This window comes from Megalobrama amblycephala, linkage group LG16, assembly GCF_018812025.1.
Source record: "Megalobrama amblycephala isolate DHTTF-2021 linkage group LG16, ASM1881202v1, whole genome shotgun sequence".
Classification (NCBI taxonomy): Eukaryota; Metazoa; Chordata; class Actinopteri; order Cypriniformes; family Xenocyprididae; genus Megalobrama; species Megalobrama amblycephala.
Genome location: NC_063059.1, coordinates 9,849,616 through 9,921,704, shown reverse-complemented (window position 1 = coordinate 9,921,704; position 72,089 = coordinate 9,849,616). Strand labels below are relative to the sequence as shown.

At 36.9% G+C, this 72,089-nt stretch overlaps 3 protein-coding genes across 3 annotated transcripts in view; 1 reads left to right on the top strand and 2 right to left on the bottom strand.

Annotated features, from left to right (window-relative positions):
• The window catches only part of gmnc (geminin coiled-coil domain containing), a 3,613-nt gene extending 3,490 nt beyond the window's left edge, over positions 1 to 123 (bottom strand). The window contains exon 1 of the mRNA XM_048161232.1: positions 1 to 123. This exon is cut by the window's left edge and continues 90 nt beyond it. The gene's annotated coding sequence lies outside the window, so the exon portion shown is untranslated.
• Positions 124 to 39,549: 39,426 nt separating this feature from the next.
• On the top strand, positions 39,550 to 48,310 carry ostn (osteocrin). Its single transcript, XM_048162038.1, has 5 exons — positions 39,550 to 40,398; positions 42,615 to 42,713; positions 43,252 to 43,472; positions 46,869 to 46,984; positions 47,933 to 48,310. The coding sequence occupies exons 2-4, from the start codon at positions 42,615 to 42,617 to the stop codon at positions 46,951 to 46,953; spliced, it is 405 nt and encodes a 134-aa protein (XP_048017995.1). The 5' UTR covers positions 39,550 to 40,398; the 3' UTR covers positions 46,954 to 46,984; positions 47,933 to 48,310.
• A 1,530-nt stretch (positions 48,311 to 49,840) lies between these two features.
• Positions 49,841 to 71,811, bottom strand: masp1 (MBL associated serine protease 1). Its single transcript, XM_048161657.1, is given in 14 exon segments — positions 49,841 to 51,092; positions 51,094 to 51,272; positions 54,008 to 54,048; positions 54,050 to 54,071; positions 54,255 to 54,326; positions 54,413 to 54,532; positions 56,997 to 57,075; positions 57,178 to 57,296; positions 57,402 to 57,549; positions 61,303 to 61,499; positions 65,679 to 65,810; positions 65,886 to 66,063; positions 70,509 to 70,731; positions 71,783 to 71,811. Coding segments are annotated over 14 exon segments (2,223 nt in total). The 5' UTR covers positions 71,797 to 71,811; the 3' UTR covers positions 49,841 to 50,393.
• Between the last annotated feature and the right edge of the window lie 278 nt (positions 71,812 to 72,089).

The window sequence follows — 72,089 nt, the reverse complement described above, 5'->3', positions numbered from 1 at the left end:
AGCTCGCTCAAGCGCGGCTCTCCAGAGCGCAGCAGCAACCTGATTCGGCGTGAAGCTGTCAGATTAGTGACGTGACACTTTCAACTGTTGGATCGCAGATGCGCAATGAGCGAGTGCTCGAGCAGAAGGCAATGCGCGTGATTTGTTCACCTCGAGAGGCGTGATTGTAGTATGTAATGCAACACGCACAAGGTTTTATCGCTTTAGGATGGAGAGGTAGATGGTTCCTCTGCGCATCTGGGTGCTGTGCGCTGTCCGGTGGGTTAATGTATAATTCCTCAACTGATAGTTTAGAAGCATGATGAATTAATTTAACCAAACGAGCTAAAGGACATGCTCATGACCCCCTCTCAGAGTTAAATGAAAGGTGCATACCACAGAGTGACACATTAACATACTTTTGTCATCTGTGTTTTTCCCCCAAAGAACTGAAAGATTGTAATTTTAATACTCACCTGGCTTTTTGTACTTTGCACTTCATTTGGAAGACATCACCAAATGCAGCTGTCTAGAAATAGATTTGCTGATGAAACTTGGTGATATATCAAAGTAAATAGCCCAAATATTAACTTTATACAGGTCAGATGTCAGAAATTAACTTAATTAAGGAGTGATATAAGTGAATAAATGCATAAAAGTGCATTTTTACCTGTTATAAGGGTATTTTTTTCTGTCAGAATGGACAGATGTCAAATGTTATCTACTCACTTTTTAAAGGCATTATTAATGTGATGATGAGCAGAACATTTTGACATGTTGACAATTCATAAGAATATTTTGAACTTAAAGTTCATTTACTATGTGATTGGTGCAAGGGTTCATTTTAATGGCGAATATTTCTCTTAAAAGGATGTCAAAATTAAACATTTTGTTTAATAAGAAGGAAAAACTAATTGAACATAATAGTAACGAGTCGTTTTTTAATCAGTTGCATCTTTGATAGTTAAAAGCATTCTTATTTGTTATATTTTGACATTTCAGTTACACAGCACTGATTGACTTTAGGGTGAAACCTTATTTTGCTAGACTAAATTAGTGTAATTGGGTTGCAAAATGTATTTAAATGCAGTGTTTATTGGGTTATTGCATTTTTAAAAAACACATTTAAGATTAACTATTGATAAGGACTTTTAGAGTTAGAAAGAAGGTAGGCTGCTGCTGTGTCTTTGTGCTACAATTTGGATACAAATGGTCTTAATTTTCAAAAATATAACAAAACTTACTTTTGGGACGTCCAGGAATGTGTCTAATTGTAAAAAAATATTCATAAAAATGTATTTAATTCTGTAAATGCAAAATGTTGGGTTTAGTTTAGTCTATAGTGTCTTTATGGAGTCTATGGTATGTATGTGTCCCCATTTGGATATATGGGGCCTGTGGGCACTAATTGCAGGGTTTTAAAATGACTTTGTGTAGGTTTCGGGAGCAGCTTTGCTTGTCTGTAGAAAGGAGCTGAGAGGCGGAGGTAGGAGAGGACGGATATGGTGATAGTGTTTATTCCAATACACTATAACTGCCAATTAAACAGGTCATTTCACCTGAAACCTCGGTCCAGGATCACTCGCACTCTCTGTCTTTCTCTCCTAGACCTCTCTCACCTGATACCAGTGATATAGAAACCCAGTAACAGTTGGGGCGAACTCAAATGAAGCACTGGAGAAATGGCAAACAATTCACCAATCTTATGTATGAGTAACAGGCAACCTGAGTGATATATTGATGTCAGAGCTTATCTTTTTTTTCTGAAACATTACTGATGTTTCTTTCATAACCTGCAAACACAAGCAATACATTTCTGTTAATACGTTTTTATTTCGAAATTAATACTTTTATTCAGCAAGGATGCAGCATTAAATTGATCAAAAGTGGCAGCAAACACATTTATAATGTCAGAAAAGAATACAGTTCTTTGGATGTATCATGGTTTCCACAAAAATATGAACCAGCACAACTGTTTTCAACATTGATAATAATACGAAATGTTTCTTGAGTACAAAATCAGCATTTTAGAATGATTTCTGAAGGATCATGTGACACTGAAGACTGGAGTAATGATGCTGAAAATTCAGCTTTGCCATCACAGGAATACATTTCATTTTAAAATATATTACAATAGAAAACATTTTAAAATTATAATAATATTTCACAATTTTACTGTATTTTCAAATAAATTCAGCATTGGTGAGCATAAGAAACTTTCATAAACATAAAAAAATCTTACCAACCCCAAACTTTAGGTACTGTAAGTACAGTGAAGCTTCATCAGATTGACGGATGATCATTTTGATAATCTTTCACATGAATGCTGCTTCAGGACGTGCACTTTGAGGTTATGTAACATCCTATAAAGTGATGAGGTCCAATCAATGTACACACTTTGTGTGTGTGTATTTAATGAACCCATGACTTGGAAAAGGCACTCTTCAATACACTGTAAAAAATGACCATGATTTTAACAGTAAAAGACTGTAAAAATGCTGCGGTGAAAAACTGTTAATTGGTTTACAGAAAGTTTCCGTACTATATACGGTGAATAACTGTAATAGATCTAACGGTACATTTAATGTAATTTTACGGTAAAATACCGTTAAATTCACAGTTTTTGGAAGTGAAAAATAACAATTCATTGTAAAATTGACAGTGAAAAAACGTAAATTGACATTCCCACAATTCCCTGCGTGACACTTCACATTTGATATATTTTCGTTGAAATAACTGTTTCTTCTTAGTTTTTCTAATTTTTTTCTAATCACTTATGTACATTAGGGTTTTATGTTACATCTAATGTTGTTAAATTAATGTTTATTGCATTTTTAAGATTTCATGCATGTTACCATGATGGTGTTTAGTGTGTGTGTGAATGACACTGTGTGCACCTTCTATATGTTAGTGTTGTCCTTCTCAGCTTGTGGAAAAGCTGCTTGTGATGAACTTTGATTCATCATGTGACTCTCATCACCACTTTGTTTGGTGACTGTTAGTGTATTATAAAGGTACAAAACAGATATTAGTACTTCATTAGGTTTGTAAATTAACATTATATCAGTTAATGAAATACGTTATTTTACCGTAAATTTAACAGATTTTTTTTTACGTTGCTACTGTATTTTTTACGGTAAAGTTCTGGCAACCACAGCTGCCGCTTTTTTTACCATAAATTTTACTGGGATTTTTTTTACAGTGTACATATATAAAGAATACAAACCATAGAATATATTACTTTAAGTGTGTCTGGTAGAAAATGCGGGAGTCTATTGAAGAAAGCCCGCTTTTGAAGAGTGTGAAATGGGTGTGTGTGTTCGTGTACCCCTCTATGTGCTAACTAAACTCAGAGGTGGCAGCTTGGGTAATTAAGAGCGGAGCTGTTGTCAGGTGCCTCATTATGACATGAATGGCAGTTTGTCACTCTCCTCCTACCTCTATTAAACAGCCTCTGTCCTTTGCTGTCAGCTGCTTTGACTGTTTATCAATCTGTCTGCTGGCAGAGCTGACATTTGCAGGCCTAACATTCTGTGTGTTGATAGGCCTGGTTTTACAGCTCTCTTTTTTTAGATGAATGAACACTGATTCCTTAGCATGAATTATGTGTGATGAGCTAAATATCAACTATGCTGAAGCAGTGAATGAAAGAGAAAATGCTTTCACTTTTGTTAGTGAGTGATTCAGGCTTATGAAACTGAAAAACATAAATGCTTGTGTAAAAGCATATGAAGCATTTAACAAAAAACTGACTGACAGCTCTCCTGTCACCATGTTGAGAGACATAAAGTGCAGAGACGTTGTGTGCGCTGTGTGAACATGATGGTTATTGTAGTTCTAGACTAAATGTGAACATGTTTTTACTTGCACAAAAAAATCCTGTAGTCCTCAAAATGAATAAAAACAGTGAAATGCAAACTCAGAATTTTACGCAAACCTGTAATAATTAAAGCGGAACTCAGTAAGATTTGCGAAGCTCCCCCTACAGGTTCCTTCAGTGAATCACACTGTCGTAAATGCTCCAAGCGCAAATACAGTACACTCCATGGAGGTGGGTAATTTTTTAAATTGTCTTATAAAGTCATAATATATACACTGTTTTTGAATTACCGTAAAGCATTTTGTCACTCTCGTGAACGTGAACATGAGGCGTGATTGTGTCGGGTCAATGCAGCTCAACTTGCAAGTGCTGTTTTCTGGCGTAGACGTACCAGAGGGGGTTAGTGCTCGCCTCAAACACACCACTACAAGTCAATTAACCATCGTAAGGACTTAGAAAACTATTTATGAAGGTAAAAAAAGTTACTTAGTTCTGCTTTAACTATATTAAATTACAGAAATATACTTTATGTATTTAATCTCACTTTATTAACCAATGTCTTTACTGCTGACCTTCAGTGATCTAATTCAACCATACTAATAAGCAAAACTGCCTTTAGATTAGATTTAGAAAAAAGAGAGTTGAACTTACTTCTCCTGTATCCTATTCTTCTTTAATCCAGAATGGCAGCACAACTGAAAGGTTTGTTTGAGCTGCGCCCTCTACTGTACAGGCGTAAATATACATTTACTTGCACTTTAAGCCATTTCACTTTTGGTGTGAAAGGGCCTTAACATTTGCCAAAAAATATAGCGTTTTTGTTGTTATTAAAAAACAAACAAGCAAGCCCAGCCCATGTGAGAAAAAGTAACGCAAAAGTAATGTAATGCATTACTTTTCATAAAAAGTAACTGTACACAATTAGTTACTTTTTTAGGGAGTAATGCAATATTGTAATGCATTACTTTTAAAAGTAACTTTCCCCAACACTGCATTTAACTATGACAAATTATCACTATATATGTCACTATATATATGAAACTTATGATAATTTGACTCAACTCACAAACTAGCATCTGAATTATTCCTAAAAGAAAAAAAATGCTGTTTTTGAAAGAACAAACATACAATGTAATCTGTCAACTAATATGGTTTTTGATGGACATGTTAGCTTGTTATGTCAAGTACTAGCTAGCAATGATGGAGGTTTGTATTGATTCCATGATGGATTATACTGTCTGAATGTTTGTTGTTGCATTTCCCATTTCATATTGTTTTGGATAAAAGTGTCTGCTAAATGAATGTTAATTTATAAGAGGAGAATGTATAGGAACAAAGAGTGTGTGTGGGTGTGTATGACCCCTGCTGACACAGCACAGACAGTGGGAGTGAAGAGGAGGGTCAGGGGGCTTAAGAAATCAAAAGTCTTCACCACGACACACAAAACCTGTTGTGGCTCATTCAGTCCCTTAAGTTTATACAGAACTGCTATAAATTGATATGCACTTCACTAAACACTCAAATATAATAATTCATCCTCTTTTCATTCACACACACACACCATCTGACCCCCACCACCATAGACACCACTCTCTCCCTCCCTCTTTCAGCAGTTGGAGAATTAATTGCCTTCTCTCAGGGCCAGTGATGATGGTACAGGTGGAGATACCTGGGCGTCTAACCCCTCTGCCCCCGGCCCAGCTGTCTCTGAGTCCCGGCCCTTTTTTCTTGTGCAGCTCCCCACCGAGTGCTCTAATAACCAGCCACTGCTGCTCAGGATTTGTTGGCCAACAAACTGGACTCATGGGGGCTTGCAACCTGTTAGATATGTTAAGTGGTCGCTAAACTAGTTAAAGGCTAAATGTTTGTGTGTGTGCATTTGTTTGTGAGTGTTGGGACCCACATACATGAAGGCAAAGTCTTGAAACTCACCAAGGTAAATTATAAAAAGCTCATAAAGCAGTTAAATGTGTGCAAGGGTGTGCAAGATGATAACAAGACATAAATATGTACAAAACATCCCACAGTATTAAAATTTTTTTTGTACATGTACCATAGTCTTTGAAGTAAATACCATGGTATAAAACTATCTATGTATATGCTAGGCATCAAAATATCATCCCAAAGGAAAAGTTTTTTGATCAGGTTTTGGTTTCATGCAGGAGACTTTGTCTCAGATTTTTTTCCTAAAACTGGTCTTGGATGAAATCCATAAGAAATATTTGAATTCATAATGAGATTTGGTTGGATTTTCAAAATGTACATTCTAACTTTCAAAAGTTTGTCATAATCTTTTTTTGAAAGAAGTCTCTTATGCTTACCAAGACAAATCTTGATTAAAAATACAGTAAAAACAGTAATAATGTGAAATATTATTACAATAACTCGTAGATAAATGTTTTCTATTTTAATATATAAGAGACTGAGCACTGGCCACACCCTAGGACCCACCGGTGGGTCCGCGGGGGGGTCATGATATTATTTTTTAAAAATCTATAAACTGTGAAGCACAAAACTAGTCATACATGGTATTTTTTGAAAGCGTAGAACCTCTGCTTTCTTGCAAGTCCCATGATATTTGCATTAATTTTACATAAAAGAAAATAAGGTCTAAATTCGTTCTTCCGCAACAACGCCCCCTTGAGAAAATCAGATGAATAATGTTCATATTTCATATTTCTAGCACACAAACTCACCAAACCTAGACAAGTCACACATCAAATGAAAGCTCTCACTCTCAGGAATGTTACTGTGTATTTTATTTCACAGATCTTATACATTATAGTGACATAACAAAGAATAATTTTCAAAAGAATCACGAAAACTGAAATGACTCCTGTGAACAAGCAAACTTATGCATCATTTCTGCGCTGATAACTACATCTGTGCTCACATACTAGCCTAAAATATCCTATATCAGCTTTTACTTTAGGTTGTTTTCTTCAAAATGAGACCATTCTCGTGTGTCTGTGAGCATGCATGGCTAAACGGCACTATAATATGTCTCAGATGCGCAGATCAAAACACGCAAAAGGAACACACTTTAGAAAATCAGGAGTAATAATAAAACACAACCATGTAATACTAATACGACAAGGAACAATCAACAGAAGAAACTGAGGGCTTAAATATACTGAGATAACAAAATATCTAAATAAACAACAGGTGAATGTAACCAGTAACTAAGGGAACTAAGTAGCAAACAAACTCATTCTGGGGTGCATTTCCCATACAACAATGTAACTCGCTTTACTTCAGTACCATGCATCAATGAACAAATCAACTAGCTAGTCACGACTGTTTCCCGAAACCGCATTGTCACAAACCTGTCGTTCAGCCACTTTGGTGAATGATGTCACGCAGGTGCTGGAGTAATAACTTCTTTAAATGAATCTGTTTGAGATTGAGGCTACGTCCACACAAAGCCGGAGCTTACCCTAAACCGATCTTTTTTTCCCCTCGTCTCAAAAAATATCTGCGTCCACATGAAACCACTGAAACGACTCAAAATCATGTAGTATACATGCCAGACCATTATGTGGTGCTGTAATTCTGTCACAGAAATGCACTTAAAGCAGCGAAGAAGACTTGGAGCATGCGCATAAACCTTGTGCACTGAATACAAACTATAGCAAAGCTTAGAAATAACACTTTATTTTGGCTCAGTAGCTTCTGCAGCATGAACGCAAGCATGTAGAGTCTGCTATTGCTGTTGTTGGTGCTGTTTTGTGCTGTTAGCGGCGTCTGACTAGGGTCGACACGTGGGATGATGACATCATCGTTTCAGAAAATATACAGATTGCCCCGTCCACACGAAAACGCAAAGACGGCGTTTTCAAATGTATCCACCCTGGGACCCGGTTTCAAAAAATAGCGGTTTCACCTTTCCAAAACGCCGGATCCATGTGGACGAAACGCCTATCCGATAAAAAATTTGTGCGTATTCACAGAAACGCATCTCCGTGTGGACGGGGCCTGAATTAATGCTAATTTTTTTTGCTATAAATTACGGACGTGGCATCTGATGACTAATTCTCATTTTTCTCCAGCACGTATGCACATGCATACTCTTCAAAAACGGTGTTTAAAATCTCCCGAGAAACTAAAATATGTAAATGACATTTGTATATATTCGAAGACACATCCTCGTGCCAATAAGAATCCAACTGAGGAGGGAGGGAGGGAGGGAGAGTACTTTGGAGGAGGACGAGGGGCTGGCAGGTAGGATACAGGAGTAGATTATGGCGGGCGAAACCAGGGTGGTGATAATGGTGCAAGGAGACGAAAGCAGGAAGAGCCAGGTGGGGACTCGGAGCACAGCCAGGATGAAGGCCCACGGCAGAGTCGAAGGAGGGAGAAGCCATTGACCTTATTCACAGCAGCGCCATCTTTGATTTTTTAACGTGAATGAAAGCGAGGCTTTAGCAAAGCGATATACATACAGTACATCTCTTCAGTGGATTGTACTATTATTTAGTGTTTTTTGGATTGTTCTGTTGATGAAACACTGCAAAATCATCTTTCCGAGAAACTTCAGTAGACATAAAACTCCACATAACATGAGCTGTGGAAAAGTATAAGTGATCTAGTAGCTTTATACAGCTTTTTTTTTACAGTAGATGCCATTGAAAACACACCAAGTCTATCCTTCACAGCCTCGCTTTCATACCTGTTATGGCGCTGCTCTGAATAAAGTTTATTGTGGAGACTTGGCAGGTGGACCCAGGTGACAGACTGACATGGAGCTGATGGAGGTGAAGACCCAGGTGAAGCCGAAGAGCTGATGAAACCGGGCGATCGATCTGGAGGCCAAGGTGGAGCCACAGCGACGAGGTGGAGAAAGGGTGCCAGAGGACTGAAGTAGAGCCGGTGTGACTGAGGACCAAGGCTCAGTCACGCCTGACCATGGTGGAGTCAGAGGGATGATGGAGCCCAGTGGAGCCATAAGGACAACAGCCCCAGGTGGATTCAAGGGAGGGAGGAGCCAATGTGGGGCTGACTGATCGACGAGCCGAGGTGGAGTGATGGGAGTTTGGAAGCCAAGTGCCAAGGCATAACTGGAGACAGAAAGACCTGAGGAAGATCCGCACAGAGCAGAGTGGAGTAAACAGTGGAGGAGCCAAGAAACTGAAGAGAACCAGCAGAGGTGGGACCAGAGGACTGGCTTGCTTTGGTAGAAAAGCGAGGAGACTTGGAGCTGGGTGGGATCAGCAGAGATAGTAGACTAAGGGGAAAATCTTCTTTCAAATCCTCATCAAAAATTACAGATGCGGCCCTATGCCTGGTCAGACTTTTCATTAAGCGCAGGCTCTGGGGCAATGATAGTCTTAGCCATCCACTCTGGTGTTGGCATCGCGGAATGCTCAGGCTTTTCGTCTGGGGTGAGCTCTGGCGTATGGCTCCATGTAGTGTGTGGGAGGCGGCTGGCTGGGCTCTGGATCTGAAGTGGGGCAGATAGTAAAACGCTGGTCCGTTGTTCACCAGCACCCACTCCACAAATGTGGCGAAATCCCCCCGAGGACCATTCGTGGGCAGACATGCCTTGGACTGCTCACTGAGGCTGGTGTGGAAAAATATGTAAAGCGAGCAGTCCAAATAGTAGGTGAGGCATGCCAGATATAAAAAGTCCCTTGTGTGGTCCTCAAGTGAGCGATCTACTTGCTCCAAACAGAGCAACTGGACCGCTGGTAAGTACATTGTGGGCAAAAAGAAAAGAAAAATGCAGCAAAAAAAGTTCTGCTTTCTGTAATGTGTGGTGGCTGTACGATCTGAGAATATAGCATATAAGAAACTGACAGCTTAAATATACAGAGATAACAAAGGTAACTAAGTGAACAACAGGTGAAGGTAATCAGTAACCAAGGGATCAGAGTAGCAAACAGAACTGGATAGAGACAGAGAACACAATGAAATTAAACAGACTAAGACTGTTGCACTGATTTGCTGCTCAAGAAACATTTCTTAATATTATCAATGTTGAAAACAGTTGTACTGCTATTTTCTAACGTGTTCTTTCTTTTGTTTATGACATAATTGAGATGTTTTTTGAACTCTAGATAAGATATATCTGTGATTACTTTTATGTTTTCAGAAGAATAACAATGAAACAGGAAGCAGTTTAACAGATCTCCATTTGCTCTCTATGTAATCTCATTGCTGTCTAGAAGAAACAATTGAGACATTTAAGAGGTTTCACAATTTTTCTTTCCAATGAGATGGAAATTCAACTAGTTTGTAAAGTAGTGTTGTGATATAAAACTCACTGCACAGTAAGTAAGAGCAGTGCCTCTGGAACACTGACGGGCCAATTAACTGAGAATCACGTCGATGTAAAGTCAAAACAAAGTCAACAGAGCCATTGACTTCTTCATGGGGGTCCTCCGTCCCCTCCCTGCTTCACCCTATCTCATTATTACCAGCCCCCTCCATCGAGAAAATTGCCCCCCTTCCAATGAGATTAAGCTCCATACACGTGTCAAAGCAGACTCTGTGCACTGTTAGCGTGCTGCGATGCTAAGCCTCTTTTACCTGAACAATGGTCTCCAGCAGAGCACACGCTGCCAATTAAGCCCAGGGCTCTCTCCTGCATCCCCGCCCGCCGCGGCTGCCCATGTTCCGGCCCGATCTCGAACGCCCCTTTCTTCACTACAGGCACATGTAGGACAGCCCTAAGCAGGGGTCCTTTTGTGTGGCATGAGCAAAGCCATATTGGTTTCGGCAGGATATATACAGACCCCCTCACAGGCCGAACCTGACGCAGCGCAGATGAAAGTACCGCCGACAGTGTCTGTGCTGCAGCGTCCCTTTGCCTCGCTAACATCCGTTTAATGGTCCCCCCTCTTTTCCAACTGCCAGGCCTGATTTCATCTTTAGTATTTCCAGTCACTTGCACCTCCTTCCATTTTTAAGTGCCTTTTAGATTTGTTGCGAAGTTGGTGCCAGTTTAATTGTTTTAACCAGTCCAGAAGATGAGCAGAAATCCCATTTATAAAAGCTCTAATGTAACTTCCATGCAGTCAAAAGTTGCAAAAGTACTGTAGTAACAAGAAAAGTAATGTTACTTTTTGAATTTAAACCACAATACCAGAGTTGTTAGTGTTGTTAGTGTTAGTTTTCTATTTATTCGGTGCATTTACTGGATTTTTAGTGTAAATCTCTCAAATAAACATTTTATTGCAAAAGTACAGTATCTAATGCACCACATATATTAGGTTACATGCCATAAAAAGGAAAAATATAACTTAAATAACTTGTTACTTTTAAATAGGAGTAACGCATGGAAGCTTTAAAAGGCCATGCATTATTACTTTTTGCCTTGCATTATCAAATTTTCTTGTAATTTTGAAGTACACATAGCTTTTTTGTGTGTTTTACAATGAAAAAAAAATAAGACTGGAAAAATGCATGGCCTCTTAAGGCTTCCGTAGCACATTACATTTGAAAGTAACATTCTCAAGCACTTCTCTTCGTCTCTTAAAATTAAAGCTTATAACTGAAAAATGCCATTATGTAATTTCTAAGGGTATGTTAGAAACCTTGTGCCACTTTTGCATAACTTTCTTTTGACATAACATCTGAAATAAAATGATTCATAAATTGGTATCTGGAATCTTCATTCTATCTGAGTAACCAACGCATTTCAGCAGACAAACTTGTTTTGCTGGTGCCGAGTAATATATTGACTTGTACAATGCATTTACAAAAGGTTAAACACATTATACAGACAATGAGGTCAAAGCATGTCAATTAAACACGTTTAGCCTTAAAGAGTCAAATTACTAATCTCAAACAAGATATACACTATTTAATTTTTAACATTTATTTTAAATTGTAATAATAGTTCACAATATTACTGTTTTTACTGTATTAAATGCAGCTTTGGTGAGCATAAGAGACATCGGTTGCACTTTATTTAACAGTACGTGCACTTACATGTACTTACAGTGTACTTACCTAAGAAAGTACTGGGTAATATAAGGTAACTACCTGGGATAGGTTAAGTTTAGGGGTAGGTTCAGGGTTAGTACCTAGTTATTACCCAGTTATTGCAATTACTATAATAAGTACACAGTATGTACATGGGGAACAGGACTGTAAAATAAAGTGCTACCGAGACATCTATAAAATATTAAGAAATCTTTCCTTTTGAACTTAAATTTTGAACTGTACTGTATAGACATAATGCAGTGTACAATCAAAAGCATTTTTTCTCAGAGTATGTCTCTGGTAAACTTAAAAAATATATATATTTCTAACCCACTTTTAACAACTCACTTCACCTTTCTTGCATAACGCAATTGCTGTTGGCCTCCGGCAGGTATAGATGTGTGTAGACAGGGTGTTTAAGTGTGGAATGTGAGCATTACCGAAACGCAATCCGCCCCTGTGCACTGCCTCTGATTATGTGCTTGTGTTTCATTTCTTCTCTTTATTCTAATGAAACTATTATATGATCAATGAAAAGACAGATTACGGTGGAATGCCTAATACCTTCCCCCAGTTTGGCACCTACAACATAAACTTCACCGAGAACACACCTGATCTCAGGTGACACCCAGCGCCTGACAACACCTCCGCTCGCCCACTTAGTTCCCCTCGAACACAATGGGCCGGCCGCCTAACCATAACCTAATCCCCTCCTAGGCCTCTGATTGGCTGCTGGGCAGATCATATGATGTAGTAAAGAGAGGAAAGTTGCAGGTTGAAATTTTTGCTAGACGAAGTGTTCTACAGGAGCAGCAGAGCGTGAGGAATTGAAAAGTTCCTGGAGGACTTAAAAGGCAGCAGAGCACGACCGGAGTGATGTCTTTGTCTTTAATACACTGCTGAGGGTGTGTTCAGTGTGTGTGCGTTTAGGTTACGGTGTTCCTCTTCTAGGGTCATTCGCCTGGGCATTTAGTTAAAAATGTGGATGTAAGTCGGCCAAAGATATAATGCGAAAAAAAAGAAGGGGCATAATGTTCTCACTGTTTAAAAACACCAGAGGAAAACTGACTGGCAGGTCAGTATGAAATATGAGCGATATCACACATTCAGCTGATATCACTTTAGCTGCAAACACACTGCAGTTTATTAGGTGCTGAGAGCCTCAGTTGAACTTGCATGTTACGTAAAGGGATAGTTCACCCAAAAATGAAAATTACACTAACCTAATGAAAATTACCATGATTTACTCACCCTCAAGCCATCCGAGGTGTATATGTCTTTCTTCTTTCGGATCGAATTCAATCGGAGATAAAAATATCCTGGCTCTTCCAAACTTTATAATGGCAGTAAATGGGGAGCCAGTTTTGAAACCAAAAAAGTACATCCATTCATTGTAAAAGTACTCCACACGGCTCCAGAGGGTTAATAAAGGCCTTCTGGAGTGAACCGATGGGTTTTTGTAAGAAAAATATCCATATTTAAAACTGTATAATATAAAATAACTAGCTTCCGGCAGACAACCGTATGCATGCTGTGCAAATTGACTTCGCTTTAGAAGGCCTTTATTAACCCCCCAGAGCCATGTGGAGTACTTTTCCGATGGATGGATGGATGGATGCATTTTTTTTGCTTCAAAATCGGGGCCCCTTTTCAATGCCATTGTAAAGCTTGGAAGAGCCAGGATATTTATTAATATTTCTCTGAATGTGTTCGTCTGAATGAAGATAGTCATATACACCTAGGATGGCTTGAGGGTGAGTAAATCATGGGACAATTTAAATTTTTGTGTGAACTAACCCTTTAACATGCCTGTTCAGCTGAGGCCTTCAGCACCTAATTTGTCTGGATTTATGAAGGTACCAAGTTGACGTGTGCTTTTGAGAAAGAAATAATCAATGCATTTGGCAAAAGTTTTTTTTTTGTGGCATCAGAGGGTGTGGTCACACTTCAGATCCTTTGTGATTGGTCTACTGCGTGCACCATTGCCATAACTGAATGACAGCTATCAATTCACAAGACACTGTATACAATGTATGGACAGAAAAGATAGAATCGATTTTACCGTATCAAAGTCCAACGATGAAACATCTGAAGTAGTGGATCAACCAGAAACTGATTCGCAATCACGACTGGAGTAGGACAGTTCTATATGCGTTATTTATAAGACGTGATAGCAGAGTCATTGTTATACTTTATGTAGGTGCACCTGTGGGAACTGTATAATAATGCCAAGCGAAGCTGAAAACCTCTAACATAAGATAAATATTTAGGCCAAAAAATTCAAATGATTTTTTCATAGCAGTTTATTATCATAAAAACAAAACAGCTGTAATGATGACGAGACGTTTTTTTTTTTTGACAAGACAATGTTAGACAATGTTTTATTTCGCATGACATAAAGGGCATACAGCTGAATTCAGTGCAATTCTGAGGATAGTTTAAATGCATGACGTACAGTATGCATTTGTATGGCAGATCACGTAATTCGCCAGATTTAAGGTTTTATGTTTTTATTGATTTATTATCTCAGTTGTTCTGGTTCTCTGTAGGGCTTCATAAAAATCATGCTACTCTAATCCCACAAAGAATCTAAAAAACTTGTAAATCTGCCCACAAATCTCTTATTATTTAGTGGTCTTAAGATATTTTTTGTAAACCTGAGTGATTTACTGATCCAAGAAAGTCAAATTGTCAAACACAACTGGCTGTATTTTGAGATGTCCTAAGTTGATGTAGTAGATCTGTCTGGATGTTCATGTAAAGTTAACCCCAAATACATCACAATACTACCTTGTACAATACTACAAAAGACAATTTTTCTCAAAGAAATTAATATATTTCAGCAAGCATGCATTAAATTGATCAGACGTGAAGGTAAAGACATTTATAATGTTACAAGAGATTTGTATTTCAAATAAAGGCTGTTCTTTTGAACTTTTTATTCATCAAAGAACCCTAAAAAAATATATATCACAGAATATTAAGCAACACTGTTTTCAACATTGATTTCATTGATTTCTAAAGGATCACATGACACTGAAGACTGGAGTAATGGCTGCTGAAAATACAGTTTTGCCATCACAGGAATAAACTACATTTTAAAATGTATTAAAATTTATTTTATAAAGAGACTTTTTTCAAAAACATTTTAAAAAATCTTACTGAGTTTATCAAACACCTTAAGTTTTACTGAGGTGAACTGTACTGAGACCAGAACAGAGGTGAATGTTTGACACAAGAAAGACAAAAGTGAAACAACAGTTGCTCACTTTAGGGTTGAGCATAGAGTGATGCTGAACAAGACAATGAGTTTGTCGTTGCAACCGACAACAGGTCAGGCTACAACCTAGCCGTTAGATCACCATGCCAACAAAGACACCTATTTAGGCAGAAGCTTGTGATTATTCTGAATAAATGTTCCAATAATTCAAACACAATAAAGTTTCCTACACAAAGCTGAAGACAATGGCCACGTACACACTGTAAAATTTCAGGAGTGACAATCCCCTTTAAATGCAAGAGTAAATCCCCTAAGTTATCATTCCATGTAAGGAACAGAATTCACTCTTGAAACTGCAATGATTGACACTGTAATCATAGCAACGTTCTGACATCTCACGTGTTTTGTATCAGCTATTCTGACTAAAAGTAATAGAGGGGTGCAGATGTGACATCAGAAGCCAGAAAACTAAACCCCAATTTATACTTCTGCATCGAGTGTACGCAGTAGGTATGGCGTAGCCTACACATAGTTGTGTACCCTACGCTGTACATATGTCGCACCCTGATGCGCACCTCCCCAGAAATGTAACTACAAGTTGCAGACCGCAAGATCTGTGATTGGTCAGAATAGTAGCATCGCATTTCCTCCTATGCATTTCTGGCGTATCTGAAATGCATTTTCTCATCCATGTCTCTCAGTGGCCGGACAAGCACAGGAAATTCACCCACCTTCTGTCGTTTCTGCATTTTAGTTTTAGTAATTTCACGAAAAGTAACTGTTTTTCAACATAGATCAGCACCAACTCCAACATGATCCACGCAATTTCACTCGCCATTGTTTGTAGTAGCCTAAACTCAAAACAGTAGCGAAGAAACAACTCAGTGGAACATAGAAACCCCACTGCCAACTAGTGTTTCAGCGGTGTAAGCGGTGTAAACGCAGACAGAACACAGAAGTATAAATGCTCATGACAGTATCAGCTATGTGCATATCCTACAATGTAAACTATGGCATACACTCAGCGCAGAAGTATAAATTGGCCTTAATGCTGCATCCGAAACCTTAAAAACACTGCATTCCAAGGTAGGAAGGAAAAAGGCAAGTCCAAATCCAATGTTAGCTTCACTTCCTGTCTCCTGAGATACCTTCATCTGATCGATTTTTGAAGGCATCATAGATGATCACTGATGCCATTTCTAGTGAGAAATTACTACTGTAGTAATTAAATACTATTGTAGTAATTTGCTTAGTTATCACCAAAGCTCATTCTGATTGGCTCTGGATTTTTAAACGGTTACGCAGTTTTATGAGGTACCTTCGTGCGAAACGCAGCATAAAAAGTTATTGTCTGATAAGGAAGTGAGGTAACAAGTCACCTGCCTAAGTTTTCGGATACAGCCTAATTTGCCGCTGGTTCCTTCAAGATTTTCCTATGGGGTTTTATAATGGGGGTTTTCAATTTATGTGTAAAACAAAGCCTGTGGTAAACATAACTTGACGATACTTTGACGTTTTGTTCTACATGTAAATTGCACACACTCACACCCAAAACCGTCTTATCTAGTTACTTATTAGAAACATACCTTTTCAAAAATTAGCATAACTGATTCAGGGATTCACGCTTTCGGTATGGGCGTGTCTTTTTGTATAAGAGTCTGATTTTTATTAATTATTTTAGTCTGTAAATATGTCTGTGGCTTGAATAAAATGACTTTGAGATTCAGGATCCCCCAGGGTCTTGATTTTTTTTTTTTTTTTATCAGCAATGTCAGATAAGCAATAAACTGTCTCAACTTAAAAGAATAACCTTTTCACCCCAATGGGGACGACTTGCACTGGTGCTGAGGTTTGTTTTATTGTGGTTATCCTTTTAACAACCCTTGCCATTTGAACAACTTGTTGAAGAGTCTGTTTTTCCTGAATGGTCATACACATTTGGGATGTGAGCACTTGAGATGCACTTGATCTCCTGTAATTTATCTGATCTCTAGGAGTGTCTGCTAGACCTAATGACAGAGAAATCTTTCAATCAGATAATCTGACATGACAAAAGATTTCAGACTGCATGTATTGAAAGTCTTGGAGAAAATATGATCACATAATTGATAGCTTGTAAATCCCACACATGACACTGGACTCATACTTTACACTGAACATTAAAGCAAAACAAATGATGCAGAATGTGTCTTGACAGGGGGAGGATGAGGGTTTAACTGTCTCATCTTTCTAATCTTCCATCAGCATCCCTCTTGGCTCACCTGACCCTCTTTCTCTCTCTTCTCCATCCTCTTCTAAACTCTGAACCCTCTGAATGCTAAATGCTATGCTGGAGAACTGGAACTGAGGTTTCACACTTGGCGTCCACAGTTAAACGACACACGCTTTCGAACAACGTCAACTCTATAATTCTGTAAGGACTCCACCCTGATGTTTGAAATATAAAACTAATTCTCACGTGTTAGGTTTCACCTTTTATGGATCATATGTTTCAATGATTTGTTGACATAACAGAATAATGTTTTGAGATGCAAAAGGTTTGAAACAAAGCACAGGATTAATATTGTTTCAAAAGTTATCTAAATTACGTTCTAAATGGTTCTAGGTTTAATAGACTTTAGTTTAACTAGTTTTGCTCAAACATGAGATGTAATATCAGACTAACTTGAGAATTCAGATGACTTATAATGAATAGTGGCGTCTTTTATTGAGAGAGAAAGATAAAGTTCATGTAGGTGAGGTATTGTAGGGACATAACAGGGACATAGTAGTGGACAATTTGCTCTGTTGGATGTGGATGGATCATTTCTGCTCTACTGACCTCAGGTGACCTCATGTTATAGTTGTGTGTGTGTGTGTGTGTGTGTGTGTGTGTGTGTGTGTGTGTGTGTGTGTGTGTGTGTGTGTGTGTGTGTTGTTCAGGTATACCCTATGGGGACAAAATGTCCCCATTAAGATGGCAAGTGTTTCGAATATAGCCAATAGCAATATTCAGAATACATGTCCTGGTGGGGATTTTTCCCCCATGAGGAAAACAGCTTATAACTTATATACTTATATACTAAGTGATGTTTTTTGAACATGTAAAAATGCAGAAAGTTTTCTGTGAGGGTTGTTTTTAGGGGTTGGGGTAGGGTTAGGGGATAGGATATACAACTTGTACAGTATAAATATCATTATGTCTATGGAATGTCCCCATAAAACATGAAAACCAAATGTGTGTGTGTTGGAAAGTAAAAAGGGAGGGGTATAGGAGGGGAGAAAGCTAAGAGAGTTCAATCTTTTGGGGGTCTTTTGAGGAGGTTATACCCCTTTTGTCTGAAAATACACAAACAGAATTTGTGTATTTGTAGGGTGACCAGATTTCTCATGGTGGAATACGGGATGGTTGAGCAAGGGGTGGGCAATATGACCATGATATTTTTATTTCACAATATATATATATAGATATATAAATTTTGTTATATAAAAAATAAATTTACAAACAATACAACAAATACGATGCAAATTAAATAAACATGTTTTTCAGATTCAGTTTTATTAACATTAATGGCTGGAAAATATTTAATTAGGCTACTGTCCCTTTAAGACCGAATTCATGAAAAAATATCCTGTTTTCACACACCTGTTTATGTCCACTTAAGAGATAACCGACTGTATTTATGTGAGATACTCCACACGATGGACATTTTGACAACTTGCATTTTATCATTCAGGTGCAAGGAGAACTGATCGCGCGCCAGGAAAGAGAGAGAGTGTGCGAGAGAGATAGCGCTTCATTTAGTGTCATTCAGCGTGATTCCACCTATCCTGCCTTTACTAATCAATAATGAATTGTGATTGGATGGTAATTTTGTTCTACAAACCCGATTCAAAAAAAATTGGGACACTGTACAAATTGTGAATAAAAACAGAATGCAATGATGTGGAAGTTTTAAATTTCAATATTTTATTCAGAAAACAACATAGATGACATATCAAATGTTTAAACTGAGAAAATGTATAATTTTAAGGGAAAAATAAGTTGATTTTAAATTTCATGGCATCAACACATCTCAAAAAAGTTGGGACAAGGCCATGTTTACCACTGTGTGGCATCCCCTCTTCTTTTTATAACAGTCTGCAAACGTCTGGGGACTGAGGAGACAAGTTGCTCAAGTTTAGGAATAGGAATGTTGTCCCATTTTTGTCTAATACAGGCTTCTAGTTGCTCAACTGTCTTAGGTCTTCTTTGTCACATCTTCCTCTTTATGATGCGCCAAATGTTTTCTATGGGTGAAAGATCTGGACTGCAGGCTGGCCATTTCAGTGCCCGGATCCTTCTTCTACGCAGCCATGATGTTGTAATTGATGCAGTATGTGGTCTGGCATTGTCATGTTGGAAAATGCAAGGTCTTCCCTGAAAGAGAAGACTTCTGGATGGGAGCATATGTTGTTCTAGAACTTGGATATACCTTTCAGCATTGATGGTGCCTTTCCAGATGTGTAAGCTGTCCATGCCACACGCACTCATGCAACCCCATACCATCAGACATACAGGCTTCTGAACTGAGCGCTGATAACAACTTGGGTTGTCCTTGTCCTCTTTAGTCCGGATGACATGGCGCCCCAGTTTTCCAGAAAGAACTTCAAATTTTGATTCGTCTGACCACAGAACAGTTTTCCACTTTGCCACAGTTCCATTTTAGATATGGCTTCTTTTTTGACCTATAGAGTCTTTGCTGGCAACGACGAATGGCACGGTGGATTGTGTTCACCGACAATGTTTTCTGGAAGTATTCCTGAGCCCGTGTTGTGATTTCCATTACAGTAGCATTCCTGTATGTGATGCAGTGCCGTCTAAGGGCCCGAAGATCACAGGCATCCAGTATGGTTTTCCGGCCTTGACCCTTACGCACAGAGATTGTTCCAGATTCTCTGAATCTTTGGATGATATTATGCACTGTAGATGATGATAACTTCAAACTCTTTGCAATTTTTCTCTGAGAAACTCCTTTCTGATATTGCTTCACTATTTTTTGCTGCAGCATTGGGGGAATTGGTGATCCTCTGCCCATCTTGACTTCTGAGAGACACTGCCACTCTGAGAGGCTCTTTTTATACCCAATCATGTTGCCAATTGACCTAATAAGTTGCAAATTGGTCCTCCAACTGTTCCTTATCTGTACATTTAACTTTTCCGGCCTCTTATTGCTACCTGTCCCAACTTTTTTGGAATGTGTAGCTCTCATGAAATCCAAAATGAGCCAATATTTGGCATGACATTTCAAAATGTCTCACTTTCAAAATTTGATATGTTATCTATAATCTATTGTGTATAAAATATAAGTTTATGAGATTTGTAAATTATTGCATTCCTTTTTTATTCACAATTTGTACAGTGTCCCAACTTTTTTGGAATCGGGTTTGTATAATGAATTGATTGGGCTGTTCTTGCATTACAGAACACTACTAGGCCTACTACTACTCGTTCGATGATCACCTAATTAGTAACGAAATTTTAGAAAAGATGAAATACGGGACACTAAAAATAGAGCTGAAATACGGAACTGTCCCGGGAAACATGGGACGTCTGATCACCCTATGTAGTTGCAATTATTGTTTTCCCTAAAATTTCTTATTTCTATTTTGTGTGTGGTCCTTGTATTCCCTACATTATGTCCCCACAAGCATAGTAAATTTGGACGTTGAGAGGACATTTTTTGGTCCCCATGAGGAAACAAGCTTATAAATAATAAAGAATCATCTTTCTTGAAAATCTAAAATAGCATAAAGTTTTCTGTGCTGGTTTAGGGGTAGGGTTAGTGTAACAGGATAGAATATTCAGTTTGTACAGCATAAAAACCCTTACGTCTATGGAATGTCCCCATAAAACATGGAAACCCAACATATATGTGTATGTGTGTGTGTGTGTTGTGTGTGTGTGTGTGTGTGTGTGTGTGTGTGAGAGAGAGAGAGAGAGAGAGAGAGAGAATTTATCTCCTAAAGAATCCTAAATGTCCTTACACAGATAAAATAAAAACATTATTGTTTTTAATACTCAGCTATGTAATACTTTTTAAGCAAACTGATATTGCGTATGGAAATGTGCAGTTAAATAAATTTTGTTTATGATTGAAAGAAAGAAAGAAAGAAAGAAAGAAAGAAAGAAAGAAAGAAAGAAAGAAAGAGTTTGCATGTGGCTCTTCGTCGGTTGTAAGCTTTACTCGGATGATGACTCTATTGTCCAATCAGAGCTCCTGATTGTTGTGCACTTCTTGCTTTGAGGGGGCCCTGGCATGGACCCCAGGTACACCCCCATTACACCAAGAAATAACCCCCTCTCCAGTCCATAATGAAACCCAAAACCAGTCCAAATCTCAACCATCCCTCTTCCAAATGAAGATTAGAGCTTTACGCTGTTGGGCTTCCTCAAATCTGCCATGATGAGTCCCAGTTCGCAACATCTTTAAAACAATCAGGCCTAAACTTGCAATAATAACTTAATATCTTAAATATCAAATTTAGTTTAACATTCACATAGCATAGTTTTCAGAGTAGTTAGTTCAATTACAGTGGCTTACTCTGCTTTATTGTTTCAACTTATACACTATATACACTATAATGGTAGTTTCACAAACGTGCAAGTGACAAAGTGTGTGTTTGTATGTATTTGTGTAGCCGAACTTGAACAATGTATGTGTAGGTTATGTGCTCGAATTTGAACCTTATAGTGTGTTTGTGTGTATGTTTGTTTTTACAGGACTTGGACCCTAACATTTGTGTGTGTGTGTGTGTGTGTGTGTGTGTGTGTGTGTGTGTGTGTGTGTGTGTGTGTGTGTGTGTGTGTGTGTGTGTGTGTGTGCATTTTAAAAGGGTTAGATCTGGACAGGGGCCAAGCCTGAAGGGGTGAAATGAGAAAGAGAAGGACAAAAAAGATTCAAAGGAGGAAAAAGGAACCAATCCAGAAATTACAAGCCTTTTACAAACCTTATGGGAAACGTTCCCGACACATGCACGAGTACACTCACTTGCCTAACATGAATGAAATGCCATTAATATGAGGTAGCAATGATATGGCGCCATCTGCTTGTGGGAAAAGGTTCTGCAGCCAAATACCTGACAAAATAAAAGAATAGCCTACTTTCATAAATGTCTGTTGCAAATTAGTAGTCTTTATAATAGATTGTGCCAATGTTAGCATAGAAAGAGAATACTTTCCTCATGCGGTTGCCACATTTCAGGGAATTATGGGGGGTTTGTATGGCGTTATTTTAATGACAAAGTCGAGAGCACATTATTGTGACGCGAGAGCACATCCATGTAATGCGCGAGCACGAATCTCTCCACTTGCGCGGATTTCCTTTGCTCTCGCAAAAAACTGGATGCCCGCTCTCAAATATACACTGCTCTCTTATCTACTACTCAGATATTGCGTCCTGGCGCTCAAACTGTGTCCTGCTCGCAAATCTCTCTGTTCTCTTTCACAAAAAAAAAAAAAAAAAAAAAAAATTAAACTTCTGGATTAAACACTGTCAAAAGTTATCAACCTATCAGAACAGACGACTGATCCATGAAAATGCTACATGGAATCTTATTGGCTGAGAGTGAACTGCACATGAATTAAATTAATTCCCTACAAAATCGTTTGAAATCAATGAAGACTTGTTTCATCCAGTGTTTTTTGAACAAATCTCTTGAATGAATGATTTTGATTAATAAAATACATTTTAACAGCCACTGGTCACCATCTACTGGCAGAACAGTGTAATAACATTAGTTTCAAAAGTCGTTTACTCGTTTTGATTGCAGTCACAACACTGGTGTATATTCGGACTATAAATTATTGCAATACTTGCGTTATTATTAAATGTTTGCAACACAGAAGCAATAGTATGCTGTTGAAAACACTGTGTGAAGCTGTTTAAAATATATAGCTTACAGCGGCAATGCAAAAGGAGATTTAAGTATTCTGATATGATCGTAATTTCAAAGGTTTAATAGACATAACCGAATCATTGTCATTTGACTAAGATCACAGTTTTTTATACCAGACCTCAAAAGAAATTCACTATGGTGGTATATTTGATATCCACATTTTAAGTATTTAGGGAATGATGATCAGAGCCTGATCTAGTTCTGTCTTAAATCAGATATTTTTACAATAAGGTTTCATTAGTTAACGTTAACATGAACTGATAATGAACTGCTTCTACAGCATTTACTAATATATTATTAAAATTAAAAGTTGTATTTTTTAACATTAGTTAATGCACTGTGAAGTAACAAACAACGAACAGCTGTATTTTAAATTTCAACCAGAGAGATTCACGCTCGAGCATTACATGAATGTGCTCTCGTGTCACTCTTGACTTTAGTCATTAAAATAACGCCATAGGTTTGTGGGATATAAACCCCCTATTTTAAGTTTAAACCCTCATGCATGTTGGGCTGTCAAATTTTTTGTACAACTTAGCTGTATGTTTCATAAAATTAATATAGGCTAACTAGTAAGAGCACACTACAAAGATCCTAGCGAACAGAAGTCATGTTCACCTAAGTAACCTCAAGGGTGCTCGAGCACTTTCCCTTGGGATCTCTATCGGACACCAACCTAACAAAAGTACTATTCATCACATTGTTGTATACCTACATGTGGAAAAATATTTCCTTTGTTTAAAAAGATTTAGATAGTTGATTTTTGCCACAATAATTCACACATTTTGACAAATTTAAATCCCCTGAATATCTAAAATGTGTTATAGTTGTAACCATTAGAGGGCGCCAAAGCCATTTTCTAAATTGACCAATGAATTGCAGTGTTTAGGTCAGGGGTGTCCAGTCCTACTCTTGGAGGGCCACAGTCCTGCAGAGTTTAGCTCCAGCTCCAATTAAACACACCAGACACACTAGAAGGTCATACGAGATTTTAAGACACTGTCTTAATATAATGGCTATGTTTATGCAACTGGCCCCTGAACCAGCTTATCAAGGTCTTACTAGGCATACTAGACCCTGCTGGGGAAAAAACAATAGAAACCCTTATATAATTTCTAATGGTTTTAATGGAAACTGTAATGGTCCCTGTGGGTCTCGACTGGTAATTTGTTGCCTTCTATTGGTGGCATGTTAAAACCATAAAATTCTAATGGAATATTGCCCAAAAACACAATACAGGACAGGGTTGTCAGGTCTGTGTAACAAAACCAAATCAAAAATAGCCCAAAACAAGCCCAGTGACTCTATACAAATATAAAAACTCAACACATGCCACTCTCACTCTCAGTCACTGTGCAGCGGTACACATAATTTCATCTTGAAAATCACTGGTAGTAATCATAAACAGTCTGTTTTCATAAGGGAGCTCAAAGATCCCTTTCTCACAAAACTCATAATCTAGCACAATTTTATCATTGGTAGAATGTATAATATTTCAATACATCCATTTCAGTGAATTACAATTATCTGTCAAACCTTTAAAGGGTTAGTTCACCCAAAAATGAAAATTCTGTCATTTATTACTCATGCCGTTCCACACCCGTAAGACCTTCGTTCATCTTCGAAACACAAATTAAGATATTTTTGTTGAAATCCGATGGCTCCGTGAGGCCTCCATAGGGAGCAATTACACTTCCCCTCTCAAGATCCATAAAGGTACTAAAAACATATTTAAATCGGTTCATGTGAGTACAGTGGTTCAATATTAATATTAAAAAGCGACGAGAATATTTTTGGTGCGGCAAAAAACCCCAAAATAACGACTTATTTAGTGATGGCTGATTTCAAAACACTGCTTCAGGAAGCATCGGAGCACAAATGAATCAGTGTATCGAATCATGATTCAGATCGCGTGTCAAACTGCCAACGGCTGAAATCACGTGATTTTGGTGCTCCGAACAGCAGATTCAATACACTGATTCATTTGTGCTCCGATGCTTCCTGAAGTCAGCCATCACTAAATAAGTCGTTATTTTGGGTTTTTTTGGCGCTCCAAAAATATTCTCGTTGCTTTATAATAATAATATTGAACCACTGTACTCACATGAACTGATTTAAATATGTTTTTAGTACCTTTATGGATCTTGAGAACAACACAAAGCAAAAGTTTACAAGTATTTAAAATTATACGGGAAAGCCGCAAAATTGGCAACACTGCTACTGAAACCATTTGGTGATGGTTTTAATGGTTAATGCTTAATGGTTTGTAAAGTATTTAGTGGAAATCATTAGAACTTCTGTGATGGTTTCTATTGTTTTGTTTTTTTATCATTGTTTCCAGACAGGTGTGTTGAGGCAAGTTGGAGCTAAACTCTGCCCTCCATGAGCAGGATTGGACACCCCTAGGTTATATTTACAAACCTGCTTGTTTCATAATGATTTGTAATTAACAAATCGACAACTTTAGGACATTCAGGACATTGCTGTTGACTTGCAGCAATAACCTTCTTGGTGTGCTTATATTCTTTTTCTTTTACCACAAAATCTGGTTAAAATAGGTCTCTAAACAACTGACAGAAAACATTTTATTCATGCTATTAATTTTAGAAATTTGCTTTGACATATTGAACAAAACAGCAATGTAAAGGTTGTATTTGGACATGTATTTTAGTGTGTCTTGCGTGTGAGCGAGAATGATTGGCAGCGCTGAGGGCTTGAACACACTTCATAAATTATAACGTGTGTCAGTAAAGCTGTTTACAACTGATTGTGGCTGTGATTCAGAGAGCTGCCCTGCAGCCTCTTACTGTTTGCAATGCAAATCAGTCCCACCAGTAAAAAGCCAACAGGAAGCCGGCTAAATAGCCGGCTAATCTAAAGCTGATGCACATGTTGATTTAAGGCACATGCTAATGAACACACACACATATAAACTCCTGCCTGGCCTTTAGACAGAGGCACACTCATAGTCACATTCACAAAACTAATCTTTTACATTTGTTAAATAAAATGCCCACAATATAGGATGTAATATATGGTTGCCAGAGTATTGATGTGTGGCTGCTAAGGTGTTCTGCGTGTTTTTAAGCACATTTATATGCAATTTGGACATTTTAGGTGAATGCTAGTTTGTTGTTTTGGGTGATAGTTAACTGGCCAAAGTTAAAAGATCCCTCAGCTTTCTATGATACAGTGCTCAGCGTAAATGAGTACATCCTCTTTGAAAAACATTTTAAACAATATCTCAATGAACACAAAAACAATTTCCAAAATCTTGACAAGACTAAGTTTAATATAACATCTGTTTAACTTGTAACATGAAAGTAAGGTTAATAATATAACTTAGATTACACATTTTTCAGTTTTACTCAAATTAGGGTGATGCAAAAATGAGTACACCCCACAACAAAAACTACTACATCTAGTACTTTGTATGGCCTCCATGATTTTTAATGACAGCACCAAGTCTTCTAGGCATGGAATAAACAAGTTGGTGACATTTTGCAACATCTATCTTTTTCCATTCTTCAAGAATGACCTCTTTTAGAGACTGGATGCTGGATGGAGAGTGATGCTCAACTTGCCTCTTCAGAATTCCCCATAGGTGTTCGATTGGGTTCAGATCAGGAGCCACTGAATCACTTTCACCCTGTTCTTCTTCACAAATCCAACAGTGGCCTTAGATGTGTGTTTAGGATCATTGTCATGTTGGAAAAGTGCACGACGACCAAGAGCACGGAGTGATGGTAGCATCTTCTCTTTCAGTATAGAGCAGTACATCTGTGAATTCATGATGCCATCAATGAAATGCAGCTCCCCGACACCAGCAGCACTCATCCAGCCCCACATAAGGACACTGCCACCACCATGATTCACTGTAGGCACCATGCATTTTTCTTTGTATTCCTCACCTTTGTGACGCCATAAAGTTTTGAAGCCATCAGTTCCAAAAACATTTATCTTGGTCTCATCACTCCAGAGGATAGAGTCCCAGTAGTCTTCATCTTTGTCAGCATGGGTCCTGGAAAACTCTAGGTGGGCTTTTTTGTGCCTGGGCTTCTTTTGTGGACGGCACCCATGCATGCCATTCCTCTGCAGTGTACGCCGTATTGTGTCACGGGAAATAGTCACCCCAGTTTGGCTTTCTACTTCTTTAGATAACTGCAGTGAACTTGCATGCCGATTTTCTTCAACCCTTCTCATCAGAAGATGCTCCTGTCGAGCTGTTAACTTCCGTGGACGACCTGGACGTCTCTGTGAGATGTTGCAGTTCCATCTTTTTTAAATTTTTGTACCACTTTTGCTACAGTATTCTGACTGATACGTAAAGCTTTGCTGATCTTCTTGTAGCCTTCACCTTTCTGGTGTAAAGAAATTAATTTCTTTCTCAGGTCTTGTGACATTTCTCTTCCATGTGGTGCCATTGCTGACAGCATGAAATGAGAAGGGGTTTTAACAACTTTTTATAGTCAACTGTCTGCTGGACACCTGTGTAATGAATAATTAGACTCACCTGTGGTTGAATTCTTGTTAAATTAGACATTTGTAGTCTAAAATTTAGCTTTGCTCCAGAGACTTTCAGTGGGGTGTACTCATTTTTGCATCACCCTAATTTGAGTAAAACTGAATATTTTGATCTCTAAGGTATATTATTAACCTTACTTTCATGTTATAAGTTAAATTGTTTTTGTGTTCATTGAGATATTGTTTAAAATGTTACCTTTCAAAGGGGGTGTACTCATTTACGCTGAGCACTGTATATTTTTAATATAGCTCAGCTTCATCTATCAGTGTCACTCCGAGTTAAAAATATATATATTTTATAGTAATGTATAGTAATAAATATATTAAATATACTATATACTACTATATTTTATATCTAAATTTATATCTAAATATACACATATACTGTATGTATATATTGCATGCATATACTGTATATATAGTTAAAAATAATTATTTTCAGTGCTATATCTGCTCAAGTCTCCATAATCACCCTAAGCAATACTGTTATCTTTTTGTGATACCATAATCTCTGTTCCTTATCATAATCATACTGTTAAAATCTGTTATATTTATCAAATGCAATCATAATCTGTCTGCATTATCACCTCTGCTCTCATCAACACTAGTCATTAGTTTCACCTCTTGTGGGATTTTTTTCTTCTTCTTACTCAGGCCCACCGTCGATCATGTGCACATCTTAATCCTGAAATTCTACTCAAAATTCCCCTCACACATTGGGAGTTATCTGATTGGCTCTAGCCACACGCTGCGGTCCATCAGTGTTTTTGAGGAGTCCTAGTGGGTTTCTGGGAAAGAGGAAGCATAACTGTTTTCCTTGTCAGCCGATGTTTACTCAACGAGCGCAATCACATGCCTCAGTGGCTCTACGAACCTCAGGAACTTGACTGTACCTTAAGCCTTAAGTAAGAGTACTTTTCAAGTTGATTTTAATCTGTAAGAGTTTAAACATTCTGTCAGATAAGTAACAAACTGCATTTTGACACCTCAAGCTAAAGTAATGTATATTAATATATATTGGGATGTTACAAAAGATTTCTGTTTCAAATAAATGCTGTTCATTTGAACTTTCTATTCATCAAAGAATCCTGAAAAAACAATTATTACGGTTTCCAAAAAAAATTAAGCAGCACAACTGTTTTCAGCATTGATAATAATAAGAAATGTTTCTTGAGCAGCAAATCATCATATTAGAATGATTTCTGAAGCATCATGTGACACTGAAGACTGGAGATGAAAATTCAGCTTTGCTTCACAGGAATAAATTACATTTTAAAATATATTCACAGAGAAATAGTTATTTTAAAGGTGCCATTGAATTGAAAATTGAATTTACCTTGGCATAGTTGAATAACAAGAGTTCAGTACATGGAAATGACATATATTGAGTCTCAAACTCCATTGTTTCCTCCTTCTTATATAAATCTCATTTGTTTAAAAGACCTCAGAAGAACAGGCGAATCTCAACATAACACAGACTGTTACGTAACAGTCGGGATCATTAATATGTACGCCCCCAATATTTGCATATGCCAGCTCATGTTCAAGGCATTAGACAAGGGCAGCCAGTATTAATGTCTGGATCTGTGCACAGCTGAATCATCAGACTAGGTAAGCAACCAAGAACAATAGTGAAAAATGGCAGATGGAGCAATAATAACTGACATGATCCATGATATCATGATATTTTTAGTGATATTTGTAAATTGTCTTTCTAAATGTTTCATTAGCATGTTGCTAATATACTGTTAAATGTGGTTAAAGTTACCATCGTTTCTTACTGTATTCACGGAGACAAGACTGTCGTTATTTTCATTTTTAAACACTTGTAGTCTGTATAATGCACAAACACAACTTCATTCTTTATAAATCTCTCCAACAGTGTGTAATGTTAGCTTTAGCCACAGAGCACTATCAAACTCATTCAGAATCAAATGTAAACATCCAAATAAATACTATACTGACACGATTAGACATGCTGCATGACGAACACTTTGTAAAGATCCATTTTGAGGGTTATATTAGCTGTGTGAACTTTGTTTATGCAATGATAGAGTCGAGAGTTTGGGAGGGGGCGGAGAGCACGAGCAATTAAAGGGGCCGCAGCCTGAATCGGCGCATTTCTAATTATGCCTCAAAATAGGCAGTTAAAAAATTAATTTAAAAAAATCTATGGGGTGTACTTAGACTTATAATACATCTTGTAAAAAAAACATTTGATGGCACCTTTAAATAGTAATGATATTTCACAATATTGATGTTTTACTTTATTTTTGGTCAAATAAATGCAGCTTTGGTGAGCATAAGAGACTTCTTTTTTAAAAAAACATTAAAAGCATCAACCCCAAACTTTTGAACGGACATGCATTTACATTTAATTTCCAGATTTTTCTTTCATCAAAACTTGGAAGTATAGGCATCTTCAAGACAAGAGAAATGTCTGTATGAATAAATTGCGAGGCTATTTAATGTTAATATATTTTTTACCCATATTTATATGAAGGACACAAATGGCGTACGTTTTATAGAACAACCCTCACATTTTTCCATCCTCTTTCTCTCCCTTCTTCACCCTTTGACACCCTTCACTCCATCATTACCTCTCTGTGTGTGTCTTTCTCTCAGTCTGGGCCGTAACCCGAGGCACTGTTCTGGCTTTGCTTCCCCTCAGAATAAATGTGGGGAAACTTTAGATTTGGCCCTCTGGTAAGAGCGTAACCCCAATTTCCTCCCAGAGAAGCAGAGAGATGGAGCTGGGAGGTGGGTGGATGGGAAGTTTACCTTAAACTGGGGTAACCACTGCCCGTTTCCAGGGTGATGAGCGTCATCATCATTTCTCTTGCTCTCTCGTTCTGTTTCTCTCTGTCTGTGAGGTGGACTCAGTCCCCAGTGGTTTGGAGCAAGTGATTATGAGTTCAGATTGGGAAAAAGTGTGTCACGGTAATCGCTTGCTTCTTTTTCCCTTTCTAGCAATGTCACATGGCTTCTCCCTTACTTCGTCTATCCTTGTGAAATGGTATGACAGACCTTTTCTTTCTTCTGCTTTCTGCCTTATTGATGGCACTGTCTCAACTCTCTGTTTTCCTTTTTCTGTCCTTTATAAAACTAACAAGACACGCATCAGTATCGATATTTCTCCTGTGCAATAAATAATGCTAAATGACTGATCTGCAGCTTTCCAATTTAGATTGATTTCCAATGTAAAGCAAAACCAGTTAGTGTAGACATCAATATGCCTAAATGATGGTAATGTGATTTCAATTCACAGCTCTCGGAAGATTTTTAGCATGCTGGATATGACAGTGTTAATGTATTTGATCTGCTACGCTGCTGCTGTAGATTATTGCTGTAGTTGTGGATTATTGCTGCTGCTGCTGCAGAGCAAGTACAGGACCTTGCTACTGCCAAGACATAGTAAGACATAGTGTGCTGCACAAATAGCATATATCAATAACCCATAGCAGACCTATACAGGTGGAGCTGGGGAAGGTGGAGGGTTTTAGAAGAACTCTGAACCGCGCTGCAAACTGCTATATTGAATGTAACCAGCCGTTTAAATGTATGAGCAACAAGCTCATTGGCTGCAGATGTGACATGCTTGAGCTTGAGCCAAGTAGTTAAGGCTGTAATTATCATCAGCTTGGTTTAAGGACCCATCAGCATAAGCCATCTAGAGTTTCATGACTGTACTATGTATTTATATATTTTTTCCAAGCATCTTGATCTACATACTAACGCTAATCGATTTTGCTTTAGGAGTCAGATTTTTACACTGGAAATCAAGTAGCAAGGCAATATAGTGTTAGTCATAAAGTGAACCAAAATGTTCTTGATAATTGTCATTTTTATTAATATTGAGCTGTAAATCCAATAATATGCAAAAAAAACAAAAAAAGTATTTACGTTCCTATATGTACACTAGCGTTCAAAGTTTGGGGTCGGTAAGATTTTTAGAGAAGAAGATCTCTTAAGATCAACAAGGCTGCATTTGTTTATTGATCTAAATACTGTAAAAACTGTAATATGGTGAAATATTATTAGCATTTAAAATGTTTTATATTTTAATATAATGTAAAATTTAATTTATTCCTGTGATGTCAAAGCTGAATTTTCAGCATCATTACTTCAGTCTTCAGTGTCACATGATCCTTCAGAAATCATTCTGATATGATGATTTGATGCTCAGGAAACATTTATTATTTATTATCAATGTTGAAAACAGTTGTGCTGCTTAATAGTTTTGTGGAGACTGTGATAATTTTTTTATTATTATTATTCGGGAGCTTTTGTAATATTATATATCTCTTTACTGTCACATATCAAGTTTAATGCATCCTTTTGTATATAGCCTAAGTGTTCATTTAAAGAAAGTGTTAAAAAAAAAAAAAAAAAACTTACCGGCCTGAAACTTTTAAATGGTATCATATATTAACACATTAAACGTTGGCACAGATTTTTTTGTGTAATGCAAAATGAATAAGAAAATAGTTATTGTTGTTTTTTTGTTTTTTTAAAATTTTGCATTATTTGCTTTCTAATAAATAATAATAAATAATAATTGACAGCAGAAATTCATTGCCTTCGGCACAAAATATGTTTAACTTCACTTCAGGTGAAGGCATATTTAATCTGGGTTGTATTTTCTTTTATCTTGTATAGTTTTGTTCATGGTTTTTGAGGAGTACAAGCCACACACAGCCTGTCCAAATTGGCAAATGCTTAATTTTAGCTTGTAAGTGACAGATGAGTTGAATGATTTTGATGATTTTGAATTAGAGTTTGATGATTGGAAGCAACACCTTTAATGTCAACAACAAGCGAAATGATAAATGTATTCTCCCCTCTTTTATTTTGATGTCATGTTTAATATGTTTAGTTGAACATTGTTTTTATTCTTCTGTCCATGACCCTTTCACAAGAGACCTGCGTGCCACCAGTTGAGAACCTATTGCTCTACAGCATGACGTTTTCTTATATCTTAAGCTTCTGACAGGTGCACTGAACTTTGCAGCCGGCCAAATGACAAGTCCCATCATACAAAGGTATTAAGTAGAGAGTGGGAATTTCTCTGCTTCTCAGGGTCTTCTCACACAAAAATGGAAAAACACACACATGGTTTTTCTCTCAGTGGCTAAAACAACAGCCTGAGAAAACTATCTCGCTGTATCTGCGGACTGAAAAAAGAGCCTTCTTTCTCTCATTTTCGGCACCCTTACACCCTGTTTCGTCTTCTGTCCGGACTTCTCATCCGATCAGGTTTCCCTCCCAGAGACGCTCCGCACAGCTGCACACTTCTTTTAATCCACCTCTCGCTCTGTCTCTTTCGCACACACACCTCTATCATCTGTATTTTAAACAATCGCCAGGAAAACATGGTGCATATTTAAGAAAGATTTAGGATTTAAAAAAAAAAAAAAACACCAATTGAAATCTCTGTGATTGTAAACACTTGGGCGGAATAACCATAGAAACTAGTTAGTTGCATTAGCACTAACATCCTGTCAGTTGCTACAATTACAGAGTGAACTTTGAAAGAAATTCGCCCTGAAAGTGACTCAAATATACCACTGAGGCCTTTCTTACAAGGTCGCTAAAGAGTGCATCCAAGTGACGGGCTCTTAATAGTTTTTAAAGCTGAGGTTATGTCAGAATGAGTGTGTCCGGCTAGGCTATCAAGCATAGCACATAAAACATAATGGCCCGCCTGCAGGAAACTAAATATAGATGGTGTTTTGATTACGTGAAAATTGACATTTCAAAGGAGATTAGGATCAGACCACTAAAACAACACAGCAAAGAGCCGGGAGGCAGAAGCTGAGAGAGAAAGCCACCTTTACACGCTTAGCAACACACAGGCACACGCTCACTTTTTCCAGTTCGGGCTACCGTGAGTGTGTTTGTGTGCGGGAACGTCACTCCGGCGACTAGCTTGGCTACTCTTAGCCTTCCTTTCACGCGATCGCTAAGTGGTTGACCCTGTGACCCCGTTTCCTTGGAGCACACAGAAGTGCTTCCTTCGCTACGGCAGGTGGGACAGATGACATCACCAGCGTAGAGGGTCCCATTAATGACGAGCAGGGGGATTGGCTGTTTTTTCCGACATTATTCTGACATTACTCCCACATTATTGTTGTATTAGTAGTGTCATTATTAGGCCAGGTGTGTTTTTACAGTGAGCAAACCCTCTGTCGCTCTGAATAGACACTATGTGGGCCAAGATTGAGATGGGACAGGGCGCCGGATAGTCTTCTCACACACACACGTGCCATGAACCTACAAAAGTCAAACTGAGTTCACGAATGCAACATCTAAGATACGCCGACAAAAAATGTGCATTTTCACGCAATTTTGTGTTTTAGTCATAGTCTTTGTGTGTGGCAGAAATATCCTTTATATTTAATATGTTTTAGTAAACTTTAGTTAATGACAATCCCCAAAATTAAACCAAATATTCATACAATTTTATATTATTTTAAACATGTATCAACATGTAACAAAGCCTAAACCTTATTGACTATGATTGAATAATATGAAACAATCATATTCTTCATATTCATATTCATCAACAGTATGTTTTCACTAATTTTTTTGGTCTCTTCTTCATTATGACACATAATGTGTATAAATTTTTGATCTCCTTTATATTTAATCATCCTTTATATAGTCAATGTCATATTCATAGTCAAATTTAGTTGATAAAAAGTGCAAAATTAAATCAAATATTCAAACTTTTTTTATATTATTTTAAACATGTATCAAGATACAACAAAGGGTAACACTTTACTTGAAGGGGTGTGCATAAGACTGACATGACACCTTCATAATCTTGACATGACACGTGTCATGAATATGAAGGAGGTTTTATGCATGTTTATGACAACTGTCATTAAATGTCATTCACTCAATTATGTCATTTTTAATGCAAAGATGACATTGTTTGAGATGTCTTTGTTACGACAACTTGACATAAACCAACACATCATAACCTGTCAGTGTCTTTGTCATGACAACGTGACATTAGCAAAACATCATAACCTGTCATAAACATGACATAGCAGATTAATTATCAAACTTAAAAAAAAACTAATTAGCTTTATGGGTTAACATTACATTACATTATTTTGGTAACATTTCAGTACAGGGAACACATATATAAACGATTAACTATGACTTTTCCCTCAATAAACTCTTAATTTACTGCTTATTATAGTTAATTGTTAGGTTTAGGTATTGGGTAGGATTAAGAATGTAGAATAAGATCATGCAGAATAAGGCATTAATATGTGCTTAATAATTATTAATAAATAGTCAATATACTAGTAATATGCATGCTAATAGTAATAAGTAACTAGTTAAAAGACCCTAAAATAAAGTGTTACCATTATTTTATAACAGTGTCATCTTTTTTACGAAATTTGAAATTGTCTATTATCTGACCTTCTGTTGGAGGAAACTAAAAAAAAAAAAAAAACATGAAATGAAAAATAGTCATGACGCTGTTATAAAATTATTTGTCAGAGTATTGTCACTTAATGACATTTTAATGACAAGTTCAATTTGTACCACTGTACTTGAGCTCAAGATACATATTTATGACACTATTATAATGGCCTCATGTCAAAACCAACCTCATGACAGTTTAATGTAATGTTAACCCATAAAGCTAAATGATGTCAAGTTGTCATGACAAAGACACTGACAGGTTATGATGTATTGGTTTATGTCAAGTTGTCATAACTCGGACATCTCAAACAATGTCATCTTTGCATTAAAAATGACATAATTGAGAGAATGACACTTAATGACAGTTGTCATAAACATTCATAAAACCTCCTTCATATTCATGACACGTGTCATGTCAAGATTATGAAGGTGTCATGTCAGTCTTATGCACACCCCTTCAAGTAAAGTGTTACCCAACAAAATCCTTTATTAACTCTCATTGGATTTAGATGTTTCTTCTTCAAAAGACATTGTTATTATTATTGTTTTCTTATTTTTCGTCAAAGGTATGTTTTCATTATGGTCATGATGCACATTTTCAGTCTCATCTCTCATCTTAACATTTTTGTTAGTAAGCTTAATTGACGAACATGAACGCTTGTGTACATTTGTGCACCCAAGAATTATCTTTCAAAACTCCCAAAATGACTTGCACTCTCATGCGACGCCTGGATCACTGTGAAAGCTATCATGTTCAAGAGAGCATGGGGATCCTGAGAGCTCGGGCCAGACATGACGGTCTTCCTCTTTTAAAAGAGCATCGTCATGGAGACGCTTCCGACACCACACAACGTTAAATGGCAGAGTTGCAAGAGATATTCGGTTGCACGCACACACGCAACAGCAAATGCGTGCAATTAAAGAGATGTTCTTCATTTCACATCCACCTGGATGTAAGAGTCCCGGACAGAAGCTTGCCAATCGATGGACTTGAAGATAAGTGATCAAAAACACAGATACGATCTCACGCACACACACATCTTCATGTCTGATTACAGTTAAATGGGGTTGTGTTGAGTCTGGTCGCTATACACACAGATCTGGGCTCACCCTAAGGATTTTGGGTAACGGAACACTGCAGATCCACATCTCAATAAGTGTAGAAACAGGTTTCCTCTCTCTCGTTCTCTCATTTCATCCAGTTTCTTTCTTTCAATCTCTTGCTTTTCTCATGCCATAATGCATTTTGCTCTTCATCTTGTTCATTTTCTGTTTAATGCCTATTAGACAAAAATAAATAAATGAGATCTTAATGGAACAGTTCACCCGTAATGAAAATAATGTCTTCTTTTACTCACCGCCATGTTATTCCAAAAAAGCATTCCAAGACTTTTTTACTTCCTGTGAAACACAAAAGGAAACATTTTGAACAATGTGGTGTTTGCTCTTTCAATTGCAGTTGGAGATAGGAGCTTTCAGAAAGCACTATGAAATTATCATAAAAATAATAAAGCCGTATGATATAGCTTTGTGATGTGAACATACCAAAATTGAAGTTGTTTGCTACCTGAAAATCTTTACCACCAGTGAGCTGTGACACCCTGAAACCAGATCACAAATGAATCATGAATCAAGTGATTCAAGATCTGATCAAATGCACACATTTGCCTAAAGTTAGCAATTAAAATAGAAAATCCTCTATTTTCTAAATGCATTTTATTGATCTTATTGTAAATGATTCATCCTAGGGGTGTGACGAGACGGGTATCTCACGAGACGAGACGAGACTCGAGACTGAGTTCACGAGACGAGACGAGACAAGATTTTTACACACTATTTTTAAGAAATCCTCAATGGCGAAATACATGACTAGAAAAAATATTCTGCAGGTGTATTTGAAATCATCTCGTAATTAATGTCATTTCAGTTCTACTTTCTGAGTATGAATTATCATATGCAGTAAAAGACAACAATACTCAAGTACTGTAAAAGGTTTTGCTACTAACTCAACTGACTTCTGTATGATTTCAGTCTTTTCAGACCTTACTGTACATGATTTATGAGCTTCTACAACCTTTGACCTCCTAACTGAACTCCTTTCCACAAACTGATCATAGAAATGAAAACAGTATAAATAAAAATGGTAACACTTTACAATAAGGTCTCATTTATTAACATTAATGTATTAACCAACATCAACTAACAATGAGCAATATCTTTGCTACAGTATTTATTAATCTTTGTTTATGTTAGTTAATAAAAATAGTCTTTCATTGTTAGTTCATGATAGTTCACTGTGCATTAACTAATGTTAACAAATGAAACCTTATTGTTTGTGCTTAATAAGATTAAGAGAAACTGTTATTTGTTTTTATGGTAACACATTACAGTAACCATAATCACACTCTCTCAATATTCAAAGTGCAAATAATACCAAATTTTCCTTTGATACAGAGCTAAGAGATGGTTACAACTGCACTGCCCAGCCTAAAATAGCTTTCATATTGAGAGATATCTGCATTCATCGGGGAGCCGCTTTCAAATGCGGGGTATTGAAATCGCGTTTGAATGCGCGCTCGCGTTTACTTTCACTTTCAGCGATCGCGCGTAACTCTGTAAATATGGAGCGGCGGCAACCGTTATCCAACTGAATTAAATGTTTTTTATTTAAACACAAAGCAAAACGACAGTGGAGGCGTAATGTAAACGTAGCGGTGGCATATTCTTTCCTAATCATCCTAACACTCTGGCATGGCAACAACATCACAAGACTACTTTTCGCCTCGACGAGAAATCTCGTCACAGTCTTAGTCTCGCGAGATCTCGTGCCACGAGACCTCGTCCCACCCCTAATTCATCCATGCATATTTTTTTTTTTTTTTTTTTTTTTTTAAATTACCTTGTAATTTTTCATCAAAATGTCTGGATCTCCCAGGGAAAATGACAGACTTCTCTCTGTTGATGATTTGAAGTCGACTTAAACCTCTGCCTTTTCTTACAATCGACCCGTATACAGATCTGCCTCCACCCAATCAACAACCATCATTTTTATATTATTTTCGATATCCCATTTTGGATGTATGGCAACATACATCCATGGCTTGTTTTCTCCTGAGAAAAGACCCCAATAATCTCAAAAGTGCCTCCTTCAGATTTTATCCAAAGTATACTCAGATTTGATACAAGTCTACAATCAAAAGTCAATTTCAGTGCCAGCTCAAGCATTTTTCACCAAATTATTCCAAGCCCAAATAATCTTAGCCATGCAATCCACTTTAATTTTAGCTCTGTACACTGTAAATTCAAATAGTATTCCTTACTATAAAAACACTAGTATGTTTACTTGATTTTAACCAAAATGTTGACTTTACTACAAATTTGTAATTGTTGCTGAAATTTTAGAACAGATAGTTCCCATAACTAATGTAATTTGAGTAAAATTACAAAAAAATTTCAAGACATGCCAAGACATCCCTCCACACAGTGCAGAATCACACGGACTGAGGATTCAACGTTATGTTTGCAGAGTGGATCTACTTTGGTGAAATAAAAGTAAAAGCTATTCTTGCTGTCTATTAATGGCTTGTTTACTCAGAAAACCCAAGTTAAGATCAATTAGTTTGATGTTGATTTTTTTTTTTACTTACCATGATGGTGATATTCATGTTCCCTTTGGTTGGACACTTGGAACTTTGTTAACGATTTTATAATTCTCTCCATTTTGATGCAGCCATGCATCAAGAAATCATTGTTTGTGGTTTCAAAGGAAGAGAAGTAATAAAAAGGTAATTTTTAAGAGGTGATCTGATTTCTAACTGAATGTTGTTTAGTTAGATGTTTAATTTTCGTATTCAGTAGTAATGTTTTGAAATGTTTGTGCTAACACTATGTTATCAACATCTAGTTAAACTTTTAATTGAGTATCTGTAACAGTAGCTTACAGCTGACCACTTGAGCCACACACAGATCTCAACATTCAGCATGCAAACCACAACAATGGTGACAATAAAATTTTATTTAAAGTAAATTAAGTACTCTCTACAGTTCTTCTTTTAGTTAGTAGTACTCTTGTGTAAGTGAACTATACTAACAAAGCTTTTGTCAGTACAACATACTATTCTTCTTTCACTTTACTTGAAGAAAATGTGGAAACCGATTGCACATAGTTTTTTAAGTCTACGTAGCATAAAATGGCAGATTAAAGCCATGTTGAGAATAATAGTATTTAAGATGTTTGCAGAACACAATATAACACTGTTAGTTAAATGGAATTTCTCGTGTAATCTTACTATTAAATCTTAAGTAAGATTAGTAAATATTCTAGAGTATGTTAACTAGAATTGACATTAAACTAACTTGATATTTATTACTTAATTTACTTGGGAAGAGTTAGATTTCTTTACTTTTAATAGATTATTAACTTAACTTCAGTTTTCCCTTTAAGTTTGCGTTGCAAAAATAAGGCAATCGGTTTCCAAACTTTTTTTAAGTAAACTGAACTTGTTAGAATTTACAGTGTATTGTATGTTGTCAAATGACAATTGTTGTTTATTTGTCTATTGTCTAATTACATCATAAGGAATTATTGGGGAAAAAAGGCTTAACTTATTGAGCCTCTTGAGCTATGAAAGAGAAATACAATTATTCTCTGGTACAGGGCACAGACCTTCTGATTCTATCTGTACACACACATACACACGCACGTCTCCTGGCTTTCCCTCTTTGGTGTCCTCTGATTTTCCAAAACATCTTAGTGAGGGAGAGAGTGAGAAAGAGAGAGAGAGAGGGATCGTCGTAGGGTCTCTGTGGAAATTTTGGTGTGGTAGACAGGCCTGCCTGGTCTGCTCTTTATTTAACAGTGGGAGTAAAGAGAGATGAGCTCTGTGAGTGCAGATAAATATAGTGTGAGAACAGGCAGTCTGCTGGGGAACTCTTCACAACCTAACGCCACCTAACTTTCTCAGACCGAGAGAGATCTGAGCACTTTTCCCCAGTTAAGACTAGGTGAGTAAATTACAAGATGCAGGTCATCGACGACGACCATCAATACACACACTCATGTGGCCAGATACAGTATAGTTTATACACAAGAGATTAGATTGTACGCCAGAGAGAGATAAACCACCTACACATACTGAACTACAACACACACACTTTGAAACCTGTGGAAACACAGCAGGTTCTCAGTTAGAAGCTGACCTTCCAGGCACTTTTGGCCGTCATATGAGCGTGTAAGCCAAGAAAGAAGGACAGAAAGAGACAGAAGTGGCACGTACACGCACATTCAAACGTGTCCAGCTGCTCCCTTGGGTTGCTATTAGTTTGTAATCGTAATGAGGATGAGAGAGTTGGGGAGAGCGGCTACAGGGCGAGCCACAGTGGAAAACCTGCAGAAATGATGTCACAGCAATCGCGACCACCGATTGGAGTGGAGATTCCCGACGAGAGCCTATAAAACCGGGAAAGACAACAGCAGGAACCAGCAAAGGCAGAGAACGTGAGAAATTCCAGGAACTGCACGGTGTCCATCTGTCCGTCCCTGTGTGACTGAAACCAAATCAGATTAAGGGTAAGGAGCCTTGGAGAAAGACCAAGCTTCATGTTCCTACAGGGCTGTGTGTGTGTGTGTGTGTGTGTGTGGGTGGAAAGGTGAGCAGACAGGTGTTGAAGATGTATTTAAAGACATTTGTTAGGGGTTGTTGTAGAATAATGCTGGTTAGTTGGTAGAGAATCTGCTGTTTGATAAGCAACTGTGAATTTGTTTGAGCTCCAGGGTTATAGATGAACCAGTATCGGAAACAACCTGTTGATGTTGCATTGCTGCAATTGTGACACAGAGGTGTGAAATCATGTTTGATATCAGAGAACCTGTTGAGAGTGTCTTTGAGAGAGTGAGTGTGTGTGTGCATGCAGGGTGGGCAATGGGAGATGGCTGGAGTTGTTTATTTTTGGGGACGGAAAATGCTAAAGTTAGCCCATGTTGCTGGACAATGCATTTCCCCAGTCGTGGGGCAGGAGAGGCACCGCATCTGGTCCATTGCTCAGTGCACCAGACCTGAAACACTGAGGACTGAGGGTCAAATAAGAAGTGAAAATGCATTATTTTTGCATTTCGGAAAGATACTATACAATCCTGCCAAAAAGTTTTGAATAATTTCTAGGAAGGAAATACTGGCAGGTGTTCATATTTGGTGAGAAAATGTGTTATACTTATTTAAAAATGACATCTGACAATAAATAAAAGGGCAAAATAAAATAATGGATTATATGATTCAAGGTCAGAATTTCACATGTAACATCTAGCTTTGTTTATATTTTTGTCTATCTATCTGTCTATCTGTAACCTGTTTATGGTAGAGCTGTGGTAGAGGGTTTTTTTTTTTACCAGTCATTGGACTTTAACTGCATTTATTTCATTTATACATTTTTAAAGGTACTTTAAAAATAAATTATGTTTAAAAGAAAGTTTCACAAAGATGAATGCAATTTTTAATGGTGCTGGTGCACTGCGATTCAACACAACTGCCAGCAGACGGCAGTCAAAATGTAGGATACAGTGCATCATCATAATCTGAATAAGGTGGTTTTGGAAAAATAATAAAAAAAACAAGAAAGAGATAAGATAAGGGTGTTCTCTTAAATATAATTATTTATTGTAAAAATTTATCAGCACTATAATAACATTTGCTTATGTGATACGAAATGACAGTAACGTGAAATCCCGTCATGAGGATGTTTTTTTTTGTTTTGTTTTTTTTGCGAGTTTGGTTAAGAGTGTGTTTTGGGGACACACAGGTAGGGGTGCAGGTCAGAGTGTGTGTTTGGGCTGAGTTCATGTGTTTGTGTAGAGGGTGTGTGTTAGAAGCATTCTCACACTCTCGCGGCTGCTGGACCGCCCAGTCAGAGTGTATTTTCACAGATGGAGTCTGGATGAATGTAAACACCGCCCTGTATCACAGTAATTCAACACGGTGCTGAAGCTGGAGTGTGTGTGTGCACGCTCAACTGACAATGCACTGACATAAAAACTTTAATCACTGCAATTATGTTGCTATATATATATATGAAGACTTTAGATGCAAAAGCCTCTAAGTGCCATCTGAAATTTACTTCTAAAATAAGCATTTTTATCAAGCTTGTATGTTTATGTTCAGTTATTTCACTTTAATGTCAATGAAAAGGACCTATTAAATTATATATTATTTATTATGCATTTTCTATACATATACGCTATTGTTCAAAAGTTTGGAGTCAGTCAGTTTTTTGAAAAAAAAATTAATACTTTAATACTAAATTAGTATTCAGCAAAGATGCATTACATTTATCAAAAATAAATACTAAAGACATTTATAATGTTACAAAATATATCTATTTCAGATAAATGCTGTTATTTAATCAAAGAATCCTAAAAATAAATGTATCTTGATTTCCACACAAATATTAAGCAGCTGTTTGCAACACTGATAATAAAAATGAATGTTTCTTGAGCAGCAAATCATCATCTTAGAATGATTTCTGAAGGATCATGTGATACTGAAGACTGAAAATTCAGCTTTGCATCACAGGAATAAATTACATTTTAAAATATATTAAAAACTGTTATTTTAAATCGTAATACTATTTCACAATATCAGTGTTTTACTGTATTTTTGATTAAATAAATGCAACCTTGGTGACTTTTTTTCAACATAAAAAAAAAATCTGACCTTCCCCAAACATTTTAATGGTAGTATACACGTACTGTATATGATTGTCAGTAATCAAATTGTTAATATTGTATTGTAGATGCTAGGCTGTGGATGTGTGCTGCTCTCTGGTCTGCTGACACTGACCTTGTTCCACTGCAGTGTGGAAAGTCTTCACATACCCCAAGAAAGACCAGAGGTAAGTCCAGGTCTCGCTCGCTGATATACAAATATATATAAAGAGAGAGAGAGAGAGAGAGAGAGAGAGAGAGAGAGAGAGAGAGAGAGAGAGAATAAGGTAAGATTACAGTATGTGTTTTGTGAGGGAACTTCACTCTTGACTGTCTTCAGACAACACACACAGCATGATGTGATTAACTGGTACAAGTGACAGATGATAAACTGTCATCAGTCTGAGTGCTCTATAAATAAAGTGGGGTTTCCCCTAGAGAGCCACCACAGGAGGCTCCTTATGAACATGAGCTACCTGTCTGCCCGTCTGAGACCTGAACCACTGGGTCACCCAGTCTGGCACTCTGCCCGTTTCTCAATATGACATAGAAGGAACCAAGTTGCATCTTAAAAGTTTTGAGTTGGTCTCTAAGGTGTACAAGCTGTTTACCACCTTAAAATGGTGTTAAATGAGTTGGAAAAGAACATTTTTTGGTGAGACTGTGATTTTACTGACAATTTTGAAAACTGAATATTACTATGTATTTTCACCTTTTTTGATCTAGTATGTGGAATCATCTGTGGTGGAGGGCCGCGGTGTCCAGCAAGGCCAAACCGAGCAGAAGACCTCAGGAGCCGTGAACGCTAAACACCTCCTGCACGACCAGCTGGTCCGACTGGAGAACGATGTCATCGAGACCAAGAGGAAACGGAGCTTCCCCGGATCCAACACGCCTCTTGACCGCCTGTCAATCAGCACCATGGATCCCAAAAGCAACAAGCAAAGGTAGAGAACAAGAGTAAACATTTATAAGAGGAATAAATAATAAAATATTTCAAATTAATTTTATTTTAATAATAACTGAAATAACATTTTCAAATACATTTGTAAACTGACACCTTGATTCTTTATTGGTGTTCTGTAAAAATAGTTGTTTTTAATATTATCATCATATCATACTGAATATTGTCTAAATTAACTAAATCACTGGATTTTTGTGATTTTAAGTCTGAAAAATGTACAAAACACAGTTTTGATTTTTTTTGCTGTGATCCCGAACAGATGATGAACCATAAGTAGCTTTGATTGGCCATGACTCAAACACGTACCGTTTTTATTGGCTGAAGTCTGTCATTCACAGCTTGATAGTTTTGTGTGAGCGTGTTTGTGTTTTAACAGTTCACTAAGTGCAATTAATGTTTTGTCTGTAGCCCACAGTTAAAGTTACTTCTATTTCTTGGGTGGAGTCACCGTAGTGTGGTGGATTGAGGTTTTGTATGACATAATAAGTGCCTGATACTGGCTTACGGGAACGGACAGTCCAACTGTGCTGATGACTGTAGCATCGGACTTCCAGTCAATGATCAAAACTGTTTTATCTCTGTGAATGATTTGATCTTCCTGCCGGACGGAACACGCGGTGTAACTCAGCATGGCCTGAGGCTCTGACAAGGCTCTATCTAAATGATCTTCAGCACTTGATAAGATCAGGACAGAAGCCAAGAACAGCAGAGAAAGCACCACACCATGCATTATCAAATCTCTACACCCGAATCCATCTCTCATGAGCCTGATAAACACATGATGAAAGCTCACAAAGCCTTCCATAATGTGACTGTTCCATGGATCCTCAGTAAAGATATTCATCTTGAAAGCAAATGTTGGATTCTGTAACTAGAACTTTGACATTTTCTAAAGAAAGTGTGAGATCATACAGTATGATTCCATTTTACGGGAAAATCATAAGCTGCGAAATTTGAGATAATATCCATTGATCAAACATAGATTGACCTTATGAGCAAAAGTAATAAGCTATTACTAATAGTGCTGGAAAACTAGCTTACTGAATACTTCAGTATACTCTGTATTCAGTGTTTTTTAAATAGTGTGTGAAACAGTAGAATGCTACACCTCATCATTTCATTGCGGTGTAAAAAATTTCCAACGTTTTATTTTTATCATGATCATCAGTCTGATGAAATAATGGTGAAAAAAGATGTTAAAAATCATCCCAGAAATTCCAGTTCATTCATCACATTGGAAATGGAAAGTCAAGTTGAGTGCACGAGTGCATTTTAAGTTGTCCATTGCTTTGTGTGATACAGTATTTCATGCAGTGTGCACTGTCATATAGGCCCAATTCTCATTTTAGCAAATGTAATGTAGTAGGCTAGGTCATTTCCGGTATATCAGAACATTTGTAAAATGTGCGTAGTGTACATTCTATATACCACAGCATATTAACATACAACTTGTAAAATTTCTATTTTGTATGGAAGCCCATTTCTGCCACATAAGAAAAAAAATGCTTTAGTAAATCATAATTATGACATACTAAGTCACTAAAGTTTATGTCAAGTTTAGGCTTACAACCAGAGATGCGTTTCCCGAAAGCATCGCTGGTGAACTATGGTCGTAAGTCCCATTAAACTTTATTGGTAACGATGGAACTTGCGACCATAGTTTCGCTTTGAGAAACGCACCCCAGGTTAGGTGCTTCTACACACCTATCATTCCCCTCTGATTTTAGGGATAAGTTAAGGATAGGGTTAGGACTATGTTTTCGGACAGGAATGTTGTTCCAGGATCAACAAAATGTTGATCCAGAAACATTTTACTTGGCTACATCCATTACCCTTTAAATTGCGCAAATTGAAATTGCGAATTGAAAATATGCCCAATGGAAACATGTCAATTTCGCAAAAACTCCCAAATATCGCAAAAAAGTTTTCACGCTCCCATGAGGTGGGTTCTCAGGCAATTCGAAAAAACTGCAATGGAAACATTTTTTTTTTTTTCGCATGCACAGGTCACCTGTTGTATGTAAAAGTCAATCATTCTTTAAAGAAGGTGGTATGTTTGGACAGAAGACAGGAGTTCTTCATTAAGCTCATAAAACGAAAGTATTACGGGACTACTGGATTTAAAGAACAAAGAAATGCCACAATTTGAATTTATCAAGACCTCGAAGCAAATAGGAGGGAGAAACACCCAGAAACACCTGCTCCCAAGTACTTATAAGGGGCTTTCCTTGCCATAAATGATTGGTTAACATGCATGTCTCCTTTGATTAAAAATATTGGCTACCTACCAACATCCGTTGCCATGATTTTTGGAATGACTTATCACGAGAGGGAAAAAAGACGTTTTAGTCGCATAACATGGGTTAATGGAAACACCTTCATTTCATAATTTCATTTTTTTTTATCAATATTTAGAAAATATCGCAAAAGATTTGCGCAAATCTGTACGTTAATGGAAACGCGTTTATTGACCAACTTGGTCTATGTTATCCCTTGGGGTCACTGTGATTTTGCCAAGTAAGACATGTTCCTGGATCAACATCTTTGTTGATCCTGGAACAATATTCCAATCAACCAATCAGATTTGAGGGACAAGTTTACTGTTTATGTCAAGTTTAGGCTTAAAACCAGGGTTAGGTGCTTCTACATCAATGTTATTCACCTATCTTTCCCCTCTGATTTTAGGGATAAGTTATGGGACTTGGGTAAAGTTGGTTTTATATTCGCACATTCGGACTTCTGATAAATTCAGACTTTCCAAAAAATGTGCAATAAATTAATGTTTGCGAATTTTAAGCAGCGACATGATATTGACAACCAACGATTGTCAACTTACAACATTTTTCAGAGTCGATCAAATATTGTTTTAATGGCATATTTACTTGTGAATGTCCACTGAATGTCCAATGTAGTGTGATTAACAAGGCTATTGAATACGGATGTCCGAATGTGCGAATATAAAACCAACTTTACCCAAGTAGTTATGGGTAGGAATAGGGTTAAGACTAAATTTTCAAACTGGAATGTTGTTACAGGATCAACAAAATATGTTGATCCAGGATGTCTTACTTGGCAAAATCACGGTGACCTATCACTTGGTATGTCTCAACTTTTTATCTCATAATTATGACTTATGTCATAATTATGATTTACCAAATCATGTTTTTTTTTTTTATTATTATTTTGCGGAAATGGGCTTCCGTAATTTCCATTCATTATGATACTCACCTTAGCTTCATTTCTAAAGGCTGATGTGTGTTTCCACTCGGCAGTAGCCTATGTGAAGAAAACGGGAAGAAAACGGCAGTTCACGACTGTGAGTGACCGAATAGGCAGTAATCTGAAGGAAATGACTGGGTTATTTTCGTTATGTCTGCAGGAAGGTGGTTGAATTGCCGCGACGACGAGTCAGCGTTCCGATTGACCGGATTGGCGTGGGTCGTCTTCCCAATAGCCGAGGATAGACTCCGCTTTTGACCACGCCCCGACAAACAGGTACTAGATCAATCATAGGCTGCGTCAGAAATCCCCTACTCACTTGAGTAGGTACTTATTTTGGATAAGAAATTACTTAACGACCGCGCATGTTCTAAATAGTACAAATGTAATTTGGACGTAGGCTACTTACATTCGCCATGTTGTCATTACAGCGTCAATTAAAGGGTTAGTTCACCCAAAAATGAAAATTCTGTCATACTCACCCTCATGTCGTTCCACACCCGTAAGACCTTCGTTCATCTTCAGAACACACATTAAGATCTATTTTTGATGAAATCTGAGAGGTATATGACTCCTCCATAGACAGCAATTTAACCACCAATTTCAAGGTCCAGAAAGGTAGGCCTACTAAAGACATGGTTAAAAAAGTCAACGTGACTGCAGCGACAAGAATACTTTTTGTGTGCGCAAAAACAAAACTTTATTCAACTTCTGTGTCATTCTCATACGCTATTTACATTCAGCTCTTCCAGAGCAGCGGCTCAGTATTGGCTGACGCTGTTCACGTGAGCAGCACGACACATGCGTGTGATGGCATTCTGACGTGGAACCTGGAAGTGCAGAACATAAAGAACTTACAAAAATGACATAGAAGAGAAGATAAAGTTGTTATTTTTGTTTTGTTATTGCGCACAAAAAGTATTCTCGTCGCTTCATAACATTAAGGTTGAACCACAGTTAGTCACGTCGACTTTAACAGTGTCTTACAGGTGTGGGACGACATGAGGGTGAGTAATTAATGACAGAATTTCCATTTTTGTGTGAACCCTTTAAGTGTCCATCGAGTACTTTTCGCCTACTATATATTAAGGAAGTATGTGATTTTGGATGCAGCCATAGACTAATTTAATCTCATTAAATGTATTGTAAAATTAAATGTCATGATTATACAGCAATTTCGATTGTAATCATAACAATATTTATTTTGTTTGTTCTTTGTTCCAGAGGGGAATTTCGCAGGTAGATGAAATGCATGATAAGCACACCAGCCGACACAACTCACTAACCACTGAAAGATCTCCGCGTTCTCAGAACACTTTTAATCATCGCTTCTCCAGAGCTGTTCTTTCTCATTGATTACTGACTTAAACTTTCAATGTCTGATCAAACTGTTTATTTCCAGTTAGGATCCATCCGTTTATGATGTCAGAGGCATTAGCCAATCAGAGAGGAATCTGCTCATAGCTTCCATTGCACATCTCAATATTTACTCCAGTGCCTCACGACTTCTCGCTTGCTGTAATGTACTGTACACAACTATTGTCATTTTCTCAATTTGACTGAAGGCTGTTCAGCCTTGACAATAAAACAGATGAAATTCTACAATCGTCTCTCTTATTTTATCTGATTAATGCGAGCTGCTAAAATAATTGCACAGGTACAACATAAAATCCACTGTGACACTGATTAATGAACATGTAGACTATGTATGAATGTTAAATATTATAACTGTTGATACCTGGTTGGTGTTGATCCCTTTGGTTACCCTGGTAAGTTTTGTAAGTGTAGACACTTAGTGTCAGTGTGGGGAACGTTACTTATAAAAGTAATGCATTACAATATTGCATTAGTCCCTAAAAAGTAATTGCGTTACTTAGTTACTTTTTATGACAAGTAATGTGTTACGTTACTTTTGTGTTACTTTTTCTCACCTGGGCTGGGCTTGCTTGTTTGTTTTTTAATAACAACAAAAAGTTTTATTTTTGTCAAATGTAAAGGCCCTTTCACACCAAAAGTGAAATGAATAAGTCACAGGTTGAAGGAAATGCATATTTACGTCTGTACAGTAGAGGGCGCAGCTCAAACAAACCTTTCAGCTCTGCCGCCATTCTGAATCAAAGAAGAATAGGATAGAGAAGAAAGTTCAAAAGTTTTATTTCTGCTTATTAGTATGGTTGAATTAGATTATTGAAGGTCAGCAGCAAAGACATTGGTTAATAAAGTGAGATTAAATGCATAAAGTATATTTCTGTAATTTAATATAGTTAATTATTACAGGTTTGCATGAAATTCTAAGATTGCATTTCACTGTTTTTATTCATTTTGAGGCATAGTGAATGTTTTTGTGCAAGTGAGATGAGTAAATGCATGTTCATTTAGTCTAGAACTACAATAACCATCAATTTCACACATCGCACACAACACCTCTGCACTTTATGTCTCTCAATATGGGGACAGGAGAGCTGTCAGTCAATAAATGTGAAAAAGTAACTTGTGTTACTTATTTGAAAAAGTAACTCAGATATTTTGTTGTAAATTGAAAAAGTAATGCGTTACTTTATTAGTTACTTGAAAAAGTAATCTGATTACATAACTCAAGTTACTTGTAATGCGTTACCCCAACACTGCATATTGTAAAAGTAAATATTTACTTAAGGAATAGAAGGGGACAATGTAGTCCATAAACACATCTATGGGTAACAAGTTGACAAAGACAAATAATAAAGCTTACACACTGAACATTAGATAAATATAGCAAGTAAAGCATCATGTTTCTTGAAACATTTATTTCACCAACATGTGCAAATACAACAATAAAATCAGTGCATTTCTTACAGAAATGTCTATAGGCTTTTAATAGGAGTGTTTATAAAAGTATAACAATTTAAAGGTGTTGTTAGATATTACATATGTTGTATGAAACTATGCATTTCATCAGGTGTAAATGATTTATGTTGATAAAGATATAAAGGTGTATATTTGATCATTCAAAAGTTTGGGGTTGGTAAGATAAAATTTTTTTTTTTTTTTTTTTTTTTTCATTTTTACTTTTATGCTCACCAAGTGTGCATTTATTTGATAAAATACAGTCAAACCTATTTTAATAGATTTTCAAATGTAATTAATTCATGTGATGGCAAAGCTGAATTTTCAGTATCATTACTCCAGTCTTCAGTGTCACATGACCCTTCAGAAATCATTCTAATATGATGATTTGCTGCTCAAGTACTGACCCCAAACTTTTGAACAGTAGTGTAATATAAAATGCTGTCTTGATAGGCTAAAGACCGTAATCAGACAATGTGCTTTTAAGACAATGTAGAGTGTTTTAAACAACAGCAGACAAAAAAAATGATGAAAGATCCAAGCACAGGGCCAAATATGAGGTGAGTACAACACTACTTGTCATAATGAATGTGGTTCTGACTGGGTGATTCAAGCGTCTGGTGCAAGTTCATACCATCTGTACTATTAATGAATTCACAGACAGTGAACTTAAAAAAAAAAAACAGCCAAATGAAATATAAAGTCCATAACTTATAAGTGAATGTGACCAAATGAAAGAATAATATTGGGTGTAATTCTTGCTCACATTAAAAGGCAGAGACAATTATTTCGTTACAAATGGCAAAATAAGATGACATAAAGGAGAGTTGTCCAGCTTCACTGCTGTTTTCCAACACCCTCACCACCAGCGGTCCACATCCATGTGCCTGTGTAGCCAGTGGACGTAGTTTGCCACCCTGGTGTACACCCCATACACCCTCTGACTGCCGCACTCCTCTGGCCCACCCCAGGACACCAGTCCTTGTGCCACCCATCTGCCACTGCGGGCGTCCTGGATGACAAAGGCTCCCCCACTGTCCCCCAAACAGGTGTCCCGACCACCCTCATAAAAGCCAGCGCAGAACATATTGCTGGTGATATTGTAGTTGACAGAGCGTGACGCATAGCTAGCTTTGCATTCGTCCTGCGGCACAACCGGAAGCTTCACATACTGGAGCAGCTCAGAAACGGCAGCGGAATCAGAGCTCAAGCCGCTGGTGGAGGCAGAAGCGTTGGCTGCATTGATGCCCCAACCGGCCACGATACCCAATGTGTTGGGTAGAGGCATCAGGGCATGACCTTCTACACCAGGCTTTGGTAGACAGACGGGTTGTACTAATGCAGACAGCACCACCTCCTGGCTGAGTTTAACCAGAGCAATGTCATTGTTATAGTTTTGAGGATCAAACTGAGGATGGAGGATGACTCTCTCAACAGACCGATTGATGGCCAAGTGCTTGTCCCGTACGTCCGTGAGGCCCAAGTGCACTTGGATGTGTTCAGAAGCGACAGGGACGACGGAAAGATCACGGCGATGAGATCTGAGCACGTGAGCTGCCTGTGACAACCCAGGTTGGGGAGAGGAGAGCGCCGCTGCCAAACCAGCGATCTTCAGGGACACGGGACACATCCTCTACTGAGAGCAAAACCTGCCAAGGGAACAGACCGGGAGATGCTGTTCTCCCACCGACGATTCGCTTCTGCTGGGCTGGGAAGAGCTGTGACTGCTCACCGCATGCTTAAACGAAAACATGTGCAAGTTAACATAGATATGCATATAGCAACACAAGACATAGATGCACTTCTTAGACACAAATACAAGCAACTAAGTACAGAAACACCAGGGCTCTAGACCATTGGCTCCTAAAAGTAAAGATTTAGTACACAAATTGCTTTTTTAGCTGACAAATTACAGGCACTTAATAAAAATAGTTGTTCTGCTGTGTGCTTTGATGAAGGGATATTAATTAAAGTTTAAAAGTTATAAAATTTAACCAGGGTGTTTCCTAGTTGTAGTTAATATAAATTAGGGTGCCTGTTTGAAAAAAACCAGGGATAACATTTTTAATGTTTTTGGAAGAAGTCTATTATGCTCACCAAGGCTACATTTGATTAAAAATTAGGGGTGTAACGATACGCTTAGGTCACGATACGGTACGTATCTCGATACGGAGTTCACGATACGTACGTATCCGATATTTTGAAATTTGAAAAAAAGTCAATAAATGATATAAAAAATAATATTTTGTAGAAAATACTTTTTTAATATTATTTAATATTTTGAGGTGGATAACAATTTTTAATGTTTTTGGAAGAAGTCTATTATGCTTATCAAGGCTACATTTGATTAAAAATGCATAAAAAAAAAAAAAAAACTTTTTTATAATTTAAAATAACACTTTTCAGAGTGAATTTTCATCAGTCAGTGTCACATGATCACTCAGACATCATTCTACCACCAATGCTGAAAACAGTCTTGCTGCTTAATATTTTGGTGGAAACTATGATACATTTTTTATGGATTCTTTGATGAATAGAAAGTTCAAAAGAAGAGAGTTTATTTGAAATTGATTTTTTTTGGTAACAAAGTAAATGTTTTTAGAGTCCCTTTTGATCAATTTAATGCATCCTTGCTGAATAAAAGTATTAATTTCTTAAAAAAATATTACTGACTCAAAACATTTTAGAAGCTAATATATATTTAATATAAATAATATTTAGTTCATGTAAAAAAAAAATGTTGTGAATATGTATCATTAGTTGTCATATGAACAATCATTAACTAAATAGAACGATGTCTGACGATACATCACAATATTGGTTCCCGGTTTATTTTTAACCAGACCAAAAAATGACTCAAGGTTCATGATTCCCTAACTGAGTGAGCCTGATTCAAACCACAAACTCCTATGTGTGCTTGAGACTGTTTCATGAATATTAATGACTGACTTAAAGGCATAATATGTCATTTTTCGCCACTAGAGGTCGCTTATTCAAACAAAGGCGTAGCTTGATGATGTCTTGATTTCGTGGAATCATGTGAGGTGTTGTCTTCAAGAATCCAATGGGACTCGGGCAGAAATCATATTCATGGATGTGCTAATGTATTGAAGATTTATTAACATTACTGTAGTATGAAGCAGGGTGTGGCTGAAAGCCGTTAAAGCGGAACGAGGCCGCTGGAGTAATTGCTAATGAGAAACGAGCGCGACACACGACACGGCTCGAGAGCATTGGAGCTTTTGGACATGGTCCATGTCCTGGTTAAAACTGCTTATTTTTCTTGATTTAAACATTCTTGGAAACATTTGGGATAATACGGAAGAGGATTAGGGCCAAGCAATAATAAAAAAATAAAACCATCTCGAGATTAAAGTTGTTAAATTTCGGGAAAATCTTGTTAAATTTCGAGAAAAAAGTCGAAATAAAATGTTGAGAATAAACTCGTTAAATTACGAGAAAAAAATCGTTAAATTTCAAGAAAAAAAGTCGAGAAAAAATGTTGAGAATAAAGTCGTTAAATTACGAGAAAAAACTTGTTAAATTTCGAGAAAAAAGTTTAGATAAAATGTTGAGAATAAAGTCATTAAATTACGAGAAAAAAGTCGTTAAATTATGAGAACAAATTCGTAATTTAACGACTTTGTTCCTCATAATTTAATGAGTTTATTCTCAACATTTTATCTCGACTTTTTTCTCGAAATTTAACAACATTTTTCTCATAATTTAACTAATTTGTTCTCGTAATTTAACGACTTTTTTCTCGTAATTTAATGACTTTATTCTCAACATTTTATCTCGACTTTTTTCTCGAAATTTAACACCATTTTTCTCATAATTTAACTAATTTGTTCTCGTAATTTAACGACTTTTTTCTCGTAATTTAATGACTTTATTCTCAACATTTTATCTCGACTTTTTTCTCGAAATGTAACGAGTTTTGTTCTCGTAATTTAATGAGTTTATTCTCAACATTTTATCTCGACTTTTCTCGAAATTTAATGACATTTTTCTCGTAATTTAACGAGTTTATTCTCAACATTTAATCTCGAATTTTCTCGAAATTTAACAAGTTTTTTCTCGAAATTTAACAACTTTAATCTCGAGATGGTTTTATTTTTTTATTATTGCTTGGCCCTAATCCTCTTCCGTAGGATAATGTAAGGACACAAGTCAACAAAATATATAACAGTGTTTTTGGATATTTTAATCCAAAAATTTTACATATTGTGCCTTTAAAAAGCATCTGTTCAAAAGAGTCATTTTTTTGTGAATTGGACATTACGCCCTGCGTTGTGTTTGTTTGTTGTTGCATGCAGAAAATGTTGGCTCCCTAAAGAAATTAAGGCCAATGAGTAGATTCTAAATTATCACAGCTAATCTTGTTTTTTTGGTCGCAATTTCGGCGCAGTCTGGTGCCCTGCAAAGCTCTTTAACAATTCCAAAGCATTACGTTTGAAGTTTGAGTCTTACCAAGAGGAGTGCTTGCTAGTGGAGTAGGAAGCTGAGATTCAAGGATTGGTACTTTCAAAATCTCCTACCAAAAATACACAAACAACAGTAACATACTGTATAGGCCTACTCTAGTTACGTAGGTTAGTACTGAGTTACCATGCCAAAACTGTAAAGAAGCCTTGTTTATAATAAAATAATTAAACAAAACAGAATATAGGCATGTGAGTGAATTTTAATATTAGTGACTCTTGGTAACACACCTTACCTGGTAGACACTTGGGCAGTGGCGTCCCATCCTCACTCACCCATTCCCCACTCTGATGACAAGTGTAAGTATCTGTAAGGTCAGTAAGAGTCAAATACACAATGACATTTAATATGATTTGACTTTAAAGTGTCAATGACTGACAGAGAAACACTCACTGTTGACCTTGACGGAGTCTCTGCAGCTGTACTGGATTCTGGATCCAAACACAGTGCTGTTTTCAGAGCTCTCAAAAACAACCTCACCCAGAACTACATCTATTGGACCACAGTCAACCACTAAAGGAGAAATAATAGGAGAGAAAACATGTTAGAGAGTAATAATTGCCATATTTGGATTTCTTGGATGAAGATTTTGGGTTGATTTATATTTTGATTTGATTCATAATCTTTTCTCTATAGTTCTTGAACTGTTTTTTTATTATTAAAATTGAATAAAGAGATTATTCAAAAATCTTCAAAAGTACACTATCAGAATATTTATTTTTATTATATAATTATTGTTATTACATTGTACTCAATTTTAAAGGTTTGACAGGATACAAGTAGTGTTTTATTTGTTTGATGGATTAGATGGGAGGAATTATTTGAGCAGGATGAGGTGAAAACTGTATGACACAGAATGTTAAGAATGAATGTTAAATTAAAGAATAATGACAGGAATTCTCAAATATGATTGGTGGATTTTGTAGAAGGACATGCCATGCTTATTGTGAGAGGACTCTTGATGGAAGGGATTTAAAGGGTTAGTTCACCCAAAAATGAAAAGTATGTCATTAATTATTCACCCTAATGTCGTTCCAAACTCGTAAGACTTTCATTCATCTTCGAAACACAAATGAAGATTTTGTAAGGAAATCTGAGAGATTTCTGTCCCTCCATTGACAGTCTACGCAACTACCACTGTCGCTTTAATAAGTTCATAAAGAGATCGTAAAACATAACATAAACAGAAGCTCAACCGTACTGCTTGATACATAAGAACAAACCTCATTGTTTCTTGTGGAAGCTCAAACATGCTGCAAAACACAAGAATGAACCTCATTGGTTCTCACATGTCAAGCGAACATGCTTGAGTGTCCGTTTACATCAACTGATATGTGAGTTGATGAATTTTTATATGTGAATAAAAGCCTAAATTTAATCTATTCATCATTTAAACTGCTTGATTCATATGGATTAGTTTTAATATCTCTTTATGAACTTTTTAAGTGGTAGTTGCATGTACTGTCAATGGAGGATCTCTCAGATTTCATTTCAAATATCTTCATTTGTGTTTTGAAGATGAACGAAAGTCTTACGGGTGTGGAACGACATGAGGGTGAGTAATTTATGACATAATTTTCATTTTTGGGTGAACCCTTTAATTTAGTGGAGAAAAAAAAAATGAACCATTTAAATAGTGAAGATCACACTCATACCAAACATTCAGTCTTCACTCTTCCACATGGGTTGTCCGTTCCCAACAGGTGAGGCAGTTTTGCAGTCAGCCCTGTCTGAAAGTCTAAGTGCATTTATGTATATGTACTTCTGTCTCAAAATGAACCTAATAGTAAAAGTAATGTGTACTATTGACTAAGGGATATATATATATATATATATATATATATATATATATATATATATATATATATACAGTACATGTACATGCTCACTGGTTTATTTCAGCTCAGAGGCACTAGTTATGAAAAAACATTAATGACCAGTAGATGGAGACATTTTATGATACTTAAACTCAGTGTGGCCTTCACAACCACACCACTTTCACTGTCAGGACAACAAAACAAGACTTGAGCATGGAGGTTGGAAATGTAATAATGTTAATGTTTAGCACAGACAGTTTGTAAAATGTAAAAAAAAAAAACATTAAGTGACAGATCATTATTATCCAATCGCTTTTTAAGTGCTGTGAATTTGTCAGAATTTATGCTCATAACCTAAAAAAATTAATCTTACATAGTCAACTGAACTGAGTCAAAACATTTAATTTAATTAGCTCATATCTTTTTATATGCATTTTTTCATACTCTTCTTATTGAGAGTTTATTGTAGTTTTAGGTTTGGTTTTCAAAGACACAAATTAAGATCTGAACTAACCCATACAAAATTCCCATTTAGTCCCATTTTAACTTTCAGATTTTAATATATTTTAAATTTATTCCTGTGATGGCAAAGTTGAATTTTCAGCATCATTACTCCAGTCTTCAGTGTCACATGATCCTTCAGAAATCATTCTAATATGATGATTTGCTGCTTAAAAGAAATTTCTTATTAGTATCAATGTTGAAAACATTTGATTTTTGTGGAAATTATGATTTTTCAGAATTCTTTGATGAACAGAAACTATTCAAAAGAACAGCATTTATTTGAAATGGAAATCTTCTGTCTTTACTGTCACATTTAATCAATGTAATGCATCTTTGCTGGACAAAAAAAAAAAAAAAAATTAAGACCCCAAACCTTGATATATATGGTAGTGTATATATCAAGCACTACATCCACAATGTATAATGGGGATTGTAGTTTGTAGTTTGTAGTGGACAGTGATTGGCTACCAGCCAGTCCCATAAAGTTCTAACTCAGTATCTGATTGGTTAAAATGCTTGGTAGGGAACGACGACTCCTTTGGAATTCCTTCTCTGGTGGCAGCAAGTAGAAGTAGAATAAGAAAAGAGAGAAAGGGCAAGTGAGAAAAAAAGACAGGAGGAAAACAGAATTACAGAGTCTCTGTTAAAAGACTTACTTTTACACAGCGGGAAATCACTGCTCCATTCCCCGTCCCTCTGACACTCAATCTGATAATGCTCAAATTCTTCATCGCCCTGTAAGAGAGAATGTGAGTGTGATGTTAAACAGTACTGATCTGTCTAAATTCGCTTGCAACAGTCAGTGCCTTTATCAGTGAAATGTGTCCTTTGCCTGACCTGTCTCAGTGAGTATCCAGGGTCACAGGTCAACGTAATGTGATCTTTAAAGATATATTTAGACTGCAGAGGCTCCAGGTGTCCATTAAGGGGCGCCACTGGAGGAGAGCATTCAGAACCTGAAGATAACAATATTTTCAACTCTGCCACAACATGCACAAAAAATGATCATTATATATTAAATTAATTTTAGCAATAATATGCAGCATCGGCCAGTCTCTGACCTGTGGAGGTGTAAGTAAGTTTCCAGCCGAGATTCTCTCCAGAGTTGTCACTGTGAAACAGGATGCTGACCATGTTATTTCCTGTCTGGATCTTCCCTGGTGACTGCTCACCACAAAATGGGCCAAACTCCTTGTCTCCTGCATGAATCTGTACATAAAGAATCATTGACATCATGATTTTTTTCTTTTAAACCAAATCTATCCAAATTTATCATAATATTTAATTAGTGATACATGGAAATTATGTTTTTACTGAAACATTGAAATCAAAATTAAAGTTTTTATTTAGCTGAAAACGATACAGAAAACAAAGTTAATTTAATAATCTATTATTTAATCATATTTATTATAAGGCAGTTCATATTTCAACTTTTTAATGACATTTGTTGTTGAAATATAAACATTTACATGGTGGCTGTTATAAAAACTAATTAACTAATTAATTACAAGGTATCTGTAATACTTTATTCTAATTGGTCAAATGCAACATTCTGCTGTCAAATAATTTTGTATAATGATGGCTAAACGCTGTTGTAAATTAAAGAGGTCATGACATGGATTTTTTTATTATTTTAATATGTTCCTTGAGGTTCACTTATGTTAATTATGTTTTTGCACAAAAAAAAACAAATGTATATGTAGAAAAAACGTTTATTTTCAACCTTCATTCTGAAATTATCTGTTTTTAAGGGCCGACTCCTTTAAGGTTTGTCAGTAAATGGCCACTTTTATACAGTGGCCCAGTAGTGCACAACACAACAAAATTAAAAAAGCAAACATAAGTTCACAACACAACAAAATTGAGCCACAACACAATGAAATAAAGCCACAACACAACAAAATCGAGCCACAACACAACGGAATAAAGCCACAACACAACGAAATAAAGTCATAACACAACGGAAAAAAGCCACAACACAACGAAATAAAGCCACAACACAACGAAATAAAGTCATAACACAACGGAAAAAAAGCCACAACACAACGAAAAAAAGCCACAACACAACGGAAATGCTCCCGACCACTAGGGGGCTCTCAGAGCTCGGTAAAGTTAGTTTTCCTTGCCACTGTTCTATAGAGTCGGCAGTAATATCAATACCACTATTAGTTTTAACAGTGTGTAAACACTGTATATCGACATGAAATATGAATTCAAAATCACCTACATGCACAATAGCTTCATATTTATACCTGTGAAAGATTTGACGCGCTACCAAAGTGAATGATGAAGGGAACGTCTGCCAATTCCACCAAGTGGTTAAAACGTATAATTTGTATTCAGGAATACTAACATTACCGAGCTCTGAGAGCCCCCTAGTGGTCGGGAGCATTTCCGTTGTGTTGTGGCTTGATTCCGTTGTGTTGTGGCTTTATTTCGTTGTGTTGTGGCTCAGATTCCGTTGTGTTGTGGCTTTATTTCGTTGTGTTGTGGCTCGATTTCGTTGTGTTGTGGCTTGATTCCGTTGTGTTGTGGCTTTATTTCGTTGTGTTGTGGCTCGATTTCGTTGTGTTGTGGCTTTATTTCGTTGTGTTGTGGCTTTATTCCGTTGTGTTGTGGCTTAATTTCGTTGTGTTGTGAACTTATGTTTGCTTTTTTAATTTCGTTGTGTTGTGCACTATTGGAGCCACCGTACTTTTATGATTTGCAAATGTCAGTGTATAGGAAACAGTATCAACACCCACTAGCTATTGCACTTTGTGAAAACATTATCCATACAAAAACCGTCATTTCCAGACAAAGAAAGCATAATGAAATTGTTTACTTGGGGTACTTCGTGATGCAACTGCTGTCAGATCCAATACAGCTGACTGCTTCATATGTCAACAAAAGCTTCTTTGTGAACTCTCCATTACACTGTGCCTCATTTACAAAACGAAATGCTCCGAATAAACATATAATCCTCCGATGCGTTCCATGACGCCATTAAAAATAAACCATTCCTGACGCTGGGACCCTTCTATAATGAGCTGTTTAAACTGGACACGTCAAAGCAAACATTTTCTCCCTCTTCAATTTGTTCAGAAAATGAACACAAATCTGTATACTGTATCCAGTGATTATAATGAGTTGTATTTGCTTTTGACACAATGCTCACATCCAGTGTAGGCAAATGTCAGCTGGTAAGACCAAAGTATAGTTCACTTTTTACGCGTATGCGAGGGTCAGCATACAGTGCGCGTTAAGCGAATTTCATCATCAAAAGAGTACGCTGGTACTGTACGCACACCGCCGGATTTTTCTAATCACGCGTACCTGCATGCGCAGCTTGCACATGCACATTTTGTTTTTTATTTTTTGCAGTAATTCGTTTATCCAAAAGGTGGCAACCCTGCCCTGTGGGGCGTCGATTCACAAGGTAGTCAAAGAAAAAACGGAACGCATGCAAGCTACAGCGACAATGTAGATGACAGATGCGAAGAGGTTATAAAGTACCCTCATTTGTACAACTCTAGCATGAAAGAATACAAAAAAGTTTACATAGGTTGTAACTCATGGCGAGAGATTGCTCAAAACTGTGCATGCGTCAAACGCCTGAGTATGCGTACAAGTGAAATGAAGTATACTTTTCAAGGCTGTGTGTTCGACTGTGCGCATACACTAGCGTATGAGTAAAAAAAAATAATTATACCCAGGGCTTTTAGCAACAGAATGCCAGTAGGCGGGGCCTAAGGTGCGATGAACTATTGGTCGATGAACTATTGTCTTATATGCAAAAAATATTTTCCTGTGTGACGTCACAGATCCGGCAATATCAAAACGAGCCGTTTTTGGAGTTTGATTAAAGGTGCCCTTGAATGAAAAATTGAATTTATCTTGGCATATTCAAATAACAAGAGTTCAGTACATGGAAATGACATACAGTGAGTCTCAAACTCCATTGTTTCCTCTTTCTTATATAAATCTCATTTGTTTAAAAGACCTCCAAAGAACAGGCGAATCTCAACATAACACCGACTGTTACGTAACAGTCGGGGTGTACACCCCAATATTTGCATATACCAGCCCATGTTCCCAACATTATGAAAGGCATTAGACAAGGGCAGCCAGTAACGTCTGGATCTGCACAGGTGAATCATCAGACTAGGTAAGCAAGCAAGAACAATAGCGAAAAATGGGAGATGGAGCAATAATAACTGACATGATCCATGATATCATGATATTTTTAGTGATATTTGTAAATTGTCTTTCTAAATGTTTCGTTAGCATGTTGCTAATGTACTGTTAAATGTGGTTAAAGTTACCATCGTTTCTTACTGTATTCACGGAGACAAGAGCCGTCGCTATTTTCATTATTAAACACTTGCAGTCTGTATAATTCATAAACACAACTTCATTCTTTATAAATCTCTCCAACAGTGTAGCATTAGCCGTTAGCCACGGAGCACAGCCTCAAATTCAGTCAGAATCAAATGTAAACAATATAACAGTATACAATACTCACATAATCCGATGCATGCATGCCGCATGCATGACGAACACTTTGTAAAGATCCATTTGAGGGTTATATTAGCTGTGTAAACTTTGTTTATGCACTGTTCAAGGCAAGCGCGAGCTCCGTGGGCATGGAGCACGAGAATTAAAGGGCCAGTAGCCCTGAATCGGCTCATTTATAATGATGCTCCAAAATAGGCAGTTAAAAAAAATGAATTAAAAAAAATCTATGGTGTATTTTGAGCTGAAACTTCACAGACACATTCAGGGGACACCTTAGACTTATATTACATCTTTTTAAAAAAAGTTCTAGGGCACCTTTAAATAAATGCTTTGTTTATAATGAGGACAATGTTTTAATCTATGAAACTTGCAGGGTGTTTTAATGATATAAAGACCTCTTATATGTCAAAAGATCAAGGCAAATTTGATTTCTCATGTCATGACCCCTTAAAAAAAATTTCTCACTTTAATAAAGTCGTAGGGACAGGTGACTTCAGGGTGGTCTTCGATGTCAAAGGTGTCATCAAACTCCAGAGTGATTTGAAAACCCTCCTCCAGCTCAATGCGATACGTGCAGTCAGAGCTTTTGGGGTATGGTTTAGGAAAATCAGCACTGGCAATCTCTCCGGAGCGCTCTGTATACACGCTTTCATTACACTCCACTGCAATGATTACAAACACACACGTTTATATTTCAATATCATTCAGCGTCCAAAATACAACAACCAAAAGAGAAATGCACACACAAGAACAGTGATCATAAACGACTAATGTAAATCTTCTTTCAACTCTAAATAGTTTTTCTACTGTAAATCTGCTGCTAAAAATCCCTTAGAAATAAATATTACTTGTTTGCATGGAACCACATGGAAGCTGCAATGCTTGCACCCTATCTAATTGGGTTTTTGAAGTTCACAAGTTTATCCACATTTCACTGACCACCACATTGTAAATATTTATTCGTTGGTGCTTAGCTACAATCAGCTGAAGAGGGGGCAAAGGTTAGACATAAAACAGACCCAGTCCAACACACACATTAACTACCAACACAACACATTACAGCAACATAAATCATGATAAAATTGCAAAATTGTATCCAAGCCAACATTATATAAATATGTGTACATTTGTAATTAGTTAACTTACACAATGTAGTCTCAAATGTACCTGCTGCAAGGTTTCTCTTAAAGTGCTGCTTTATAATTAGGAATTCCAGCAACTAATCCAGGATAATCCAACGGTACAAGATTTATTACAAAAATCTATGCAATTTAGAGCAAATGTTTGACAAGAGCCCACCTACACAGCTACATTGCACTTGATTTTCATTCTTGTAATCATGAATAAATAAAAAGTATGTGTTTGAACTGATGTTAAAACTAATTACATTAGAAAAAAAGGTTCAGTGCTGTTCTATTTGGGGTTCTTGAATCAATTTTAAAGGGTTAGTTCACCCAAAAATGAAAATTATGTAATTTATTACTCACCCTCATGCCGTTCCACACCCGTAATGCCCTTCAGGACACAAATGAAGATATTTTTGATAAAATCCGATGGCTCAGTGAGGCCTTCATTGCCAGCAAGTTAATTTACACTTTCGGTGCCCAGAAAGGTACTAAAAACAAATTTAAAACAGTTCATGTCAGTACAGTGGTTCTATCTTAATATTATAAAGTGACGAGAATACTTTTTGTAAACTAAATAATGACTTTTCAACACTATCTAGTGTTGGCCGATTTTAAAAGTTTGCTTCGAAGCTTTACAAATCTTTTGTTTCGAATCAGTGGTTCAGAGCGCCAAAGTCACGTGATTTCACGTGATTAAATATGTTTTTAGTAGCTTTCTGAGCATTGAAAGTATAAATTAACTTGCGGCCAATGAAGGCCTCACTGAGCCATCGGATTTCATCAAAAATATCTTAATTTGTCTTCTGAAGATGAATGAAGGACTTACGGGTGTAGAACAACATGAGGGTGAGTAATAAATGACAGAATTTTCATTTTTGGGTGAACTAACCCTTTAAAGAATGTTTTATGCCAAAAAGGTTCTATATAAGGAGAAATGTCATTAATTATTACATAATACTTTCATGTTAAACAAGTTTTTTCAATTTTAAATTTTCTTCTAGTGATAAAGTATGATTACTAGATGTGTACTTAAAGGGGCTCTATGTAGGAATGACACCCAGTGTCCAAAATAGGTACTGCAGTACAAATTCAAAATATTGTACTTAAGTACTAAAAGGCGGTATCTGTACTTTACTAGAGTATTATTTTTTTCTCCTCGTTCCACTTTTACTTCAGTACATATTTTCGTGGTTTGCCAGCTTTTACTCCAATTTTTTTAGGGAGTTACTCGTTACAATTATCACAATGTTGAAAGCTGAGGAGACTTACACACTGTAAGCTGATGGGTTGATTTATCTGTTTTAATATGCTGTTGTTCATAGAGAACCAAAAACATATTTACCCCTTCAATGGATTCTGTGAGAGTGAGAGGAAACCAACCCTTTCAGGCGCATTAGGTCAAGTAGAATCTGCGATTCTCTTGACCCAGTTTGTTTGTTGGTTTCCATGGTTGCAATACGCACTGTTTTCCACCAACTGGCAACCTGTGATGTCGAAATACTATTGGAAAAACTGCAAGCACGCGGTAAATACAGTTCGCATGGTTACATGTTGGTTATTAGTCTAATACCAAAACAAAGACAGACATTCAGACACGGAACGCACATTTTCAAACCTCTTGTAGAATATCTGGCTGTAGCATTGTTTTTTTTTTCTGAGAGTGGTAGTTTAGCCTAGTTTAGACTGGAGTAGGTGAACAGAAAAAAAGTGCAAAGCATGTTTTAGCTAGCTGTTAATTTTATCAATTGTATATGGCAAACATATCGGGGTAAATTTTTAATGAAATCAAAGTTGACAACAAACAAAGCATCTAACTTGTCTGCATCTCAAGTGGTCTTACATCAAGACTTGCTTTTACTTTCAGTACTTGAGTAGTAAATAAAATAAACTATTGCAAACTTAAGTACAAAAATGTTGAATCTTTATACTTCTGAATCCATAGTGTCCTGTTATGGGAACCCCTAAAAAGTTCTATATATGAAGTCCCTGACAGAACCCTTTAGGGTTCTATATAGAACCTTTAAATGTATACCAAGCGTGCCGTACAAGTCCTGAAAAGTGATGCCAAAGCATCTCGATCGCCCCCAGGTGGTTGGTCCCAGTATAAATCATAAACCCCGCACTTTCCATGTAATTTAAGCGAGATATTTTATTTAACAGAAGTCGCCTACATCGAACGGCCAGTTTGGACTACATCCCTCTACTTCCTTCTTTAATGACGTCACTAAAACAGTTTTTTGACTAACTTCCGCCCTCAGGAATACACAAAAAAGGGGCGTGGTCTTGTTGCGCTCCCACGGAGAAGAGCAAGAGTTGCGTTTGTAGAGTGTGTTTGTCGCTATGTCGTCGAAACGCTGTTATTTTCATCCCGCAGTCCAATCACCTTTGTTTGGCCTTCCCAGGGACGCTGTACTTAGAGATCAATGGTTACAATTTATGTTTAACTCGGTTCCCGAAAATTATAATCCACATGTAAATCTATGTGCAGCACATTTTGCTGAGGACAGCTTCCTCAATCTCAATCAGTTTAATGCCGGATCCGCACAAAGATTATTCTTGAAAGATAGAGCAGAAGCTGCTGTCGAATCACAACACAGGAACCGCTGGTACAATCAGAACTCGTTACGTATTTCTGAAGGAGGGACTTCATAGAACAAGGAAGTCATCAGCCCGTTTTTATGACAGTGGAAACAGCGGTATACAGATAAGTAAATTATGTGAAAAATACTGTGTTTTTTTACACGTGAAACATGAACACATGTTATATTGCACACTATAAACACAATCAAAGCTTCAAAAAACCACGAAAAACGGGACCTTTAATGGGGCGTGAGACACACTAAACAATTAAAATACACTTCAAATATTTTTTTTCCAAAGATGGTTTGTCATTTTATGTATTTTTTATCATGCTGATGTAAGTTCAAGTGTTCGTTTTTTTTAAATAAGTTAATTTTTAGTTAGTTATTTGATGCTATAAAAACAGCAAATGTGACGTCATGATTGACAGCTGTGATTGACAGCTTCTCTGAGCGAAGCAGTCACTAAGGAATCAACTGACTTTTTTCGGGAGGAGATTGGAGCTTTAACTTTAATTTCTACATTTCTATAACTGTTTATTTCACACTGACATAATAAGTTCTGCTCCACTTCATGCTACTGCACAGAATCGGCTCCCGAGTTCACTACACTGCGCAGACTCGGGTCCCGAATCAGCACAAGATGTCAGCGCCATATTGGGATATTGGCGGCTTCACTTTTCTACAATGGAAGAGAGTGGAAGTGGGTGTATACAGCAAGAGTGCACTCAAAATTTAACACTGAGACACAGTCGTGCAAACACACACATACAAAAGGAATGATCTCTGTAGTTGTGACATGAACTTAACTGACTAATCCACATTTTCAGGGGTATTAGGAGACTTAAAGGATTTTCCTAATCAAGCCACATATAAATAACGTTTAAACTTTGCCACCTTTTGGCACCAAAAATAAGTGGGTCAAACTTCTGTTCTTGTGAAGAGATGTAAAAATGGCAATGTCTTTTGGCATTGGCCCTTTATGTTATGGAGCAACAGGTTGATGTGTATTACAACATGTATTGAACATGCAAGTTTGTTATATTGTAGGAAAACCCAACTGTAATGAAACAAAAAGGGAAAATGCAGCTATTTTTTGAGATCTAATGACATCACAGTGATACTATAAGGCTACCTTTGCAAGTTCTGTTGTCAGAATGAAGCAAGAACCCATAACGACAGGAACAGTAGAAGCCACCAATGTAGTTATGACAGAAATGATCACAGACAAGATCTTCATCATTTCTGTCTCTACATTCATCTACATCTGCAGAAAGAAGAAGAGAGAACAGAATAAGGAGACTGAAAGAATGTGAATGTTTTTGCTACTCTAAACACTCACCAACCGCACTAAAGTGAGCCTCAAAGCCAGAGTAGCGTTCCTCATTGGAAAAGTCTGAACGGAATGCCACACTGAGCACGCTCCCTGGGGACGTGATGACATCAGCAGCGGGGACCTGTTCTGTGTCTGTATTCTCTCTCCCACAAAACACTGCCAGCTCCTCAGTGTCTGAATATACCTGTGTGAACAAACACAACAACAATTACATTCAATTTATAGGTACACTACCTAAGTTTTGGGTCAGTAAAATTTTTTAAAAGAAATTACTTTTACTCAGCAAGGACACATTAAATTGATCAAAAGTGACAGTAAATACATTTATAAAGTTACAAACAATTTATATTTCAAATAAATGAAACTTTCTATTCATCAAAGAATCCTGAAAAAAAATGTATCAAGGTTTCAAGTGCATTTAGTTTGTGTAACTCTGCATACACTTAAAGGAATAGATCGCCCACAAATGAAAATTCTTGCATCATTTACTCATTTTCATGTTGGTATGACTTTCTCATTTCTGTCACACACAAAAAGATATTATACAGAATGTTCATGCCGCTTTTTTTCACAACATTTCCTCTTTTGTTTTCCACAAAAGAAAGAATGTCAAACAGATTTGGAACAAGATGAGGGTGAGTAAATGACACAACCAGACACAATCAGACAGCTGAAAACATTCCCATTTCTAAATATACCTGCATGGCCACACAATTCAAACACTCCCAGTTTCTCATGCTTTTGATGTACCCACACAAATTACACAAAAGAATGCTGCCAAACCCTCAATTTAAGAAATATCTGCACAAACACAAAAAACTGGCATCCACATGAACACAATTACACTCAGCAGACAACCAAACTGTCAATCAAACCAGAGGCATGCATACAAACACTGCAGACCGAGACCACAGCCAAGTCTTCATTGTGCGTGTACATAAATGCATGCACACAAACAGCCCTAAACATGTCTCTTATCTGGCTCCCAGCTTGAGTGTTTACTTTACCAGTGTCAGTGAACGGAGGGTAACCCACGGTTAACAAAGATATGTGTGGGTGTTGGTGTGTGTGAGACATGCTTCTGCCAATGCAAGAATCCTAATTGCACAGCTATTTCACCAGACACACCTCAAGCAAAATGGTTGCACAACAGGTAGGTTAATAACATATATAAAAAGGACAAAAGAGTTCAAGTGTGGTAAAAACTGCATTTCGCTGGAATTCAGAATGCATGGAAAAATCATTGAATCCATATATGTGTATGTGTGCAGCAGCCATTATGTGTTGTCTGTGCCCTTTTTGTCTGGCACCCAGTTTTTGGTTGGTTGCCTTGGCTTGTTACCATAGCAGGTTGCTGTGGGACCCACTGGGGGTATTTGAATATGAATATGCCCCCCTGCAGTGTGGGCAGCACATTTGCTCATGTGAAATAAATGCTGTTAACTCCATCCACCCGGGGTACCAGGGCATCTGCCACAGACCTGTCCATCAAATGCTCTTACAGGCCATTTAAACAAAAAGATCCTGAAACTGGAAACGAGATCCTTATAATCAAAGCTACAAAAGGCCCGTGAGTGCGTCTAGACAGATCGAGCTGCTCTTTAACTGTCGGAAATGAAGAGTTTTTGACACCAAGAAAAGGTCATTTAAACTTTTGAAACTCATGGATGACATAATGCAATTCCCTTCTAATGGCATATAAATACCATAATAATCATCTAGTACCATGGTTTTACCATCTGATACCACTGACACAGCATTATTCTACTTGTACCTGCAAACCTGATAAGGGTAAAGGTAGGGTAAGCAATTTGTTTTATTAACACTTTTTGTTATTCAGGTTGAAACTCTCTTCACATCCTGATAGCACAATGTGATCTCATGAGAATACGTGTATTTTTACCTAAAGTGTGGTTCTACCACACGTACATTTACTTATGTTTCCATACACACAAAAACGTACAATATTGACATATTTATAGCACTAAAATATCAAATACTTACATATTGACAGCAATAAAATGTAAATTATTTACGCATCCACACTGTAAAACCCAATAAGTTCAGAATACTCAAAACATTTGAGGAAACGTATTACCTCAAAACTAACTAGTAAACTAACTCATTTTTTTAAAGTTGGTAGAACTTAAAATTTTTGTGACAAGTGGGGCGGGGCTGAGAGCCATGGAAGCGGATCAAGGCCAGCGTGGTGCACAGGTGTCTCTCACTAACAATCCCGTCACCAGCATCCCTTTCCCAACTCATCATAATGTTAATTACATACAGTTAATTTACATAAACATCACATTCAGATCTTGGTTAAATGTTACAAAGCAAATAACACATGCTATTATAACTATCAGAGAGACTGACATTACATACTTGCATATACAACATATGTGGTCTTAAATGTTTTGCAGCTCATCCTCAACCTAACCACAGGCTCTACTCTTCACCACAGTGGTAACCCTACAAAACTAACATAACAGAACCCTCCTTAATCCCAACATAACACAACATTAAACATTAATTTATATCTCCATATGTTAATCTTGTGCAAAAACACACAAAATAACACTTAATTTAAACAGTTATTTATATGGTCTGACGCAAAGCATGCTGGGAATTAGAAATCTGCTGCAGCTCAACTCAATCATATTAAGTTCAGCTTACTACAATGAAATTTTGAGTTCATGCAACTTTTTTTCTATTAAGTTCAATGAACTTTCATTATTTGAGTGAAACAAACTCATTTAATTTAATTAATTTCACTGTTCGGTTTACAGTGCAGGTGTGCATGAATTCCCATGTATTAATATTAAAATCGTTACATTGTTTTGATTCTATTGTATTCAATTTCACATCAATACTTGATAATTATCCACTTAATATGAAATTTCTGTTTGTGACTTGTGCTGCAAACTCATTTCGGAGGATTACATATTGTTAAACAAGACTACACTTTAAAACCTTAAAATGAATAACATTTCTGTAATTGTTTAACCATTTTGTAATATTTAGTTTGCTGTGCAACCCAGAAGGCGTTTTCTCCAATGCAGCGACTGACAATACAACCAAAGCACAACACATATTCACAAATCACATCAATTTTATTTGTTCGCTGTACTCCAAATCTTTAGAATCCAAATGTTTGCAAGGAACAGATCCAAATTCAGCCCTTTATCCGGCGATCTTCATCTTCATTCTCAGCAGCAACCGTCACAGTCAAAGCCCACACTCGTTATGATTCAAATTTGAAAGTTGCGCCCTCGAGAAGCATTATGACATGTTTACGGCACTGATATCGAATGCTCATTGGCTCTCTCACCTCACAGATTGTGACATGCCGTTTTCAGTGGATTGAATTTGACATCTGAAATGAGTGCGCGCCTTCACGGACAGAAGCCGTTCATATTTTCATCGATTAATAATTTAAATTCTGCTCTGTAACCCATAAACTATTACCGCTAGAGATAACTGTGACTCATCATCATTTGAACTACTTGCGGTACCACTTTTGACATTTTAGCAACAAATTTATCTATTAATATATAAATAAAATTCTTTTATTTATAACAGTATGTTTTAAGAAATGGTTATGGGTAGGTTTATCGTTTTAATGCTATATTGTTACTAAAAAGTTATTTTCCTACACATTTCTGTCCATTATGTTTTATTCTTTTAATATCCTGTATAATAATGTATGTTTAGGTTTGGAGTGGGTTATAGGGGTCTTACATTTACTGTATCTATAAAATGATAAAAGGAAAATTACACATATCTTTATGACATGAAAGATTTGTAAATATTTTATGTTTTTTTTGCTGTAAAAACTTAATGCTACATTTAAATGATGCCAAGTAAGTTCATATTGTACGTTTCAGCACCTATCCAAATGGACAAAAATGTACGTTTTGTGTCTTTGAAAGTTACGTATTAAATACCTACGTATAAGACCAGGCTGGATAGCAATCAATAATAGAAGTGGTCTAAATATTAAAACATGTACAAATATCTTCTGTGGAAGTCTCAGGAATGTTTGAAAAAAATGAAAAAATGTTTGTCCAATCACTGCATTCACGCAGATATCACATGTCATCAGCGTAATTTAGACACAGTCACCTGGGCACCATAAACAAACAGCAGTTCAACTTTTACAGTTCCACCTGAAACAAAACATCAAGCTTATGCTGCCTTCATGCCATGTCATAACCGTAATTACGAGATGGCAACCAGTGACGTTCTACCTGGAGCTGTTCATGTCCTCAGACTTGGATTTATGCGTTTCTATGTCAGTACTATCAATGCCGAAATTAATCTGCAGCAATCAGGTGCTACAAGAAAGAGCTCTGTAAGTTGTTCATGTTCATTAATATTGTAATGTTTTGTGCTTTGAGACATGAGGTAATTTAACGCTGTTTTGTGACAATTTGCAAACTGTGCTGTGTGTTGTTTTTTGGAGGAGGCGTGGCTTTGAAGAGCACTCTGAAAGGAGGGTGGGATCTCATGCTTTCAAAGCTAGCCTCTCTGAAATTACCTACCCTACCTTTAATATACTTGTTTTAATTTAATTAAACAAGAGGTAGTAGAGGTAAGAGGAGACTGAAACATTTGTAAATATTCACTTACCTTCAAGTAGTCGTACTCACATAAGTATGATGGCTCTATGTCGAAGTGCATAAAATAGAGTCGGATTTGATATCCGTCTGGTACACTTATATTCCACTGCAGTTCTGTTTCTTTCGGATAGGATTCAGGAAAGTTTGGAGACTTGATGGTCCCATACATGTCCGTAAGGTGAATTACTTGAGTCCACACAGGCCATACGCACTGGGCCAAGATCACAATGACACTGTGTATAGATGCATTTTATTTAAACCATAACATCAAAATCATAATTTTAAATATTAAACATCAAGATCAGACCTTATTCACAGACCTTATTTTGATTTTTAACGGGAATGAAAGCGTGACTGTGAGTGATAGGCTACAGTACATCTCTTCTGTGGTTGTGAGGCTATTATTTAATGTGTTTTTGGATTGTTCTGCTGACTAAACAATGCCAAATATCTTCTTTTTTTTTTTTTTATTTCAGTATACATAAAACACCACAAATATGAGCTGTGGAAAATTAGCCTATATGTGATCTTTATACAGCTTTTTACAGAGAATGCCATTGAAAACACGGTAAGTCTATCCCTCACAGCCTCGCTTTAATAACTGTCATGGCGCTGCTCTGAATAATGTCTATGAATAGTATGTAAGATTATTTTATTGTGAGTTTAATTGCTTGGAATTAATCCCTATAAGCAAACATAAAACAGAGAAACAAGAACAAATCACACCTCATTAAATCTGCAAATTATGGGGGTTTCGGGAGGGGTGGAATAATTATGGTTCAGCAACGAAATGCTAGATTCAGAGCGCGCTAAATCGAACAGAAGATGTATTCGCTTGAATTAGTAACCATAGCAACAGTGCAGCTTTCAGTTAGATTCCATATCGGGCGGACGGTACACAGATAAGTAGGCTAATTTCATTATTTATCACTTCATTATTTATCACATTTTTATGTCGCATTATAGCCTAATACAAAACGTTTTGTTTATAAGTGTTGACAGCAAAAACAATTCCGTTCCGCGAGACTAACGTTACGCCGCGAAAGTTATTCTGAAGTGTCGACCCCCCCCCCCCCCCCCGAAAGGAATAATTCCCACGCGGACTAAATAAATCATGGATAATGGATCATTTCATACAGGTTATAATTAGCTATTATTGAAGATGATCATAACAGATCGATATTGTTTTGATAACCTACGTCTATCTTTTGTTCAGACCACTGAAATCTATAGGCTATATTTTACTGAAGAAGAAAAACTGAAGAAGTGAAAGAAAGTTCTCACCGTGCAAGCTCCATGACTTAATTTATTTCTCTGTCAGTTGGAAAGGTGCTGCATTCCTGTCTGAACTTTAGTTTTCCTACACACGTCCCATTGCAACTGTTTACAATGAGTGCTCTCCCCCACGGACTGTGTGTGTGTGTGTGTGTGTGTGTGTGTGTGTGTGTGTCGGGACTCGGGGCGGGGTGGAAGTTTGTATTTTCTCACGCAGCTTGTAACTTGCACAAAAGAGAAGTTATATTTCAATATAAACAACAACAACAACAACAACATGTGGATAGTGTTGTAACAATGCAAGTAACAATTTGCA

Coding starts and splice junctions, on each gene's coding strand:
- ostn (XM_048162038.1), top strand. CDS start 42,615: ATGCTAGGCTGTGGATGTGTGCTGCTCTCTGGTCTGCTGACACTGACC. Junction 42,714..43,251: donor TACCCCAAGAAAGACCAGAG/GTAAGTCCAGGT, acceptor TTTTTGATCTAG/TATGTGGAATCATCTGTGGT. Junction 43,473..46,868: donor CCCAAAAGCAACAAGCAAAG/GTAGAGAACAAG, acceptor TTATGTCTGCAG/GAAGGTGGTTGAATTGCCGC.